This window comes from Podarcis filfolensis, assembly GCF_964270895.1.
Source record: "Podarcis filfolensis genome assembly, chromosome: 2".
Lineage (NCBI taxonomy): Eukaryota > Metazoa > Chordata > Lepidosauria > Squamata > Lacertidae > Podarcis > Podarcis filfolensis.
In genome coordinates, this window is record NC_139605.1 from 89,262,613 (window position 1) to 89,321,242 (window position 58,630).

The 58,630-nt window shown below is 42.5% G+C and overlaps 2 protein-coding genes across 20 annotated transcripts; one reads left to right on the forward strand and one right to left on the reverse strand.

Annotated features, from left to right (window-relative positions):
- Positions 1–8,614: 8,614 nt before the first annotated feature.
- On the forward strand, positions 8,615–40,923 carry EXOC7 (exocyst complex component 7). Of its 19 annotated transcripts, XM_083597863.1 has the most exons (23): positions 8,615–8,849; positions 9,895–9,960; positions 10,314–10,498; positions 11,590–11,695; positions 12,408–12,630; positions 14,068–14,208; positions 14,821–14,988; positions 16,357–16,368; positions 21,786–21,878; positions 22,576–22,644; positions 24,229–24,374; positions 24,458–24,610; positions 25,718–25,816; positions 26,337–26,399; positions 27,196–27,262; positions 29,999–30,037; positions 32,776–32,841; positions 33,678–33,795; positions 36,321–36,416; positions 37,738–37,801; positions 39,247–39,288; positions 39,411–39,544; positions 40,725–40,923. In XM_083597863.1, the coding sequence occupies exons 1-23, from the start codon at positions 8,790–8,792 to the stop codon at positions 40,825–40,827; spliced, it is 2,313 nt and encodes a 770-aa protein (XP_083453989.1). In that variant the 5' UTR covers positions 8,615–8,789; the 3' UTR covers positions 40,828–40,923. The 19 variants fall into 19 exon arrangements, with proteins under 19 accessions (XP_083453989.1, XP_083454000.1, XP_083454001.1 ...); XM_083597874.1 differs by lacking the exon at positions 16,357–16,368; XM_083597875.1 differs by lacking the exon at positions 29,999–30,037 and having other exon boundaries at positions 8,616–8,849.
- A 3,160-nt stretch (positions 40,924–44,083) lies between these two features.
- ZACN (zinc activated ion channel) lies at positions 44,084–57,863 on the reverse strand. The gene is made up of 10 exons (XM_083597939.1): positions 57,636–57,863; positions 57,060–57,119; positions 54,351–54,511; positions 53,546–53,590; positions 53,196–53,302; positions 51,907–52,076; positions 50,545–50,669; positions 49,316–49,520; positions 45,632–45,826; positions 44,084–44,759 (listed from the first exon to the last, which is right to left on the reverse strand). The coding sequence occupies exons 2-10, from the start codon at positions 57,103–57,105 to the stop codon at positions 44,563–44,565; spliced, it is 1,251 nt and encodes a 416-aa protein (XP_083454065.1). The 5' UTR covers positions 57,106–57,119; positions 57,636–57,863; the 3' UTR covers positions 44,084–44,562.
- Between the last annotated feature and the right edge of the window lie 767 nt (positions 57,864–58,630).

A 58,630-nucleotide genomic window follows, 5' to 3' on the forward strand; every position in this document is an offset into this window, starting at 1 on the left:
ATTGCTTAGAGGGAGAAAGGTAGTCATGAGAGCAAATAGGGACAGCAGCAACAAGGAGGAGAAGTGGACGTACAGTGGTAAATCAGGTTAAGTACTTAATTCGTTCCGGAGGTCCGTTCTTAACCTGAAACTGTTCTTAACCTGAAGCACCACTTTAGCTAATGGGGCCTCCTGCTGCCGCCGCGCCGCCGGAGCACAATTTCTGTTCTCATCCTGAAGCAAAGTGCTTAACCTGAAGCACTATTTCTGGGTTAGTGGAGTCTGTAACCTGAAGCATATGTAACCTGAAGCGTATGTAACCCGAGGTACCACTGTACTGGGATCAAACCGAATATGAAGCAAGCAGTTCAGACCCAAGATGCTGTGGCAACAGTTCTCTGGAATTGTGGTGAAGGAAGCCCCAGAGCTGTTATGTTTTCAACATCAGTTGATAGCTTTTCTTGCAAGTCTCCCCAGTTATCTATTTTTTCCTCCCCCCTTTTATTTTTTATTTTGACAAAGTAATAATAATAAGTAAGAATAAAAATGTGCACCCCACCACCGAGACCATTCCATTGTAACTATCCAGCCTCCCAAAATTTCAACCCCTCTTGAGTTGGTTTGACCCCTTTCCATTTTACATATTCTACAAACACCTTCCATATCTCCTCAAAATCATTTTTTCTGTGTATTCCTTGTCTTACCTTAATGGCACATGTTAATTTATCACTAATAGCTATATCCCACACCTCTTTATACCATTCTTCCATTTTATATTCTGCTTGCCCCTTCCACTTCCTAGCTATCATAATTTGTGCAGCTGTCAATAAATTTGTGAGCAAGTCCTTCATAGCCTGTGAACCTTCCACCACATTGTAAATTGATAATAATGCTACCTCTGGACTTTCGGTCAGCTTTAACTCAGTGGTTTCTGTTATCTCCATAAACACCCTTTGCCAGAAAAATTGAACATATTTACACCCCCACCACATGTGAACATAATTCCCTGTTTCCTGACATCCCCTCCAACATAACACCGAATATTCCTTGTTTATTCCCAGGGGAGCGGAAGGAAGCAGTAGTGTGTCAGCTCTTAAAGAAAACTTCACTGGATCCTTTAGATCTATCCAGTTACCTCCCAGCTTCAAATCTTCCATATCTAGGTAAGGTAATTGAGAGAGCAGTTGCTGAACAGCTTGGTAGGTTTCTGGAGGAAACATTGGCTTTAGATCCATTTCATTCCGGGTTCTGTCCTGGTTTTGGGACCAAGGCAGCTCTGGTCGCCCTAACAGATGATCTCTGTAGACAACTGGATCGAGGCGGGTTGGGACTGCTGATTCTCTTAGATTTGTCAGTAGCCTTTGACATGGTTGATTATGATCTTCTGGACCACCACCTCGCCGACGTAGGGATATAGGGCATAGCCCGAAAATGGCTGTGCTCCTTTATCTCTGGTCGGGGACAGAGGGTGGCACTAGGGAGGGAAATGTTGTCGCGCCACTCCTTGGTGTGTGGAGTGCCATAGGGCGCAATCCTCTCCCCGATGCTTTTTAACATCTTTATGTGCCCCCTTGCCCAGATTGTCCGAAGCTTTGGACTGGGTTGCCATCAATATGCTGATGACACTCAGCTCTATCTGCTGATGGATGGCCACACCAACTCGGCCCTGGACACACTGACCAGATGCTTGGAAGCTGTGGCTGGATGGTTTCGTGGGAGGCGATTGAAACTAAATCATTCAAAGACAGAGTTCCTCTGGCTGGGTCAGGATGGCATGGGGATGAGGGATCAACTCCCTTCTCTTGCGGGGGCCCAATTAGTGCCGGTGCCTTCTGTTAAGAGTTTGGGTGTAATCCTTGACGCCTCCCTTTCCATGGAGGCGCAGGTTACAGCAACAGCCAAGGCGGCACTGGCTCCCGGTGGAGTACAGGGTCGGATTTAAGGTGCTGGTTTTGACCTTTAAAGCCCTTCGCGGCTTTGGACCCTCATACGTATGGGACCGACTCTCCCGATATGCCCCATGGAGGACCTTAAGGTCCATAAATAGCAACACCCTAAAGGATGTCAGATTAGCCTCAACCAGAGCCAGGGCCTTTTCAACACTGGCTCCAGCCTGGTGGAACGCTCTGTCTCATGAGACCAGGGCTCTGCATGATCTGATTTCTTTCTGCAGGGCCTGTAAGACAGAGTTGTTCCACCTGGCATTTGGCTTGGAATCAATTTGATTCCCTCCCCCTCTTTATTTTTTCCTTTCTCCTTCTGTGTTGGAACTCCTATTTGGGGACTTCCCTGGCTTTTTTCTGGCCCATGTATAGTCTGGATAGTTAGCCTTGGTGAAGACTTGATGTTTTTATCCCCCAAAATGTTTTTGATTGAGTTCCACTGAAATGAAGTTGCATTTTAATGTTTTAATGTATTTTAATCTTGTTTTTTAAGCTGTATTTCAATTAAATTGTTTTTATATTTGGTGTTAGCCACCCTGAGTCCAGTCTTGGCTGGGGAGGGCAGGGTATAAATAAATTTTATTATTATTATTATTATTATTATCATTATTATTAGATTTAAATATATTTTATTTCTGCAGCTTTTCATTCTTGGTTCAAGACAGTTTTCTGATCTGTATTACGTTTTATATTCTGTGTCTGTACATTCCTCAGGTATACTCTGTCCGTTTGCGGAGCAGTTTATATGTACAGTGTGGAAAAAGTGAATAGAGAAATGCTCCCCCTCCCTCATAACACTAGAACTCAAGGACATCCATTGAAACGGAATGTTGGACCATTCAGAACAAAAGAAAGTACTTCTTCACAGAGCGCAACTATGGAATCTGCTCCCACAAGAGGCAGTGATGGCCACCAACTTGGATAGCTTTTAAAAAAGGATTAGAGAAATTCATGGGGGATAAGGCTATCAGGGGCTGCTAACCCTGATGGCTATATTTCACCTTCACTGTCAGAGGCAGAATGCTTCTGAATACCAGTTGCTGGAAACTATGGAAGGGGAAGAGTGCTGTTGTGCACAAGTCCTGCTTGCAGGCTTTTCTTGGTGTCAGGCAGCAAAATGTATTGGGTTGGCTCTGTATAAGGTAAAGGTAAAGGGACCCCTGACCATTAGGTCCAGTTGTGACCGACTCTGGGGTTGCAGCGCTCATCTCGCTTTACTGGCCGAGCGAGGGAGCCGGCGTACAGCTTCCGGGTCATGTGGCCAGCATGACTAAGCTGCTTCTGGCGAACCAGAGCAGCACACAGAAACACTGTTTACCTTCCCTCCGGAGTGGTACCTATTTATCTACTTGCACTTTGAGGTGCTTTCGAACTACTAGGTTGGCAGGAGCAGGGACCAAGCAACAGGAGCTCACCCCATCACGGGGATTCGAACCACCAACCTTCTGATCGCCAAGTCCTAGGCTCTGTGGTTTAACCCACAGCGCCACCGTGTTCCCTGGCTCTGTATACTATGTTGCAATAGCCCAGAACTATGAAATGTTCACAGATGGCGTTGGTGTGACATGTGAAGCATGATTCAAAAGATTATATTGTGTTAGACCGATATATGATAATTATCATAGCCACCACATTTGTGGCAGTTGTGACAGCCTGGCATATATAGATGGCAGAAAGGGGGAAATCTCAAGCCTGGATCTCCCCCTCTGAAAATCCAGGATTTTTGCCAGAGTTATTAGGAGCATAGTGGGCCCCCTTCTGCCCTAGTAGTTCAGCAACTTCTCTGTGTGGCTCGTAAGAGGCCAGCCGTGGGGCAGCTAATTTCCGCTCTTTTCTAACCCTCCTTCTCCTCCTCTTCCAGCTGTGACTTTGTTGCTGGGCTCCTGTCTGGCAAGAATTTGGCTCTTCACCTTTTATCCTCCAGAGTGTTTCTTTAAGGAGGACGAAATATGTGGTGCTTTAATCACTCCCCTCCCTCCTCTTGCTTCTCTGGAGTAACAGCCTGGTTTCTTCTCAGGAGATATAATGCTTTGGCCAGAAATGAAAAAACTCCGGCCAGTAGCACAATAGTAGCTCCTGCTTCCCTGTTCCAGTCCTGTCCTCACCCTTTCCCTAGTCAAACACTCTGATGCTTATGGTCAGATAGTAACCAGAAAGTCCCTCCCCAAGGGGCTTGAGAACAAGCAGAGAAAAGAAAAGAATGCAATGTCACAAAAGGAAATGAAGCAGGCATTCCTTGCCTCAAAATCTGTGTTCAGGTAAACCTCACCTAGTTGGACACCAGCTAGACAAAAGCACGATACCCAGGAATAAAGAGGTGTGGGTGTAAAACAGGGCCCACACCTCTTAGTTATGTATGTGGAATATACGTGGCTATTCTTATTTTGGCCAGGAAAACATCATTAGGCCATTAGGTTGGTTTGTACATAACCTAGGGTGATTTGTAGGGCTGAGGGCCCATGTTCCTTCCTCTTTCCCCTTATGAGGGTTGCCATGTCCTAGGGGCCAAACTCGTTTGCCCCCCCCATATTTTTGTGGGGCGGGGTGGGTCCCCCAATGGCAGTGGCAGCAGCAGCAGCAAGGGGAGCTGTCAGCCATTGAAGGCATGCTGGCGCTGCGTTTGGCTCTGCCCCTGACACCTCCTGACATTGTATGTGGAGCCACACATGTAAATTTTACCTTTGTGCAGTAAGCTAGTTTACACACACACACACACACACACACACACACACACAACTACCTCTTTATCCTCCATCCATGCAAGTGAAAGGCATCATCACAGATTGGGGACACATTCCAAGGGCACATACCAACCAGCCAAGCAAAAACACTCAGAGGGTGCAAAAAAGAGATGGAGAGGATTGTTACCTGAGAGAGAGTGTATGAGGTGAAGGGAATGCCATGAGTCAAATCAAGAGGACTGGGGGGTTGCATCTGGCCCCCAGGCCTGAGATTCTTCACCCCTGCTGTGCATGTTTACTCAGAAGGTAGGCCCACTGTGTGCAGTTGGGCTTACTCCCAGGTAAGTGGGCATAGAATCATAGAACTGCAGAGTTGGAAGGGACCACGAGGGCCATCTAGTTCAACCCCCTGCAATGCATGAATCTTTTTGCCCAACATAGGGTTTTAACCCACAACCCTGAGATTAAGAGTCTCATGCTCTACCAACTGAGCTATTCCACCCCTCAGCATCTTGTGTGCTGTTAAATAACAGTTAAAAACACAATGGCAAAAAGTTGGTGCCAAGTGGAGCTCTCCCATTCTCATACCTGCATTGGTGGGGGACAATGTTTGATCAGATTGCAGCCAGGGAGGGAAGGGATAACCCCCATTCCTTGTGCCCCTCCACATCTATAACAGAATAAAGAAAAACTCGATGTAGCTGTAAACTACACATTTAATGCAATGTGAACCTTGGCTCTCACCACTCCACCTCATGATAGGGCCAGTGCTATTCCAGCTGATACCTTTCCTTGCAATTGCTTTCTCACATTGTGTCCCTAAACCAGTTATAGGGAAAGCTGCCTTCTGAACAAACCCTAAAATACATGTACGGCATAAAATGGAGTCTGGGTAACTGACACCTCTAGCAAAAAGTTTTCTAGTATAAGCTGGTACACTGCTGAGTGCACAGTATATGAAACAATTGTACAGTGAATAGGATTACTGGTTTATTTCACAGAGGAATAACTTTCCGCTTGTAACATCTCCATCTGAAAGAGTCAATGAACTCCCTGCCAGGTAGTGTATTTCCCCATTCTCCAACACATTTTTGTGGTGTGTGTACTGCTGTTTGCTAAGTGGATTAGGAGTCAGGACATAGTATTTACTTTTATCTGAGTTGCATCAAAAATAGCTTGCCCCCTACCTGAAAGGAATGTCCCAATTAAATTACAAATGGCATATCCTAAGTGTAAGGACTGAAGTTTGATTGATTGGCTGAAACAAACAAAGCATTCAACCCTCACTATTCCCTTTTCAAAACTGGTACATAGGGGACACCTAGTGGAAAAGACATGTTGGTTGAGTACATTAAAAAACAAGCAAACCCCGGTTTTAGCATGTCACTAATTTCTTGTTGCATTTGTAATATCACTAAAGTGGCATCTAATTTTTGTTCCTTCTGTAAGAAGTAACCAAGGCTTACTGGTTGCAAAAAGCTATATGTTGTTACCCATTTGAATGCCTGAAGATTTGTGTCAAAACCGCCACCCCCCCTTATTCAGTGTTTAGAACCTCGATTACAAATAATGCACCCTTGTTTTTTCTCTCTAAGCATCCAAGCACCTTGGCATCTATGCCACAAGAAAACAACCACAGAAGGAGAATTGTCAAGAGGAAGCTTTTTGAAGTGTACTGATTTGAACTCCTAAAACAAGAGATAGTGTCTAGGGACTTATTCCCATCTCCATGTGCAGGGATTACAGCGTTCAGCTCTTTTTAATAATAATTGGCTTCATGTGAGTCAGCTATACCTCTGCAGCAAGTTGGGACCCAAATGGTCCTTTAACTGCCCATTTTATATCTAGAGGAGAAGAAACAGCTCACAGTGTACAACAGTAATGAATGTCCTTCTGATTTATTGTGGTGTTTTCCATCCAAGAAACGCAACACATGTAAAGGGTATGTGTTTGTAATGTGTACAATGCCCTGTGAGAATCAAACAAATGCAGCAACATCTTTTGCTTTAAAATGGTTTATTTCTATACAACTCCTTAGATTTGAGGACATTTTCACTGGTGACCCTTCTGTAAAAGGAGAAAGAAGTAGCACTGAATTTAGTGGAACTTAACTGGCTCAGGCCATCGCAAAACAGCTCTGCTCTTATGCATTTTGACTTAAAAGTAAGTCCCACTGAGATCAGAACCACGTACACCCAAATCAATGTGTGCCTAGGAGGATTCCTTTGTTAGTGCAGACTGCAGCTCTTGTGATGGTTCAAGCAATACCAAAGAAAGTGGCAGTTAGAACTGTGAGCCTGATAGATACGGTCCAGCATTTGATGGGAGGAAAACAGAAACTTTTCTTTAAGGTGAATGGTAACAAGCAAGCTGCATCTACAAGAGCTAGTAATATGCTATTTTAGGGAATTCTTGAAAATTAACATTTCTGCAAAGCCGAAGAGCTCACTTTCACATTTAGATGTTGTTTATGCAACATCTAAATTTTAAAACCTTCGTAATTTCAAAATACAGCACACGTGCTTGCAGTGCTCCGACGTCTAGTTCCCAAGTAATATTAGTATCTGTGGCTGGAACACTTTGAAGTTTGCAAAGAGCTTTGCAATTTGGGTCAGAATTATTATTATTTTTTTACATTCAACCAAAGCCATTTGAGAACTAGGCAGAATAGTTAAATCAGCTATGATCAAGTGGGCACAAGATATTGGTCATAACATTATGTTTGAGGACTGGGAACGGTTGTGGACCACCGGTATGAAATTTACGGCATGTAATGCCTTGAAAGAAAATATTATGAAAATGATTTATAGGTGGTACATGACTCCAGTCAAGCTCGCAAAAATTTACCACTTGCCTGATAATAAGTGTTGGAAATGTAAAGAGACTGAAGGTACATTCTTTCACCTTTGGTGGACATGCCCAAGGATTAAGGCTTTCTGGGAAATGATTTATAATGAAATGAAAAAGGTATTTAAATATACCTTCCTGAAGAAACCAGAGGCTTTTCTCCTGGGTATGGTCGGCCAATTGGTGCCAAAGAAGGACAGAACATTTTTTATGTATGCTACAACAGCAGCAAGAATACTCATCGCAAAGTATTGGAAGACACAAGATCTACCCACCGTGGAAGAATGGCAGATGAAAGTGATAGACTATATGGGACTGGCAGAAATGACCGGCAGAATTCGAGACCAGGGAAAAGAGACGGTGGAAGAAGATTGGAAGAAATTTAAGGACTATCTTAAGAAACATTGCAAAATTATTGAAGGCTAGAACGATGTTGATTCAGAAATTAAGGGGTTAAAAGCTGTAATGATTATGTGATTAAGAAAAGAAAGGCTAAAAATTATATAGAAATTAGGGAAAGGATTTGCTGAATTGACTTAATTAGAGAATGGAATACAGAAACGGGAGGTATGAGGAGGTCGGGAAAGTAAGTTTTATGAATATAAGGGATGGAAATTATACTTGTTTTGTATGTGTTCTGTTTGGATTGTATGTATTTTTTTTGTTTTTGTTTTTTATTGTTCTGTTTTTTCTGTTTTATATAAATTCCTAAACCTTAATAAATATATTATATATAAAAAAAGAGAACTAGGCAGAATATAGACAAATCTGTATATAAGGCAGGCATATGAGAAAAGGGTATCCAGTTACCCAGTTAAGGCTATTCTTAACCTAATGCAGTCGGCTGAATAATTAAACGAATATGACCAGGTAACTAAACCAAGCTTGCTTTTCTCTGTGGTGTGAAGCGACTTAGGTACAACTAGCTCCACCTGTTTGGACCCCAAACAGACTGCCACTGACTGCCGTCTCTGGGCGGCATTAGCTGCCTCTTTTAACATGGAGGCGGCCTGACAGGGTCCTCGGTTCTCAGCATTCCAAGCCCCCTTCCGCGCACGCGCACTACCGCACCAAGCTCTCAGAACTCATTTCATCTCTCCAAAGTTCCGCGCGTTCCCCCCCACCCTACCCGCACGCGCTCGCGGGGCGGGGCTTCGTTCTGTTCCTGTCAGGTGGCAGCCTATCGCCCGCCACGCTCAAGATGGCGGCCGTCCCATGCCGGGGGAGGGTGGGGAATGAGGCGGAAGTGAAAGCGGGTAGTGTTGACAGAGAGCTATAGCTATTGAAGCGGCCTTTGCCTGCGGAGTTGCTGAGGGGGGAGAAGCGCCTTGGTGTCAGGATGATTCCGACGGAGGAGGCGTCCGCCCGGAGGAGGGAAATAGAAGAGAAGCTGAAGCAGGTGGGCGGCACCTCACTGTGCATCCCCCCCCAGCATCGTCCTCTCAGCCTCGCCCTCGTTGGGCTGAGGCGTCGGGCCCTGCTCTGCCCCCCCTTTAAAGTCTCCCCCCTCCAGCCTTCGGTTCCCCCTGCGTGGTTCACTGCCTCCCTCAGAGACCACAGGCCCAAACCCCTGCCCTTAACCTGGGACTCAGTTCCACTGAGCTCAGGGAGGCTTCCTTCCAAGTAAATACAGGAATGGGTTGTGAGTGATTCCCTAAAACCAAGTGGGGGTAGGGAGGTGGGAGGGAAAGCCCACTACAAGGTAAGATTGCCACTTGTTTACTGTACTTCCCCTGTAAACTGCCTTTGTGACACCCTGAAATACAACTATTAAAGCCTTTCTTGGTGCTCTAAATGAAGGGAAAATCTTCCCCTGTTAATTGTTTTCTGTGCTTAGCGGCACAAATAAGCCTGGCTGTTTTGTTTCTTTGTGTCCTTTACACATTGTCCCAATAACTGGGTGGCTTCCAATAATAAAAAAAAAAGGCAAGACAGGATCGCAACACTAAGGAACTGATGCAGCAGAAAACCAGACAAAAACGAGTGCAACCGAGTTTGCAGCAGCACCAAATTATTGCAGACATTTAAAGTCCAAGAATACTACAAAGATGTAAAAATCAGAAAATGGTATTAAGGCTAAGAAGGTTGACAAGCCAGCATTTTCGTGTTGCACGAACGTGCTCCAAAATGTTTAGAGGTAGTCCCAAGATCCAGGAGTACAGCCTTCCCCAGCACCCTTGACAAGAGAGTGTTTCTCTAAAGCTCTGTGGTTCAGAGAGCGTTGTGCCAAATTGGAAATGCCTTAAAATACCATGAAAAGGTATATTGGTTAAAGCTGCTTTTTAAAATTTTGTTTAAATTCATACCCAAATCTTGAAAAATTTACATTAAAACATATAAAAGCAACACCCTGTTACCATTTTCCAAGTCTGCTAAGCATCTAGAAAAGTAGTTCAAGAGCCAGAGTAATGGGTTGTGTCTTTCCTCCTCTCTTGCAATGACAGGAAGAAGAAACATTATCTTTCATTAGAGATAGTTTAGAAAAAAGTGACCAGCTCACAAAAAACATGGTAAGTTTGCATAACATGCATTTTATTTTAAAGTGGAGCATAAATATATTATAGGGCAATCCTATGTGTGTATGTACTGGGAAGTAAGTCCTACTGAATTCAATGGATCTTATTCCCGAGTAAATGTGCCGTACATTGCAGTCCTAATACATGTTAACTGAGAAATAAGCTGCATTGAGTTAAATGGAACTTAACTCCCAAGTAAGTGTGCATAAAGATTGCAGTGTAAATCTCAGTTTATGTTGTGTTTCACTTGATGGAACTGCAAACTAAAATACAGCAATGCAGGTGGTTATTGTTGAAGGAAATGGACCCCACTGTGTACATGAAATATCTCTGGTTTTGTTTTTTAGGTTTCCATTCTCTCATCTTTTGAAAGCCGTCTGATGAAGCTGGAGAATTCAATAATCCCTGTACATAAGCAGACTGAGAATCTTCAGCGCCTGCAGGAGAACGTTGAGAAGACATTGTTCTGTTTGGATCACGTTATAAGTTATTACCATGTAGCAAAAGACACAGAGAAAATTATAAGGGAAGGGTGAGTTGAGTTTCAGGACCCTCAATATCTTTGTGAGGTCTGTTCTTTTTTTCAGTGTCAGTCTCTTCACCTGTCTTTTACCACCTTGAATAATCTAATTAATTTTAAGAATGGTGGTTGAATTACAGAAGGTAACTGGAGATAGGCATTTTAAGTTATAAGAAACATGGGATCCCCTTTTATTAGGAAAATAAACCTGACAGTGGTTATGAGCAGGCTTTCCCCAGTTGTCCCATTGGTTTTAGAATAATATCTCTGAGGAGGTACATCAGAGCACACCCCTTTCAGGTTTCAGGGGATGAAAATTCAAGGCACAACTGTTAAATATCACCTTTCTGGTCCAATATAAATTGTGATCTTTTGAAAGCACTCTGCTGTTTTTTGCATGCATTTATTATTGTAGATTTCATCACAGAACCATAGAGTTGGAAGGGACCCTAAGGGGCATCTAGCCCAAACACTTGCATTGCAGGAATCTCAGCTAAGCATCCGTGGCAGATAACCATCCAACCTCTGCTTAAAAACCTCCAGTGAGGGAGAGTCCACCACCTTCCAAGGGTGTCCGTTCCATTGTAGAGCATTAAACATCAGATGAATTGTTTTATATTATTTCGTGTTGGTTTAAAGCACATAGAGCAGAGCATAAAGAGGGCTAAAATATATAAATAAGGTCTTGTTGTTGGAGCATAGTGAAGTGACAGCCTGTTTTTTCCCCCATTGAGGACTTCAGATAAAGGCAGTTATTTACCCTTTGCCTAAAAATATCCCTACCACTTGTCTAGGCCAGTGTCTCAAAGAAAACTGTTCTACGGAAGCTGGTGACCTGGCACCTAATGACAAATCATAGGTCAAAAGGTTGTTCATTTGGGCTGTAATGTATGCCAGCTATCCTTGTAACTTACATACTTTGATTCCATCAGTGATGGCAGACTTTCCTGTTGGGAAGAAAAATTACAGGGTATTATTATTATTATTATTATTATTATTATTCTCTGGGAGAAAATGGTAAGCCAGCTTCATAGGGATTTTATGGTAAGCAGTTGCCTCTTCATGTAGCTTTGTTGTTGAACCAGATGTATTTTTAATTGCAGCCCTACAGGAAGATTGGAGGAGTATTTGGCCTGCATGGCTAAAATTCAGAAGGCTGTGGAGTATTTCCAAGACAACAATCCTGACAGCCCAGAGCTTAATAGAGTGGTATGTAAAGCAGTTGCACACAGGACTACTGACTACAGATTCATCTCTCTTCAGAGCTCTCCTTGCTTTTTCCATTTAGGCTTTGCTCCATTTGGAAGCAAATATCAACACATCATAATTTCTCTGAAGATAGTTATCCAGAATGACATATGAGCACACCTACATTTTGTTTTTGAGCTTTTCTCAGAGAAGCAGCCTCTGCAGAAGCCCCAAATTGTCTGTGTTTAAACCCTGTGTTTAAAAAAGAAACATGCACAAAAATGTTTTGATACAGGAACTTATAAAATAGAAAATGGTGCTCACTTGGTATTTCCCTTCTCCTTTACAGAGCGATTTATGCCAAATATTAAAAATGGATTTTGAGCAGATGATTTTAAAGTGGGGGGAAATACTGTATAGTACTGCTGGGAATCAGAAGTGGGGAATTCAGGCATTGTGGCCATTGTGAGAACAGGATACTGGGCTAAGATGGGCCATTGGCCACTGGCCATTGGCCTGATCCAGCAAACTTTTTTTGAAAAAGTTCTTATGCCAAATCTCTAGCTTAGGAGGTGAAAGAGCTATCTGGTAGTCCTGCAGGTGTGTCTTCTGAAAGGAAAACAGACATATTTGGGTGCAAATGCACTGTGCAGAAGCCGAACAGTGCTGTTTTACCACCTTAAAACCAATAGTTCATACAGCTAATCTTTTTCATATATGTTATTCCAACCAGAAATTGTTGTTCGAGAAGGGGAAGGAGTCTCTGGAGTCTGAATTTCGTAGCCTTATGGCACGACACTCTAAACCAGTTCCACCAATCCTTATCCTGGATCTCATCACTTTGGATGATGAAATGGAATTGCAGGAAGATGTGACATTAGAACACCTCCCTGAGAGTGTTCTGCAGGACATTGTCCGTATTTCTGGTTGGCTGGTGGAGTATGGGAGGAACCAAGGTAAGTCGTGAAGTGATTAGTTGTCTTTCTTTTTCTTTCTTTTAAGCTTCAGGCAGTCAGCTAAGACCTCCTTATTTTGCTAAGCTTTCAGTGTGGTTTAAAGTTTGGTCTTGCTGTTTTTATGCTGAATTAATTTTCTTCTCTTCTTGAGTTTATTAAATGAAATTGATCTGAATAGTTTGGACAGCCTTACTGCATTTCGTGCATTTTAAGACATCAGCAGTGGTTGAGGTTACATTCTTCTTTAATACTTGAATTAGTTGTTGTCACCTCATTTATGATACATGAACATATTCTGATATTTGTTTCCCCAACTGATCCTGTTAGCTTTGCATATTCCATGCAACTCCCAGGATTCTGTGGGGGAAACCCTGACTGTCAGAGTGGTATAAATGTTCTTCAAATGTATGGTGTGGTTTGTCTGAGCCCCAGTTCAGGCATAATGCAAAGCCCAAGGATCATGGCTCCTGCTCATGAGCGAAGTGGAAGTAAACCATGAACCTTGGCTTACCAGGACATGCAAATCAATACCACTGTGTGGCACAAATCTTCAAAGCCCTTATTTTAAAGTGACTAAATTTGCATGTATTATAAAACTTGTCAACCCAATACTTAAGATCAATTATGGCTTATGCAGCAAAGGTGCATTTTTAGAAAACCAATTTGTGTGTAGTAGGCAAAGATGTACAGCTGGACACCCCTGCCCTGGGTCTCATCTGTTGTTTTTCATCTGTAATTCTACTGTGTGCACTTGTGCACTGAGCCTGGAATAGGCTCATTGATTTTTTTTTCACTTCACTAGTCCGCAACCTTTGAAATCCCCTGGGTGTCTGTTTTTTGTCTGCCTTCTGAGCAGAGGATGGTTATTTTTGTGGTGATATTGCCAGTAGATGCAGGCTAATATGGAATAGAAAATGAAAACATATCCTCTGTCCTGCATAAAACTCCACGTGGAACATTTTGTGTGCCAGCTTTTAAAAACGATGCTAAGCATTAAAAAATGTTTTGGAGTTCATCATGTTCATCTATTCTACACAATCTTGTTGTAATCCTTATAATGACCCTGTTTGATATATTATTATTATTATTATTATTATTATTATTAACATTAACATTAATATTATTACCATCATTATATTGAGAATGAAAGAATGAGAAAGGGTAGTAGTCTATTGCCTACACAAATTCAGAAAGGTCAGTTTACTTCTAAGGTGTTCCTGCTTCTATAAAAATTAACTGTTAGCTACTATTCTGAAATTCCTACTGTGAAACTCTAATTGCCCTTTGTGATTATTACAGTAATGTATTATTATAGTACTATGTGTATAGTATGTATACTCTATTAGTTACTATAACCCTAATCTATGAAGCTCTCTTGTAGTCTGAACTAAGCCCTGTGGGCACCAGCTGTATGACATGGTTTTTCTTGTGGTGCAGGATTTAACTGGCTGTGTGAGGAGGAGCATCTGTCTGCAGGAGCCCAGAGAGGAAGCCTAAAGAGGGAGCACAGAACGGGGTCTTACACCAGCATAGCCTCTAGGGAGAGCACTGTAGGGCGAGAATTAGAACCCAACCGTAGTAAGTGTAGGAAGCTTAGATTTAGAAAGCATCTGGGAGTGATATAGAATACAAAACTACTTTCATGTGCACTTTCATGTGCTACTTTCATAACTTTTTTTACAAAGTAACTAGTAGAAGTGGTCCAAGTTTACTATAGTAGTAATATGTTGTTGTTTTTTAACATATTGGTGTTAAAATATTTCTAACAACAACTAATGCAATTTTCGAACAAGTTTGCTTTGTTTTCCTTTTTTCAGCAGGATTTTTTATTAACTTAGTATCTACTGGCTAAGCCTCACATTCATAAGAATAAACCTTAAGATGCACCAGACATGCATTTTGATGTACTGATGAGGTTTCTTTTAAAATCAAGTTTATTTCACTTAATACAAAATAAGCAAGTTTTATCTGAACACGGAATATAAAATTTATAATTCAAATTTATGGATTATACTGTTTGAAGATTGGCATTCGTTTTTCCATTAAGCAAGAAATGCTGTCAAATTTTTAACGAAATTATTCTTTGATTCCCTTCTGTCACGATAGCTTTGATAATATCAAATGTGGTTTGGAACAAAAAAACCAACTGCTGATGCACACTACTTTAAGTGCATGTATATTTCTTCCTAGACTTCATGAATGTTTACTATCAGATCCGTTCCAGCCAGTTGGATCGTTCTATCAAAGGACTGAAGGAGCATTTCCGGAAAAATAGTTCTTCCTCGGGAGTCCCATATTCCCCTGCCATTCAGAACAAGAGGAAGGACACACCAACTAAAAAGCCCATCAAAAGACCAGGTTAGTCCAAAGTGTTACATGCCAGTTCCTTGGATTTGTTCTGGAAGCTCCAGGCTTCATAGTCTTGCTTTTTAATCAGTCTGTTCATCTGATGGAGTTCTCTTTGTCTTGTGATGTTTGTTTTTCATTGGGTATTTTCATTTTGGTTGGATGCCTACATAAATTTCCAGGTTGCTGTGAAGAGCCCCTTAAATAAAAGCTGCATTGTGTTCTTTTCTTTCTTTTTTTAATGAAATGGTTATAAGGAAAGTGATTTATGGAGGACCCAGCGTTCCCTGGGCCACTTCCAAGACTTTGAGATGCCCATCATATTTCACTGGCCCCAGCAGACATGCTTGCAGATACAGCAAGCATTTTAACACACTCTATGAATCTAGACGGAAGATCTGTGAATCTAGACAGAAGATTTTTGTACTGTGTTCCTTGAACCATCAGTCTCAGCAAGAGTGCCTAGGTCTCATTGGGGGCAGATGGGCTCTGCTGTTGTCATTAGTATGAAAAAGCTAGAGTCTGTTATAATTCCTCCATTGTCACAGGCTGTGCTAGCTGAAGAAAATTGCTTTTTTGGCAAATATTCATGCACATATTGCTCAAGTGTAGATGCTAGAGTGATTTCCTTCATGGAACTCCTCACTGCCCACTGTTGGTGATGTGGAGCCTCAATAAAATTGCAAAATAAATATCCCTTTGCTGAACTTTCACCCACAGCAAGTACTGTGTGGAGCAAAGGGCTTAATTTTAAGGGTTCCTTGATTACTGCAGTTGCTGTAAGTATTTAAAAGATTCTCACACCAAGAGTTATTTTAAATCTCCTGAGTGCTGGCTCTTTGTTAAGATTTTCTTGCTATTTGACTGCTCTAGGCTGTTGGTCTTTACATCATGGGCATAGCCAAGGTGGGGTGGCAAGGGGGGCATCTGCCCGCCTAGATCAAATAAAACAATAGAAATACTTGATTAACTGAGCAGTCACGTTGGTTCTGCCCCCCCCAACAAAGTCCTGCCCCCCTAACAAAAATCCTGACTACGCCCATGCTTTACATACAAGTGTAGAGTGTAGCTGTTTTATTGATTAAAAATGATAACTATCTGAAAGAGAAAACAATGTTTAAGGAGGTAGGTATTTTATACCAGCTTCACCTTCTGTTTATCCAGATCAGTTCAAAGCATTGCGTAGTGTGTCTGGGGAAAAAGATAATAATTTTACTGGATGAAACTAAGAACTATAAATGTTCTCCCAATCTATAGAAATAATAGACAAGTAGGAGATTTGTAGAACAGTCAGAGATTGAGTTATGAGGCATTACAATAGCATGTTATAATTGTTCTATGTCTTTGTTTTTGTTTTTATAATCCTTATGTGAATGACAGTCCTCATCCCAGGTAAAGTGTGTGTTCTGTGTGTCTCTTCTGCAGCTTGACAGACCTTAACTAAACATCTATGTGCTAAGATGCCATTGCAGACCTATTACTAGTGCTAGCAAAGTCTGTGCTTGGGTTTTTTCAAGGGGATATTTGCCTATGGAGGGGCATAGTTACAATGCCCTGGAGTTCTTCCTGAAAGCTGACTGTGCTAAGAGAGAAGCTGAGGAGGTTTGGGGTCAGATTTTTAAATTAAAGCCAGGTCCACTGTCCATGTGTACATATACATTGACTAGACTATCAGACATTTTACCTCTCAGTAAGATGGAAGCAAATGATGTTTTTGTTTTTCCAACCCTGAGACTAAAACTGCTGTTTTGTCTGAGACATACCACTTTATCTGGTGTGTAAGGCAGTAGATGCAGTGAAGTCATCCTTGTCTGACTGCCTCTGATATTTCCAAACCAGTGGGTTGCTACAGTTGTGTGAAGTGTAGGGACAATTCAGTGGACCACACGAGACTAATTAACATCCTTAAATAATTTTGTCATGTGTGCTACCCATTTGCCTACAGCACCTATAATGCCAAACTGAATGAAACACGTATTTCTGACATGCTGGATGTGCTCGGTCTGCTAGCTTTCTCAGTTGGTGATTAACTAGAAATCTGGAAAATGATCAATCCCAACTAACAGTGTGTGTTTGAAACAGACCTTCAGAGAAGCAAATCTTAAAACATAATGACAGATAATTGTGCTATATAATTATTTGGCAGATACTGAATCACTCAGTCTTATTCCCAAAACTATTCAGCTTTCAAGGGCAGCTCTTCACGTGACATTCTAATGTCTCTCTCAAAATTGTCGCTCTTGGTTTCTTTTGTCGGAATGTAATCATCCCTTATTTTGTCTCTTATCTGTCTTGAATGATGGGCAAAGAAGCAACTGTTCCATTTTCTGTGCTGCTGCTTGAAAAAATCATGTTCACTCCACCACCCCCAGCCAATGTTTAGCTTCTAGTTAGTGTTCCATGGCTCTAATGGAAGGGTATCTCTGTACTACATGCCTATTTTAACCCCATACATTGAATGAGTTAAAACCTTGCCCCTCCCTCCTGAAAAAAGAGAAAAGTCTCATGGAGCAGGTATCATGAGCTGGGAGAATATGTGCTACGAAAGTGTTATATTCATGGATGTAAATGATAGAGCCCCACCAAAGTGTAACTGAACTTGAGGAGAGCTTGTCTTCTCAGTATATGGATGTCAACCCTTTTACGCTGTTGCTCCCCCCCCCATCCGCCCCAATATCTCTACATCATTCCAGAGAAAATCTTGCAGTAGTTTTTAATGCAAAGAAATTACAAGGGGGCATGCTCAGTGATTCCTTGGGACTTCTTAAATGGATCACTAATTTATCGACTTAGGAGAGATGCCATCATGATGTTTAGACACATTTTTGCTTCATAATAGGAACAAAGCTGATAGTTTGGTCCTGAGCAAAGTGGGGGGCGGCTTTCTGCTGTGGAGTGACTTTTAATAAAAGTCTTTGAAGCCATTGCACTAACAGAATTATTTATGTTGAAAATATGTCTCTTCATGGGGAAAGGACCTAAAGTTCCCTCACCACTATGCTACAAGTAACCTAGATGTCTCCAAGTCCACCCCCCACCCCCCAATACAAGAACCACTGGGTTACTGACTTCCCGAATGCTTGCAAGGAGATAATGTTTTGAGGACAGCTGTGTAAGCCTAGAAGTAACAGCCTGTTTCTCCTCTCTCGGCTTGATCACTGCCTCTACCTTGAATGTGATGCCTTCATTAGTAACCGGCATGCTGTCCCACTTGGTTCAAAAGTGCCTAATCGGGAGAAATAAACCTAGAACAAAAGCAGTTGGTTTCCAATAGAATCCATCAAGGCCTAATTAGGATGCTAAGTACTCTGTTCTCCAGTAGCACTGATTTAATACCCAGAAGCACTTGGTATGTCTGGAGGTAAATATGGCTAATTGTTCTTATGCAAATCAGAGGAAGACAGTGAGCCAAGGTCCCTTATCTGTAGAGAGTATGGAAGACTTAACTTTGTAGTTTTGCATAGGGGATAGCTCATACTGATGCTTGCTGAATACATAGTAGCTAGAGTCATATTTACATTCTCAACAAAAATAAGAGTGCTAATTTCAATTATGCACCAGCTCTTCAGAGCCTAGTGATGTTTTGCATAATCAGTGGTAAGGCTCAAAAAATGTAGCATGGGTAACCTAATTCTAGGAATTCAGGAAGCATGGGTCAATTGCACAGTTCAGAAAGCTTAAGAATGGCTTCATACATTTGCAGGGAAAAGGGCTTTTTAAAGTTCAATATTTATTAAATTTACACCCCACTTTTCCTCCCACAGGAGCCCTGGGTGGCCTGTGCCTCATTTAGCAATACTTGCTGACTGCTAGCATTGCTTTCAGACACAAGGCATGTAACAATTAGGCATGTGCACACCCGTTTATGATCTTGTACTGCTCCACTTTAATAATACAGAATTTGAGCAAAATTTAAAATTTGTTGTTCTTTGCAAGCACTTGGAAGATAACTTGATCTGGCTTTCTTAATGCAATGATTGGTCTCATGATTTATTGCAAAAGCATTATCTTAATTGGAACTGTCCCTTGTAAATGAAGTTCAGTGTTTACAGCATTGTTGCAAGTTGGCTAATATAGAGTGCCTGTGATGATTGCAAGCCATTTGTGGTTTTCTAAAATGTTTTAAAATATACTCTATAGGTTTAGTCAATAAACCTCAGCGCAGATTCTGCAGTATTAATGTTCTTGCTGTTAACCAGTTTTAAATATCTGGCAGGTGGAGAACAGCTTACTGTATCTTCTGCCCTGCTGTCGTTATCCTACCATATGATGGCATTTGATAAATAATGCAACTATAATAATATTGTCACAATGACAACTTTTGAGGAGAGATTTCTGCTGCCTTAGTTCTTTCCCTGAATACAATTCCACACATTCAAAGCTAAACTTGCCTTCTTTGACGTATACTGCATTTGTATGCCCACAAAGTTTTAGGCAAATTGTTAAGTCAAATATTCTCTTGTTTCAGAAAAGTGCATTCCATTGATACAAGGTGTGCTTAGCATAAATAGAAACATAAAGGCTCGCAGTAGTGGCAAGGGTACTTCTTTCACCATTATTTTGTTACAGCACATAAAGTGCAATTGTACCATGATATCTGCTCTAAGTGGGGTACACAGTATTTGCAGTATTTTTAATCAGCAATAGGGCATATAATATCACATCTCCATTAGATTATGGGTGCTGGGGTTGGCTTGTTTGTGTGTGCATTGTAAGCAAAAGTGAAAGGTATTCTTAGTGATATATTACATAGTTTGTCCATTTTTACCATCATTGGAAAGGTTATAAAGCACTTTATACCTTTCCAGATTTGTTTTTTCTGCGTCTGTGTCTAGAGTGTTGTTTGTCTGATGTCGAAAGCATTGCTTGCACTCTGGGTGTATATATACCAGGGAGGGCGGGGGTTATGCCTATCTGCGCTCTTGATTCTGTTGGTATGTTTTGTTGCATGTTCACTAATACATTCTCATGTAAAACTGAGGTTTGTTTGTGGACTGACATTTTAACGCTTTCTCTTGTGCTTTTTTCAGTGTTTCTTAGTTGCAGCATCCTGCTTCAGCTACAGTTTAATGCTTTCTTCGTTTTTTTTGTTTTACAAAAACGTTCAATTTTTGTGATGTATTTCATTTGCATTTATTCAGAAGTAGAGTCCTAGGGGCTGGGGAGGGGCACAGCTTGACTTTTTGTCCTTTCATTTTGCAGCTAGGCAAGGGGGCTGGAGCAGATCTGAGCTGTGCTGTTAGCTTCTGCCTTCTATTTTCTACAGCTCTCGTGGATGCTTACCCTGTTCTGTAAAGACTTAGCTTTCTCTTTACTTTACCTTTTTTGTCTGTCCATGGTGAGAATGCTCAGAATAACACACAGTCTGTAACTACTTTTGTGGCCAGCTGTTCCTGCGCACAAGGCCGTGGGTATGCCTTATGTGGCCATTGGGGGCAGGCATTCCCTGTGGAATGTGGTACCTGCTGTGAAGCCTTGGGGTGCTTGGCTGTCATTTGTGACTTACATTTGTGCTGCTTCTGCTAGACTGGTAGGGGATTGGGAAAGAATTTCCAGGATTCAGTATATGGTGGTCTCTAGCACAGAGTCATGTGCCTCTCTGTGCATCTCCCTACCAGTTATCCTCGATATTCTTCCCTCATTTCATAATAGCAGAAAAATATCCAAAATCTTCTGCTCCCACATGCAGTATTGGAAACTATGTGAATTGATTTGGTTTGACTTCAGGCATTAAGTGCAATGTGGTTGATGCAAACAAAAAACAAAACAGAAAACAAAACTAAACCGCAATATTTTTGTGTGGCATGGTCTTTCTTGTTTGTAAATGGTAGCCTTGTGGGAAAATGGCAGACCATGCTTGTGCTCACAGACCTCATGGGAGGTGCTCTAACCTGATGCAATCCAACTGATGCAAGCAGTTGCTGCTTACATTATTATTATTAAATAATATTTAATAGCAGCAGCAATCCGTTATTAGTTTTAAGATTCTTAATGTCCTGTTTCTCAAGATTCAGAGCAGCTGACAAGGTAATAAAAACAATAAAGCCATCACAAAAATTAATAAAAACAAAACAGATAGAAAGGATAAAACAATTAAAGCAAAAGAAGTCATCCAAGACTACGAATTAACAGAAACAACAGAAAATGAGGATTAACCCTCAACAGAGCAAGAATCCTCAGCTTTCCCACAAAAGCTTCCCTGAAAAGCCACATATAGATGGGATGGTGATTTAAAATTAAAGAAGGGACAAGGCTATCTTCCACAGTTTAGGCCCTGACCCTTGTATACACCTGCTTAACCTTAGCTGGTTGGGAAACTCAGGCAGGACCTCTGACTATGAGAGTGCACAGGGCTCTGCGTGGAACTCACACTGCAAAGAAATGGTCCTCCCCTTGTGGTGCTCATGCAGCATCTGTAATAAGCGAAGCCATTTAGGGCTTTATCCACTAGTACCTTGAATTGGGTCTGGTGGCACACGGTCCCATCAGGCTGCCCAACATGCCAACCTAGCAGCTGCATTCTTCACTAACTGCAGCTTCTGGACCATTTTCAAGGCAAGCGCCACTTAGAGCACACTGCAGTAGTTCTTCAGTCTCCCTAAGGGGATTGGTGGCAGTATTAAAGGGCACATAACTGGGCATTCCTGAGTCTGTGTATGTGTATATGCAGAGCATTCTCACTGTTGGCCAGCACTGCCATGCTAGGTTTGGTTGGCAAGGCACTGGTGGAGGGTTGCTTTGTGTTTTGTTTCTCTCTCATTCATTTCCAAGGTCTCTTTGTCTCTCCTCTCTTGTGGCTCTGGTGACAGGCACGATCCGTAAGGCTCAGAATCTTCTGAAACAGTATTCTCAGCAATGTCTAGATGGGAAAAAGGGGGCCTCTAACCTCATTCCTATGGAAGGTAATCGCTTCTCTCACTTTTCACTCTTGAAGGGGGGCGTCTAACTTGGGTATTGGCCTTTCTTCCGCCTTCAAGGCTTCTGTTAGTCTTTAGCCCCACTGCCCTATACAATGAGGTTGCTCAATAAATATCCTGGCTTCTTGTGTCTTTGGGACACAAAAACTGCACAAAGAGCAAAGAGACCAATACAAAAAGATAGGGCAGCAGTGCTCTAAAGGGCAGCAATGCTCTAAAGAGTTGCAGGCCACATAAATTTAGAGAGGTCCAATCTGTGATGCAGTTTGACTGGCTAACAGAAGTTCTGTTGTAGCTTGGTGTGACCTTTTCTCTCCATGATCTATCCTTGTTCACTTCATCTGGAAAGGTAGCAGCCCTTTCAACCTTGATCAAATTGGAATCGTTAATTCAAAGTACAATGCCTTGCTGTCTCTAAATGAATTTTAGGGACTACATTTAGAAACAAAGGCAGAATAACGGTGGCGCTTGCTTTTAACTATGAACCATGCATTATGCCATATTCTTGATCATGTTTGAAACTGCTACTACTGCTATGGTATTGGAAAAGGGGGTCGTAGACCGGGTTGCCAGGAAAACACTTGTAAATGTCTGAGACAAGCAAATAAAACCTGAAGAGACAAGCACTGTGATGGCCTGGATAAACCACTCCTTCTGTTAATGCCCGCTGACATCTCGCTAGGTCATGAGCATGATTTACGAGTTAAACACCTTTCCGACACCCTGAGTGACAAGCATGGGCCAGCTGCTGGTAAGTACCATATTAAAACTTAAGCTGGCTAATTTAATACTTTTATTTTTAGTGTTTCTTGAGGTATTCTCTTAGGACAGTTCCAGGTGAATTTCCTCTCCCACCCCAAATCGGAGTATCTGACTTTTTCAAGCCGCACCGGATTGTGCTGATCTCTGCTAGTCTGAAAGACAACATGGACACAAGAAGGGTTGACATGGATGGATCCGTCCAAAAGAGTGGTCGCAGCACAAAGCTCCTATACTTGCTGGGACCTCTTTCCTTTAGCACTCTTCTCCACAACCCCCGAATACAGTTTAATCTTATAGTGCTAAGCCACTCATATGAGAGATGACTGTCTAGGCTGTTCTTTCCCATTTATTCAAGATTTCAGTTCAGTAGAACTTGTCCCTGGTATTTTTACGCATAATTATCTCTGCTGTGCAAGTTCTCCAAACATCCATCTTCAACTGAATGGTGGGTGGGTGGGTGTATCTCCTCAGTGGACATAAAACTGAGCAGATTATATGATGTCACAGGGACAGTAGCAAGATATAAGAAGAAATGGAACAAAATAACATCGTATTGGCTAATGTCTTCAAAACCCCTATTTTAATAGTATTTGCGAGCATTTCTTTTTAAACCTGAGTTGCAACTTTCCTCAGAATTGTAGAATACCTTCACATGCTCTGGTGATAGGTGTGTATAATGGCAAAATAGATGTGTCAGCTTCTCCCCACATCATAGCAGACATCATGGCACAAGGGTTTTGTAATATATTGGATACCTATTCCATTATTCAAGACAGAAGAATTGGCTTCTGGGGGTAGATCTTGTAGAAATAATGGGGGAAAGAAGCCAATAGGAAATCCAGTAGCATCATGGGGAGAGGCACTGTTCCAAGAAGAGAGACGTGGAATATGTTCCTGGCCCACTGAGGGCCTTATTCTGCTAATTTTGGCATCAAGAACTTATTGACATTATTTATTCATTTAAAAGCATTTTTGTCTCACTCTCAGCTGAAAGATAGCATGTTGGAGGTATACTGATGTCTTGTGGCATTAGGGTTTTTTAAAGGCATTACCCTAGTTTTATCAGCTAAAGTATTTTTTTTATGTTCCTGTACTTTGTTGGGCATAAATGTTTTAGGAATGGAATGTGCTACTAAATTAAGGCAAGGCAAGCCCTTCCTTTTGTATCAATGATGCTGTTGCAAATAGGATAGATCCTTTCTAGGATGGAATTCTTTAGGAGAAATTCTGTTTCACAAAGGCACATGTCAATCAACACTAGAGACTGTTGTACAAATTTAAGATGCTTTTAAAGTGTGAGTGAATGTGTTGAATCATTCACATTTGGGCTCCCCTTAAATGCTTGCGCTTAGCTGCTTAAAACATTGTATCCTGTCAAGAAGAACATGAAATATTCACCTCCGACCCCTAGATGCACCCTGTGGGCTGGCATGTAACAAAATTTGGGTTATTTGTATAGTTTGAAGTCAGTGGTGCTAGACACAAACTGCTCCACTACAAATGAAAATATATGCTAATATTATCAGGTTGCCACAGGAAACTGACATCTTCTACGCTTGTGCAATCCCTACAGGGAGAGATGACATGTTGGACATGGAGATTGATGCTTACATCCACTGCGTTAGCGCCTTCATCCAACTGGCCCAAAGCGAGTATCAGCTACTGACAGAAATCATCCCCGAACACCACCAGAAGAAGACATTTGACTCCCTCATCCAGGTCTCCTTGAAACTTAACATGGTTCCTTCCTTTTGTGGAAAAAGCCCATTTCTCTAATTCACCCAGGATTTGTTTTGCTGTAGGAGTCTTTAGACAACCTGATGATAGAGGGGGACAACATTGTCTCTGCAGCCCGAAAGGCCATCATACGTCATGATTACTCAGCTGTGCTGACTATCTTCCCCATCCTAAGGCACTTGAAGCAGACGAAGCCAGAATTTGATCAGGTTTTGCAGGTAACTGCCTATCAGTAAAACTCACTGCAGTATTGCAAAGCAAGGTCATGTACAATCGGGATGCAGGATCCAGTTATTCGTAGCAGGATCAGGACTCCAGACAGGATTTTGTAACAGTTGAGAACTGGTAGGGTGAAGGCCAATTCACAACACAGATGTCTCTTCTCCTTTGGGAATTGCACTAGCTGCCTGTATGCAGCCCAGGACCCAAATATTTAAAGGAACACATCTCCCAATTTATGGTAGCCCGTGCTGTGTGATCAGAGGGAAGAGGCCCTGCTTGTGGTTCCACCTGTGAATGAGGTACATTCAGTAATGGCACAAAACAGGGCCCTATCTGCTGTAGCTCCTCCTGACTGTGAAACTCAACTGTCCCCCTCATTGGTGACGTTCTGATGCCAGCTTAAGGAGTTTTATTCATTCATGCATTTGAGAGATAGTCAGAAGTGTGGGCCACATAGACAGACTTTTGTGGAGTTAATTAGGTTTTCTGCTGCATGTATTGCTTTTAACAATGCTTTTAGAAATTTCATTGTATTTTACATGTTTTATGGGAATGTGTGTTGTAAACCCTTCTGGGGTCTGGCTAGATGAAGAATGGTTATAAATAAAAATAATAAGATTTCTAGAAACCAAGTGAAAGAGAAGTAGCTGGGACTGAAGCACAAATGTCCATTTAAGACTAGCAGGCTTGTTCCCTCTTTCAAGAGCCAGAAGAGCCATAACTCTGCAGTAGAGCATCTCCTTTGCAGGTTCAATCCCTAGCCTCTACAGGTATGGTAGGGAAAGACTCCTGCCTGAAACCCTGGAGGGCGGATGCCAATCAGTGCAGACTATCCTGAACTAGATTGGCCAACAGTCTGACTTGGTAGAAGGCAGATTCCTATGTTCCGATGAACGCACACCAGGCCTGGCAGTGTGTTCCGCAGGGAAACTTGAGTTTTACCTGCTGCTAACAAAGCTTGTGATCGTTTTCTTAGCACCAGCAAAATTGTGAGTGATACACTCTGTGTTCAGTAGATGATAGTAGCTGACACACACACACACACACACACACACACACACTTAAAATTGGAGTTGTCTCATGTCCTGTGCTGGATATTTCAGGGCACTGCAGCCAGCACTAAGAACAAACTGCCCAGCCTCATAACCTCAATGGAAACCACAGGAGCCAAGGCTCTGGAAGATTTCGCAGACAACATCAAGGTAATGGCTGCCTTTCTGCTGTTTATCTATTTAGTAATCCACAGTAGTGCAGGAAATCCATGCAAATGTTCCATTAATTATGTTTAGGTGTACTGTAAAATCTTGGAAGTTATAATGGGAGGAGAGGGGGGAAAGCAACTTCCCTTCCTGGAATTTAAAATGTGCATTTATAACTAACTTGATTTTGATGTAGTTTCTTTAACAGGCAGCATTGACAATCAAATGAGGGGAGTCCACATAAAGTTTTGTAAATGTTCGCAGATCTTTTAGCAGAGAGAGGGAGAGAGAAGTGGTTATGGAGGGATCAAATAGAATGACAGTGGCATCTGCTTAAAATCTATTTTTGTCCACGCATCTTTTTTACAGTGACCAGTAGATGGTGCCCTTGACCCGTAGGGCTGTAGAAGTAGTTAGGTGGTTCAGGAAATATAACTGCATAATAACAAGAATGGGGTAGTTCTATGGAGTGCACATTTTTATCCATCTTATCAAATATTCTTTGGGGTTTTTTCCTCCCTAGAACAATCCAGACAAGGAGTACAACATGCCAAAAGATGGGACAGTTCATGAACTCACCAGCAATGTATGTGAAGCAATTCAGAATGTCCCTTGGTAAAACCAGCTCCATGACTTCATCCTTGTTTTCTGTTTTTCTTTGTTGCATAAGGGTAATATTCTTGTTGAACCAGGAGAAATGGCATGTTTTAAACTTGGGCTTCCATAACTGACAGTGTCTGGGGTTAAAGGAAATTGATTGATATTAGGCCGAGCTCATCCGTGTGATGCCCATAGCTGCAGTGGCATCCTTCAGACCTTCCCCTGACATCTACAAAAGCTCGGAGCCTCTGCCCACTGACTTCTTTGTCATGATCTTCCTGAGATAATGTGTGCTCAAACCTTGGAGCACTTTTCAGGCACAGAAAGGGTGTGCATTACAGTCTGGCAGGCAATTTGGAGCCTCGCAATTGGGTGACCTGGTATAAAATAGTAGATGCCTTACACTCTGCCCTTGCCAGCTCATCAGAGGAGTGCCTTCTGCTTGCTGTGCTTCAGACTCCAGATTCCAGCTTCAAAAATAAAATGTCCTTGAGATCTCTGGGCTGGCTGATGCATCCTATGAGTGGCCAGTGTCAGCCACAACTCTCACCTATTGCCACCAGGTCTCATCTTCAAGCAATGACCTCCCCCTCCCTTCGCTTGCAACCTCCATGATCTTTGAAATTAATTACCATAGATTATGCATTCTTCCAGGATAATTATAGGTATAATTATAGATAATTATAGTTTTCATAAGAATGTCTTTCTGTTTCTTTTTCTTCACAAAGTGGAGAATAACAAATTGATTATTAAAAAAACACATGTATTCCTTCTTTTTACAGGCCATTCTCTTCCTGCAGCAGTTGCTGGATTTTCAGGAAACTGCAGGTGCCATGCTAGCATCCCAAGGTACTCACACACAGCTCCCTGGATACAAGAAACAACTTCCTTGCACTAATAAAGTCATTTCCTTTGCTTGCCTTGCAGTAAAACCTCCTTAACAAGGGTACAGTTTACGCCTCACCTCATCGCCTGTCTAGCTTTATCTGGCACAGCAAAAAAACAAAAACAACCCGCAGCCATCTAAGTAGTTATAAGAGATTCTAAGAGAGATGCCTCTGGTTTTTCACATTAGTTTGTTAGTCTGCTGCTAGTTCTATAATCCTTGAAGAGTGAATTTTGAGATAGCCTTTCATCTCCTAAGATAGGTAGCTTTCAGTGAGAATCATGTTGGAATATTGTTATCGCCACATGAACAAGTTGTTAACTGGTTTTGTGGCTAAGTCGTAATAATAGGGAATAGTCATATGTTTCTGGGTCAGTTTCTGTTGGTGGAAGACAATGTAAACTTTTGAAATTCGGAGAGTTGTTGATTTTGGCAGAATTAGAAGCTAAGACCCTGGTTTTTAATATGTGTACTTAAGATGTCACATCTGAAACCCAGGGTATATAAAACTGTAGTTGACAATAATTTAGCAATATATGTTTTTGCCTCAGCATTATGAAATGTTTATGTTCCTAGGCATATATAGGTTAGGCAGTGGTGTATCACTATAAGCCAATTAAATCTCCTCTATGGTTGTTTTTGTTTGAAAAAGAGGTGAGGCCATTTTAAGGATTATAACGTTTAAAGGGGACACCAGTTTGTCCAGTGAGGTCCATGCTAAGGAGGTTTAACTAAGCAAACTGCACCTTGCATGTGCTGTCCATCATCTGTCCTTTAACAGGTGCCTGTATAATACTCAAAACAGGATCCATTTCTGTGGCTGACTCACCAAAATCCCTTCCGCGTGCTCCTTTGCCCGCTTAAATTGGTAATGGGCAAAGACAGTTGTGGAGCCAACTCTTTCATGGGCCAAAGGAGTGGCAGTTTATTACCAGTAGAGATAGCTGCAATTCCTTTTTGTGTCTTTTGATCAGGAAAACATAACAGTGACTGAGATTATAGCAGCTGCCCAAGCAGTAAACAGCTTTGGACATATAAAGAAGTTTTTTAAAAGTCCTAATGGTTAGCAGAATGTGTCTCTGCTAACCTGGCCAATTATTAGGTTTGGGGCTTAATTGCAAGATTTCTTTTGCAGGGTCTGATTGCTTATATTGTCATTGATGTAAAGCAAAATGTAGTAGATAAAGAGCTGGGGATTTTGTTGCTAATTTGAGACCCAGTCAAAGGCTAACCTTGACTGCACAAATGTAAAAGAGTCACAGTGACCTTCATTTTTCAAGGAAGTTTAAAAGTTTCATGAGTGGGTGCCTGTGATCTCAAGTAGTTGCTTCTTTGGGCCACCTCTTCAGGATTCAGAATGCATATTTATCTTGTGTTTTGAGTCCTGTCAGGTAAGGGAAAGGGGCAGATAAATGATTTGCAGGGAAACCATTATGCACACACCCCCGGCAAAAAAAAACACCCTTATGGATCTAATTACAGTTATTCAGCTTCTCTCATCAAAGAAAAGGAGTTAGGGGACAAGAGCTGTACTATAATGGCAGGTTCAGGCATAGTTATAAACAGTGGCTTATTATTACTTGCATGAGCCTTTGGTTCATGCACTTATGGCTTTCCTCCTCTGGCACAATCACAACTAGAAGACTGGGAGCTTTCTGTGCCAATTTCAATTAATCACAGTCTAGTATTGTATTCAAACCCTAAGCTGTAGATTATCTTAACAATGGTTAGTTAAAACAAACCAGCTTCATAAATTATGATCTGAAGTTGGCTTGTTTCAGCTAATCAAAGTTAAAGCTAATCACTGTTTGTCTGCAATTAGTTTGAAATGGAAGTAAACTTCTAAACTCTTCTTCCTAGCTATGCCAGGCATGAGGAGGAGCACACAACCCAGAGGCTTGCTGCAGCTCATTCCTGCAACAATAAGATATGCTTTTTTATTGCACCCAAATAAGATGATAGATAACAACCCCTTCCGCAAATGATTAGCATTTTTCCCACAGACTTGAGTGCGATTTTCAATTAACCTTTTATTAGTATGCAAGTTGTGACATTCTTCACCTGTAAAGACATGTAGTGAATCTAGGTTGCAAGCCTATGCGTGCTTGTTTCAGAAGCAAGCCCTTCTGAAACAGTGAGACTGAAATGAGACCAGGGAGATGTAGGTTCAAATCCCCACTGAGCCATGAAGCACACTAGATAACCTTGGAATTGTGTAGGGAAAGGAAGCAGAAGCCACTATCTGTGCCCACTAAAACCCAACAGAGGCCTTCCTTCCTTCCTTTTTGAGTCTACAGCTGCTGTTGTCACATTATTGTGATTGCAGTTTTTGAAAAATCTATGCCCATCAAGGCTGGAAACCCCTGTTTTCAATGGAAGCTGAGATTTTTTGGGAAGTCAGAAGCCCTTCTGCATGGTGCACTGAATATAAGCAGCCTTGGCTATAAGTGGTCTCCTTAGAAGGAATGGCATATAAGCCGCCTACTAGAAACAGAGGTTTCCTCGGTTCCTGACACATCCATGCTCTAAAAAGGAGTGGCTCCTGCCTGCTGAACCCATGTAATGCTCTGTGTTGGTATCTTCTGCTTGGTTCTTGAAAGTATGGTTGTCTCTAACGTGTCTTTTTGCACTTTGCATTTCTTCCTTTCTCTTTTTTTCTTCCTATCCTTTTTATCTCTACTCTGCCTTAAATTTTATAGTTCTTGGGGACACATACAATATTCCTTTAGATCCCAGAGGTAAGCAGCAGGTGGTACTTGTACTACCCACATGCATACATAATACTACCTCTTTTTTTTGCACCTGGTTACATATTTCTGCTTGTCTTTAATTGCACCCGTTAAAAAAACATGTCTTGTTTCATTTATCAGAAAATGTCAGAATGCAGAGGTGGTTCTCCACCCCACCCCCAAAAAGCTTATAACTTGTATGTGGATGCAGCAGCTCATTTTCAAGGAGGTTCAATGTCTGTAAAGCGGTAAATAGCTATCTGTGGTTCTTGATGGTGGCAACAGACCACTCACTTTTGATCTAAGGAGTGTGTCTATAACTCTAATAGGCAAGCTATGAAAACACACATACACACTGATGCCCCAACAGCTAGTAGGGATGCGGGTGGTGCTGTGGTCTAAACCACTGAGCCTCTTGGGCTTGCCGATCGGGAGGTCAGCGGTTCGAATTCCTGCGACGGAGTGACCTGCTGTTGCTCTGTCCCAGCTCCTGTCAACCAAGCAGTTCGAAAGCATGCCAGTGCAAGCAGATAAATAGGTACCACTGTGGCAGGAAGGTAAAAAACATTTGTGTGCGCTCTGGTTTATGTCATGGTGTTCTGTTGTGCCAGAAGTGGTTTAGTCATGCTGGCCACATGACCTGAAAAGCTGTCTGTGGACAAACGCTGGCTCCCTCAGCCTGAAAGCGAGATGAGCGCTGCAACCCCATAGTTGCCTTTGACTGGACTTAACCATCCAGGGGTCCTTTACCTTTACCTTTTTCCTGCCCCAACAGCTGTTTTTTCTTAAGACAATCAACTCCAGGAGACTGGGATTTGAAGCTGGAAAGCCCATTTTACTCCAAACTGAATGACACCCCCCCCCATTGTTTCGCTTCTCATTATGCACCTTCCTTTGCAAACACACAGCTGGGACAACATGAGATGGGAAAAAGGAGCAGCTAGGCAGGGGAAAGTAGCAATGGGAGAATGGTGACCGGGGAAAGGGTTAATTACCCTTCCTGTATTTCTCTCTTCAATAACCTCCTTCAAGCTATTTTTGAACTGGCAATTAAGACTTTGTTACAGTGGTACCTCGAGTTAAGTACTTAATTCGTTCCGGAGTCTGTTCTTAACCTGAAACTGTTCTTAACCTGAAGCACCACTTTAGCTAATGGGGACTCTTGCTGCCACCGGAGCACGATTTCTGTTCTCATCCTGAAGCAAAGTTCTTAACCCGAGGTACTATTTCTGGGTTAGCGGAGTCTGTAACCTGAAGCGTATGTAACCTGAGGTACCACTGTATATATATTTGCATACAACACACAGGCTCAGTTTCCACATAGCAGTAACCCAAATCATGGCTTAGTGTGAACATGTAGCTTCCCAGAGAGGAGAGGAGGTTGTAGCCACTACATTCCTCTCCTGGTCCTGCTGCTGCCATGCTCTCTGGGGGAATCAACATGAAGTGAAGGTAAAATCCAGGCATGCTCAAGGTAAGCCTCTTGGAGGAAAGGTGCCTGTATCCCTCCCCCAGGAGCAGGTAACACACAGTGTACCTGTCCTCGTGCAACAGTAAGCAAACAGGGCCTGTGAAGGGGCACTTCACCTGTTGCCAACTTCTCCCTTGAGAAATAGCAGCATAAGATGTTAGGCAATATCAGGTGAGCCACTTCAGCTGGAAGAACATGTTCTACATAGAATGAGCCCTTGTAGGCCACATCACTAGCATCTGCCTATAAGCCAGCTAATAAGTACAAAGCCTGGGAGTTGCTTGCAGGCCAAAGACTTGGACGAGTGCAGTGAAACAGGCTCAGCCCTAGACCCACCATTGGCAAAACTCTTGTCCCCTTCTTCTGCTGGCCTTGGAACATCACCAAGAAGTCATATGTGGTTTCGGTATCGGTTGGCTCTGCCAGTATGAAAAGTTCACATACACTTCAAATAAAGTTGAGCCAGCTGACGGCTTCTCATCAAATTTAACACAGTTTCAGAAACAAGTACAGCACTGCTTAAAAGTAAGTTGGTCATATTCACAACAATCCCACAGAATATACACTGCTAAGGTTCCAATGAAAATCATGTTTGCGTTCATACAAGCAAAACCTTTTGATAACCTGCCTTGTTTATATAACAGAAAGCTTGGCTGTTTCCTTCTAACCTATAAAGTGTCACCCGAATCTTGCTGAAGTCAAACAATTGCTTGCATTAATATGAAATGTTAGCACAGTTTTTTGTGGTTTACCAAAACAATGTTTTGTTTTTATCCTAAAGAGAATATCTGAGACAAACATATTTTTGGGGTGGGGGGGTGGGGGGGAATGTTTATAACCAGTATCTTTTCTCTGTAACGGCCTTCACTATATCTGAACTTAATAAGATTATGCTAAAGTAATTCATAAGGTTGTATAAGCCTAAGGTGACAAAGGTTCGGGCTGAATGTAGCTCTATTCTCCATTGCATAAAATGAGCAAGGGTAAATTTAGACCAGCCTTCCCAGCCTTGTGCCCTCCAGATGTTTTGGACTAGCATCCCCAGTCAGCATGGCTAGGGGTTTTGGGATTTGTAGTCCAAAACCATCTGGAGGGTACTAGGTTAGAGTGAAACTGATCTAGTCTAGAGTTGAAGCAAAGCTGCTGTTTCCATCTCATAGTACACCCAAGATTAAAGTTTTGTCTGAATTTATAGAAGTAGAATGCTGCTTGAGTAGGAGACAAAGTAGCCATATAAAGAAATATAATAATTGATTTAATGTTTGCTGCCTTTCAGAGACCAGCTCTTCAGCCAGTAGCTACAGTTCTGAATTCAGTAGACGGCTGCTCAGCACCTACATCTGTAAGTAACTCTTCACCACTTTGCTACCTTCTTCCTTCTCACAGCCTCCAAACTATGGCTATGATTGGCCCATTTGAATTTAAAACATGTTGCTGAGTCCCAGCAGTCCCTACATTCAGCTGAGGCTGAGACTGATGCCAACCAGTTGTACAGAAAGGATTTCCCACCCCACCCCCACCCCCATCCCCGTTTACCTGCAGCCATGCTGGGCTGCAATTGCTGCTCCTGCCAAAACAGTAAGCAATATATGAAATGTAGATTAGTTCCCTGTTTCAAGGAAAATAAAATATAAAAGATGGCATTTTAAAAATGTGTGGTGTTTTTTTGTTAATTAAGGCTGCATTCAAACTGTTGCACCTTTCTGTAGATATCTTATGGGTTTATGTAGTTTCCAGTATATGTCGTTGGTGTATTAAGAGTGCACCTTTATAACACATTGCAAAGGGCACATAGCAAGGGCACTGCTGCAATCTTGCACAACAAATATGATTTAAAAACAAACAAATCTTGGACTTTTTTTCCATAAGAAAAATGATGAGAATGATGGCAGTGGATAGTTCAGAATAATAAACATCCTATAAACTGTGTGCAAATTTTGTATATATATATTTTAAAAAGGATTAGGATGACTGCTAAATATATACTTCATCTGCAAGTGGCCCCAGTGTTGGTTATCTCACACTAGATGCTAGGATCTTCAAAGAAGCATCTTCACTGAGACTTTGTGTTATATAGATTGGTTAGAATTTAGCCAGCCAGCTAAGTGGCATAGGTAATCTACTTAAGAACTTTACAGTGGTCTTCTTGTCTCCTACTCATGCTTCCTTTCTGTTAAGGCAAAGTGCTGGGCAACTTGCAACTAAACCTTCTCAGTAAATCCAAGGTTTATGAGGAATCTTTAAGTGCCATCTTCCTGCTTAACAACTACAATTACATCCTGAAGTCCCTTGAAAAGTAAGTACTTGGCTATTGTTTATGTACGTGCTGGAAGACTGGAATTTCTGCCACTATAATTGAATTTGTGCTTATGAGGTTCTTTCGTTAACTCTCTGGCAGAGCACATTTTGTACTCCAGTTTTTCTGCTTTACTCATGCTTTGCTCCCCTTCAGAAAGAGCCCTTTGATGTCTGTCATTCCTACTGTAAGCAATGTCTTACACAAAGGAATGGAAAATAAAAGCAGCCAAAAGGGCTGTGATTGCATCAGACTTTTTTATCTTGTCAGCCGAAAGGCTCTTGTTCTGGAGAGCACTTCCCAATAAATCCAAGAAATAATTTACTGCTGGTTGCTTTGCATGACTCAAGAGCAGCTACTCGGACAAATAACAATTAATGTAAGCCCTTTGCAGTTTTACATTCCTGCAGATGATCTTGTCCACTACTCAGTACTCAAGCATTTATATATCTAAACATTTCTACCTGACTATGCATACAATAATACAATTAAGTTGGTAGTTATCCAGATTATGGTGTACCAACAGGTGGCACAAAGCACACTGCCATCAGGGAGGACCATAGTATGTTTGGTCAGACAAAGTGAGGAATTCTAGTCATTATAGAGGGAAAGAGAAAATTCCAGCTAGTCTGCCTTGTAATTATGGTGGTGAAATCTTCATAACCACTAGCCTAGCAATCAGCTTAGTCAGAGTATGACAGCGGATGGCACTGTGATCTAAATCACTGAGCCTCTTGGGCTTGCCAATCGGGAGATTGACAGTTCGAATCCGTGCGATGGGGTTAGCTCCCATTGTTCCGTCCCAGCTCCTACCAACCTAGCAGTTCGAAAGCATACCAGTGCAAGTAGATAAATAGGTACCACTGCAGCGGGAAGGTAAACCGCATCTCCATGCTCTCTGGCTTCCATCATGGTGCTCTGTTGCACCAGAAGTGATTTAGTCATACTGGCTGCATGACCTGGAAAGCTTTCTGCAGACAAACACCATCTCACTCGGCCTGAAAAGTGAGATGAGCACCATACCCCATAGTCACCTTTGGCTGGACTTAACCATCCAGGGGTCCTTTACCTTTTTACCTTTGTCAGAGTGCCTAATGTTCCTAAGCTTCAGAGCCTTATATTTCATTTTTTAAATGTGAAAACAACATCTATTAGTTCTACATCCCCAACAGCTGCTCTTCATCCCTAGTGCCTCTCTTACCATGCGCTCCAATAGCGCTTGTTGCTATTGCTTCACTTTCACCTTAAAATTGCAACTGATGGAGGCTACTCCCACCACTCAGACAAGTGCTCCTTTTCCATCTCCCAGCACCACCACCTCTTAGATTGCTTTGATCCCCAGGGTTTGGAGGACGAAGGGTTAAGGTATGTCTGTTGAGAGTCTAGTGCACAAGCATGCGTATTCTGGGTTGTTAATTTCTGGTTCTGCTCATTTCCCCAAGACCTGACTAAAAGCTGTAACTTCACAGGCCTGGCCTCCTGTGAAAGGAAGGGCAGTATAGAGATGCAATATATAAATAAGTAACATTTCACATGCACCCAGAGCTTGCAGGCAAACCTATCCATAAAACACAGCGCAGAGAAAGGACCTTAGCAATTTAACATCAGTCTATGGCTATGCTATCCCATCCTGTATCCCATCTTTGCTGCTAGTGCTCTGCAGAAGAATGGGGAGAGGGACGTGTTTTGGGGTTTGATCCTGAGCAACAGCTGCCTATTATTGAAATGCTGGGTGGAAATGAATGATACAATGCTGGGTTTAATTGGTTTTCAAGATAAGACTTCTTTAATGTGCTTGCCATTGGTGGCTATATTTTTTATTCTGCTCAGAGCCTTTGCTTTTCTCCCTAACCTGGAGGAGGAGGATAATTATAATTATAATAGTATTATTTGTACTCTGCCTATCTGTCTGGGTTGCCCCAGCCACTCTGGGTGGCTTCCAACATATATGAAAACATAATAAAACATCACACATTAAAAAGTTTCCCTATATAAGGAATTCCTTAGACCTTGTACTGTCTTCAGAAAAGCTCAGGAAGCAGTGCATTATCTTGGTGCTTTCCAAGCCTTCCCAAAGTCAGGGCATGATCTGAGAGACTCCATGCCCAGATCTAGGCTTGGAAGAAGGAGGGGAGTCTTTCTGTCCTTGTGCTGAGGCTTGAAATACAGTGAGACGGATTGTTGCTTCCCAGTCATTTATTAGTCACAGAATGTCAGCTATAAGCTCAATGCTTGCGCAGTACTTACCCCCATAGTTGCGCTGAGCCTCTGGTGTGTTTGGAGCATCTCCTGAAGCTCAATGTGATGCCACAGTCAAAACTCCTTCCCCCATGGGGCAGTGATGAACCCACATTTTGGCTAGCTATCAAGGCTAGCCAACATATGTGGAGCCCTGTTTCAACTTAAAACTACAGGTGGACTAAGCAGCTGTTTTGAAAAACTTGAAACTCTATCCTCAGAAAAGTAGTGATGCCTTGTGACCTCATTGTTCATGTAGCACTGCTTGTCCTTGTTCTTCCTCCTAGGTCTGAGCTAATCCAGTTGGTGGCTGTGACGCAGAAGAATGCGGAAAAATCTTATAGAGAACACATTGAGCAACAAATCACCGCATACCAGCGCAGGTCAGAAGAATGTGGCTGCTCCTTTCCCATTCGAGTCAGGAGGACCTCAATACTATAAATAGCCTAGAATCATTGTCTATGTGAAGAGGCCTTTCAGTAGAACATTATGAAGTTGGAGAAGGCAATTTGTCCTTCTTGGAAATGTTATTCAAGTAAAAATAATTGGCATAGATCACAGTTCTGACTCAGCGACAAATTTCATTCCCACAGCTTGCATGCAGTAGGGTACATTGCTCTTTCCAGTATTTGCCAAAGGTTAGTTTTGCTGATGAGATAGGAAACCAACATGTGAATGGATGGCACTTAGATATGCTTAATTGAAAAGGTGCTGGGTATCTATACATATGCAGACTGATAAGCAGCTCAGAGGCTGCCTTTCCATATAAAATAGGTATTCAGGAGGTGAGGAGTTGAGCTGAACTGAAAGCTTCATTTTTATAAGGAACAACTTAGGTGTGTTGACATGCTAGTCCTGAGGTCCAGACATCAGCTAGTACCACAAGCCTTCCTGTCCCAAGTTGTAGTAGACTTCAAGGAACTGATTTGGCAAAAGCCAGCCTTGATCCTAATACCCCGTCTCTGGCCTTTTAAAATTTATTTTTATATACAGCTTCACACTTCAGCAGAATGTTCCCAAGCTGTGCCTACCTACTCTGTATCTGATATCATATATGATGTGTGGGGCACATAAAGACATGAATCCCTGTTGCAAGAGGGTTTTCCAGGTGCTGCTGATCATTGGTGCCTGCCAACGTCCTGTACCTTTACTTAAAGGGTTTGATTTCCCTGGAGGTTTTTAAGCAGAAGTTGGATGGCCATCTGTCATGGATGCTTTAGCTGAGATTCCTGCATGGCAGGGGGTTGAACTAAATGACCCTTGGGTCCCTCCCAACTCTTAAGATTCTATGATTTCAGACTGCAAAGCAAAGCAAAATGCTCCATCTGATGTCATGGTGATGCTCACTTGTCAGAATGGCCTACAGGTGCTGGAGGATGTCGGGATGCAGCCCACTGGTCAGATCCATTTTCGTACCCCTGGAGCACCCTAACAAATATTATTATTCTTACTTAATTTCTGTATCACTTAATGCCCAAATAACACAAGCTGCTTAAAAGCACGTGTTCTTCTGAGCCATGGATGTACAGACAGATCCATGTTTGAAGCCAAACATGCTGTGATAAAGGTCTAGACCCCCTATTTGGATCCCTTATATATTGGAGCATATATAGCACATGCATTTGTAATTTGTAACTTATTTTATTCATTTATTTGTGTGGTCATCACACCCACGTTGCTTACTCTTCTTTATGTCTATTTCAGCTGGTTGAAAGTAACTGACTCTTTCTTGGACAGAAACTTGCCTGTCGTCCAACCTGGAATCAAGGTGAGAACACTTCAGAAGTAGCTTTCTGTGTTGGAAAGTTAGGATGTATATTACACACACACACACACACACACACACACACACACACACCTATATAAGAGTTTGTTGTGGAAATCACATTAGAACCAAACTGATCATGGTATTGAATGTGTTTAGTATTCCCTCCCAAGACTCTTATCAGCTTTGTGAGGAAGGCCAATTTTGGCAGGACTGTGTCATCCAGGAAAACAAGCCACCCCTCCAAATTTGTGATGATCCAGATCTTGTCCCATCACCAAAGATTTTTTAAAAATTAATGGCACATGAAATGCTTATATGCAGTTTGCATTAAAAGCCAGCTGGAATAAGGAAGTCCTTGCTAACTGCCTACAGATCTCTCATGAGAGGATATTTCACAGGCACCGCCACAGATAACACCCTGTCTCTCATACATTGTTTCCTGATCTTACCAGTAGCCAGGCCAGCAAGATCAATCCTAAAGGCCAGACAGGTTCATATGGGTGCAAGTGATTTCTCAAGTAATCTGGTCCTAAACTGCCTAAGGCTTTCAAGGTCAAATTCAGCACTGTAAATCAATCCCAGAAAAAATAAATGGGCAAAAGTACAGGTTGATATAAGATCAGAGTTACCCTCTCCAGATAATCGGGCACTAGCGTTTTGCATTAATGAAGTTACTATTTTCCAAGGCAGCACCACATAGAGAGCATTGCAGTGAAAGTAACCTGGGCATGGATAACTGACCCTAGTTCTTTGAGTGTGGTGGTTGCCAGAGGGATATATTGCCTGCTTTGTGCTGGGAAAACCTTTAGATCCCTGTCTATAGTGCTCAAACAGAAGTGTGGGGAGCAGCTTTATTCACATGCCATTAAAAAAGGTAAAGGTACCCCTGCCCGTACGGGCCAGTCTTGACAGACTCTAGGGTTGTGCGCTCATCTCACTCTAGAGGCCGGGAGCCAGCGCTGTCCGCAGACACTTCCGGGTCACGTGGCTAGCGTGACAAGCTGCATCTGGCGAGCCAGCGCAGCACACGGAACGCCGTTTACCTTCCCGCTAGTAAGCAGTCCCTATTTATCTACTTGCACCCGGGGGTGCTTTCGAACTGCTAGGTTGGCAGGCGCTGGGACCGAGCGACGGGAGCGCACCCCACCGCGGGGATTCGAACCGCCGACCTTTCGATCGGCAAGTCCTAGGCACTGAGGCTTTTATCCATAGCGCCACCCGCGTCCCTCACATGCCATTACGCTATAGCAAAAGCAGAAATACTCATTGAATATTAACTGAGTGCATGTCTGTAAGGCCTGTATAAGACTCCTATGAATGTATAGGGCCTGGCATCAAGCTAAGTGCTCCCAATTAATCAAGAAGCATTGGAATATCAGTCCTGGAACAAATTAGTCTGAGAAGAAGAAATAACCAGAAGAGCTCTTTTTCTCAATCTCCCACAGCTCAAAGACAAAGAGAGACAAGCCATCAAGGATCGCTTTAAGGTAATTGGCTATCGGAGCCTAGACAGATGTTCTTGTTCTTGGTTTTGCACCCATTGTGTTAACTTTTCCAACTGCTCTACAGAACCAAATGCATGCTTAACATTATCTTCTCTCTGGGAAAGGGTTTTAATGATTGTCTGGAGGAGCTGTGTAAAATCCAGAAGGCTTGGGCCATCCCTGACACTGAACAGAGGGACAAAATCCGGAAAACCCAGAAAAATATTGTGCTAGAGACCTATTCTGCCTTACTAAGCAGGTAATTATTTGACCCACAAAGATGTCTTTGTTCAGAGAGTTTTGACAGGCTTTGAAAGTTGTGTTCCTGTGTTCCTGTTTTGAAAGCTATCATTGTCTGTGATGGGTTTATAGATATGTGCAGAATTAGCCCCTCCCCCGGTGTCTGAGGGCCCCCAAGTTATTAGTATGCATTGAGAGGATACCTTTGAAACGTGACTATGAATTGCCATTGTTGAATTTAGTATTTTAGTTTGTTGCCTTTTTTTTTCACTCTTCACTTCTCCTACACCCCCAATTGAAATAAATGGATTCTGACCATAAGGGTGGAGGTTGCCAACCTGCCACCTGTGAAGGCCCACATTGGCACACCTGAACAGGAACAATTGACTCTGAGCTTTCTTTTCTTTTTTTGGGGGGGGGAAGGTCTCTAGCTCTTCTAGAAAGAAATTTATGAAGCATAATGTACAAGCAACTTTCTAAGCTGGGGATCTAAGCAGAAGGACAGGTATAATACGTCTTCTGCCCAGAGCACTTGTTGGAGCTGCAAAGGCTCACCTACTTCCAACACCAATGGGCTGCGAGGTTAACTCCTTTCCTCATTTTTGGAAGAAAGGATTTGCCGAGGCAGTTGTTACGGGAGAAAGATGGTGAGGAGAGTTAGGATAGTTGCCACCCCTTTGTGGGTTTTTGTCTGTACCAGTAGCTGGCTACATTTGATTGTAGGTGGATCAAGAAGGCAGGATTTTGTGCACCAAATGTATGTAGTTGTAGTTGTAGCTCAGCCTGCATCACGTTAAACTCCCAGCACTCGGAATAAACACAGCAATTCTTTTTCTCTTCAGCCTTGCTGTATAACAGATCTTCGACCGCTTGTAGCAGTTCTCTAACTTCACTGAAAATGGATAGATTGGGGGAATTCAACATAATGCAGTATTGATTGTTCTGTCAGTACAAGTGGAGGTTTTGCCACCTTTGCTCCCTGAACCACTTTCAGAGGGCACATGGGAGAGGAAGATGGAAAGCCCCATTGCACCAGCAAATATTCTTGCACAGGCTTTCGTTAGTGGGACTAGTTAGTTGAATCCTGCCCACTGCATGTTGTTCTGGCATCTGGTGAAGAAGGGGAGGGGAATTGAGGAGTGAGAAATCCTGTCCATGCTTGTCACACCTTTTTCTCCCCCTTGCTTTTCCCTCGGCAGGTATGGCAATGTACCCTTTACCAAGAACCCTGAGAAATACATTAAATACAGGGTGGAGCAGGTGGGAGAGATGATTGAGAAACTGTTCGACACATCAGCATGACCTCCCTGCCTGTATGTCTCAGTACTTTCTCAGTCCAGTATGATGGCCATGAGTTATGCTTGTATTTATCAAATTTATAAATTCCTAAGAACATGATTTATGGGTTGTCTCTTACTTCTTACAAGATCATTGGTTGAAATCTTGCTTGGTGGGTAGGTGTTCCTAAGAAACTAGTAATATGTATAGAATTCTCTTTTCTGCACAGGGCTAAATCCTTCGGTATAGTGTGCACACAAGTGCAACCTATAGCTTAAGGATGAGCTAGTTTCTCCTTCAGAGGCACTGCCCTGGCCATTACTATGTAAGCTTAAAACCCAACTCTCCCTAGTTTTCCTTTTTTATTTTATTTTTTTTTAGTTTCAACAGGACTACAAGGAACATACAAACACCAACAAACAGTTATCCACAAACAAAAAATCTACTTGTAGATGGCACTTGGGACAGCTGCATGGTGTTAAAAGTGGAAAGATGCTGCCACTCACAAAATACAGCAAAGCCTCAAATTATTAAAAATGTCTACAGAGATGGTCAGACTGAAATGGGAGCTAATTGTCTGGAGGTCACCTAGTACAGCCAGCCCAATAAACAAAAATCAAGAAAGGCCATCAAGTACCTGCAGGCTTACCCAGCTTAATCAAGCCCTTGCAGAGTCCGCTCTGCTGAGTTATTTTGGCTCAGTTTATTTCTTTCTTTCTTTTTTAATCTAGAGGTTCTTGCCCTCTTTCCTTGTATGCCCTGTTGAAATGTGTGAGAAGTTATTCCCGAAAAGAAAGGGGGAAATCACTTCTTGATTACTACCAGTGGATATGTAAATGGTAGATAAGTATCCTGAAAGGCCAATAATTGGCAAGAAAATAGGGTAATGGATGCAATTGTAAAATAATCTCTTCCATGCCTGGTTCAGCATTTTATAAGTGAGCCAGAAAGTTCAGTGGAGATTTTCCTGACATGAGGTCTTGTGCTGACAGTGTATCTTGGTCTCTTTTTTTCATTCCCTTCTCCTCTAGGGACAAGTAAGACTTGGATGTATTTATTTAAGAATTTTCTAAGCTGCTCTTCCTCTAATGGATTCCAGGACAGTGTACAAAGAGATATTAGCATAAAAGCAACACTTGTAACATCTTTCATAATAACTTAGCAATGGGGAGGCAATCAGAGACTAAAGAAACGAAAAGCAGATTGAGGCATCTTAATGCTTTCAAATGCCAACACCACATTTTATCCTGAACCTGGGAACATTATACTCTGGGCATTGTACTACTTTGGGGAGGGCATTCCAGAGTTGGAAAGCAGAAAGGCATTTTGTGCTGGCTTGGCACAGAACATTTGTAGCCATATGCAGACATGCGTTAAGATGTATCTGATAGTATATTTACTTGTACTGCTCGAAAGGTATTGAATTGCACTGTTAGCCATTTGGGGAGCTCTACATCATAGAATTGTAGAGTTGGAAGGGACCCAAAAACTATCTCTATGGATTTCCACTTCAATTAGAGCTCTTAGCTTCAAGGTGTAATTTTTCAATGGTAGATTCAAGAGCATCACCCCTTTCAAAAACCTTCCTTGCAGTGCAGTCACTCCAGAGTGCCTGAAGATTTGAAATAATGTTACATGTTGGTTATCTTAATGGCACTCAGTAAAGAGCTGGAAAGGTCTCATAGCTATTCCCTGCAGTTTTTGAGTGTTTTTCAGTCGTGATGGTAATGCATCTTCCAAAGATAACCTGCAGATATATTGGATTGTTACTTTTCAACTACTGGATCACAATGTTCTGCTTCTAAAAGAATTGCAGTCCAGGCAATTGATTTCTCTAAATTGCAGTAAGAGCACAGATTTCATCAAAACTTGAGGCATTTTTAATAGGGGTCTGATTTTCCTACTTAAAGTTGAAACAGCCCTAAAACTTTAAGTAGGAAAATCAGACCCCTGTTAAAAATGCCTCAAGTGTTGATGCAATTGGTGCTCTTACTGCAATTTAGAGAAATCAATTGCCTGGATTACAATTCTAGCATTATCTGAGAATAACTATTATCTAGTCCTATTGACCTAGAAACAAACTTGTGGGAAAGAATGAGGAAGAGTGCCATATTCTCAAAGCGTTGCTAGGAAGTATGGATGACCTGCTTGTACTCATTGTAGACTTCCACAATTCCCATGACACAACCAACTTTTCTCACCTAACCAAGATACAGAAAAGTTAGGACAAGAAATAGAAAGCTGCTTGAGCTATTTAACACTTAATTTGACAGCTCCTGTGTGATCCCATTGCTGCCTCTGTCTTCAGTATTATTAAAAACTCAACATTTGTTTCTTAATGGTAGGTTACCCCCCCTCCACTATTTGGTTTTCTTACTAGCGACCCCTACCTTTTATTCACATTTGCATGTCTGCTTCTTGCAAGACTCTGATTTGACTTGGTTAGGCCCGTTCATATGGCACATGCTCACTGCTTGAGTCATGCGTTGTTGAATACTCCACTGAAATGCACTGTGCCTGAGGTGGTAAGCAGGTTCTGTTTGCAGTACTTGATCTCTGGTCCCATTCACACATGCAATTTGTAGCAAGGGCAGCACACGCAGCAAGTGGTGAATGGGTATTTGTGAGCCAGATAACTTGGATTTGGTACAGTTCTGGCTTTCCACCTGCATGTGCCTTGCACCTTTACTCTTCTCTCAGTATTTGTTCTAGCTAGTTCCTGAGTCATGTCTCTTCTGTTGTCTTTTTGGGCAGGTGAACTAAGACTGAATATTATTCCCTTAATCCATCTGGTTGTTTTATCATAGCAGCAATGAAAGGCATCATCTGTACTCCTTTTCTTTTTGTGCATTAGTAATTCTACACTGTCCTTTTATTGGAAAATGCAGATCCGAGGGAAAGAGGAATAGTACACACAAAGGTTAATCTAGGTGTAATTGGAGAGCCACGTTTCAGTAACTGTACGATGCTGGTAGCAGCAATACATTACCAGATAGGTGAGTGAAAACTACCTGGGCTTTCTAGGAGCGGGGTAGCCCTGGCTACTGCTCTGTTTTTGTTTATGTGCAATATTTATCGATTGCAGGTGAATGAATTTCCCCTTCCTATATTTCCCTCCTGCAGACCTGCACACACCCCTAAACCTGCTCCAAAGAGTGCCACCACAACTCTCCAAAGCATATTTGGTGGGCAGGCAAGGGGTTGCAGGAGAGAAGTGAAGAAAAGGAAGCCCTGTTGTGTGAGCGGAAGTGTGTTGCAAAAGTGGGCAGACACAACTGGGTATCACTCATTGTTTCTATTGATAAAATGATTGACAATAATTCAAAAATGCAAATAAACCTAACCTATACACAATAGAAAAATAGTACCACAAAACAAAAATACATAATATCTCCAGTAATCCCCAGATTTCCAACAAAATGAAAAGGTTTTCACCTGCCCACAAAATAATATCAGGGTAAAGCATCTACTGTACTGGAGAACATTTGCTCTGCAACATACACAAACTGGGAAAACTCCACATGTTTTAGGGAGAAGCTGTTCATTTGTGTCACATCTAAAATACCATTTTCAATGTATTCTTCCTTTTAAAAATTTAATCAGTTCAGAGAAATGCATCTCCTGGAAGACTGCTGAATGCACTCCATTTTCCATAAATCTTTAGATCAAAGCAAATTATGCAGATAGAGGATCGGCAAATATTCATAACTTCAACTCAGTACAAAGCAAGGCTTTAATGCGGCTTTAAGGGTGGCACCATTATTTTTGTTCCCATTTGATTCCATCTAAGTAGTCTTCTCCTGGAGGCTTCCCTGATTCGCATTTCCAAAAGAGCCAGAGTGCGGAAAACAGGAGATGAAACACAACAACAAGTCCAAAGTAGATGAAGAAGAAGAGCCTGTCCACATGGGCAGAAGCTTGTTTGAGATGCGATGACTCTTCAGTTGTCCCACAGTCTGAAAGGTAAAGGAGAAAGATGAGCTGAATGAATGCTCAGTTTGCAAGCTTCATATGACCAAAGCACTTGAGGGGGAATTCAAGTGATCTCTTATTCAAACCCTTTCGGGTGATTGCCGCAGAAAACAAAATAAGCAGAACCCGAAATGCTTTTGAAAGGTACATTTGAAGTATTACCGATGGACTTTGAGAAAATAAACAGCTGGTAATTGATGAATTTGAATTCAAACCCCTTTGATATATTTAATACATTCATAGTTCTAGTGTATATCCAAACCCCTTTCCTAAGCATTGGTGTTTGTTTGGGCCCAGATTCTGCAACAAATGAATTTTGCCTCTGATCAGAATTCAGAAAATGATTGGGCTTGTTAAATTCTGAATAAAGGAGGTCTTGTACTTTAAGTAGGTTCTTTTCTTTGCAGGATAGATACTTGCTTGGAGGGAGGACAAAACTGGGACAGAGTTCCCCTGCCTTAAGGCTTCAAGGGTGTGTTGTTGAGGCTCTCATGTTGCTGCAGCTGTCCATCTATTGATATTCAGAACCACCTTTCTGTTGCAACACCATAGCAGAGTTTGGGAGAGAGTGGGGTGGCCCTGCTAGCAATTAATTACACTTCTGATTCTTTTCAATCATTCTTTGGCACTACACCATCTTCCTGCCACAAAGCCTTCAGTGGATCCAGAGGCTTGCCTGCATCAGGATGTTATATTGTTAAGACCAGCTTTCCCCAGCCTGGTGCAATACTGGCTGGAGCTGATTGTAGTTGAGTTCCCCATGTTTGGGAAAGGCTATTGCACACTGAAATGTGGCTTGCTACTAGTCACCTTGCTTGAGGAATGTCATTCTGTTTTATTTCCCATTAGCACCTACCGCTTTTCCCAGGATCTTTTGTATGTTCTGGATTATTGCTTTGGTCTTTAGGTAGCATAGTGGTAGCCTTTCCCTTTCCCCACTGACATCCACAATTCAGCCAGAGATTACTGTTGTCAGTAACCAACTTTGTCACCAAAACAGTCTCAATTGTGCTAAGGAATAGTAACACCAGGAGACTGATGTAGTAATAACCTGGAGTTTAGAAAAAAGAGGAAATTAATTGCACAGCTGTTGAGCAAATCATTGGATAATTGTTCTAAGCAATTGACTTCAAAAAATTGTTTAGCATAGCTGTAGAATGCCAGAGGGAAACTAGCAGACATGAACTGAAAAACTCAAAATAAGCGTGCACATAATTTCCAGTGAAACCATCATTTTTACAAAACATTATTTTTACGTCGATTGCCAGAAAGGAGGGCTGGAGCTGCCTGCTTGGCCTTGATGTTTAGTCTTCGTGACCACTCTTTTGACAGCATTACATTCCTTGGTGAAAATGTGCTGCAAAGTAAGGAATTTTTATAGTAGTGTGAGCTGAGGCTTAACCAAGAGGTTTCAACCAGGATGAAGAAAACAAGACAGAGCTAAAAGATTGAGCAGAGGAAAAGCATGAAGTGATTTCAAAAGATGAGGGAAAGGTTTTTGTACTGTATTGCAAAGGGCAAGAGAACCAGGCACAGGGAACAAAAAAGTGACAGGTTTGAAGAGGAACACAATGACGGCAATCCTTATAGTGTTATTCATTGCAGGAACAGGAGCAGTAAAGAATAGCATTTCGAAGGGAATGAGCAAGTGTTTTGGCAGTATCAAAAAATGATGAAGTTGAGCAATAAGTGGAATCGAGTTCCATCTGTACTGGCAATTGCTTACTTGCAGTTGTCATTCCTACCATCTATCAGCCTAAACCAGAGAGGGGAAACCTGTGCTCCCCCAGCTGTTGCTTTACAACTCCCATCTCCCTGACCATTGGCCATTCAAAGAGGAGGCTGCTGGGAGTTGGAGCCTAACAACATCTGGAGGGCCAGAAGTTCCCCATCCCTGACCCATGTGTATGCCAGGCGTGTTGTTAAACACATCATTCTCATGTCGCCACCCCACCCCATTGTAGGAATAGCTAAGGCCTGAATCTCACTCACACAGGCCCACTTAAAAAAAAAATTTTTGTAAAAGAGGACACTGATGATGTGTTTAGCATCAGGGGCACGCAGACTTTTAGTTTTGCACATTGTATTCTATTAGAATGTCAGGATCTACGAACCAGTGCCTGTTGCAAAATGGTGTGTGCTTAGAATTAAATAATTCTGAGCCCAGGAATTTGCTTCTAAGTTCCAGAACTGAACAGAGCTCCTGGTTCTTCAGTACAAAAATCCATACCTAGTTACCTTAAACTTTCTTCATTTCAGCAATATCATTTAGGATGGGTAGTGGGGGAGTCATAGAACAGAATAATATAATTATAGTGTTGGAAGGGACCCCATGGGTCATCAAGTCTGAATCTCAGCTTAAGTATTGGTGACATTTTGTTGCTATTATTCTTAAACAATAGTGAGTCAGACTCCTGGTCAATACACCACAAATCACCCAAAGATGCATCAGCAGAACAGATCAACCTTCTGCCTATCTCTGTTAATATGATATTTAGTTTGGCCATGTGCATGCATGTGGAAAAGAAAGAAACCTTCACTTTGCAGTCTTGTAACAGCCATTAAAACTGGTCTGGGAAGGAGCATATGAGTCATGGCTCATGACTCATCCTAACAAATGTCTCTTATTCATCAACAAAGTCAACCATGTTTGAAAAGCAAGGTGTGTGTGTGTGTGTGTGTGTGTGTGTGTGTGTGTGTGTCCCTGCCCATGTAAGCAGCCTTCTCTTTTGCTCCTCTCCTGCCCTGACTCCATGCAAATCCAGAGTTGTGATGAGGCACTACAAATCCTTCCACAAGGGCTGCACAATGACAGCCTTACAATTTTATGCATCTAGGAAGACACGCCCACACCCACCCACCCACCTGCCTCCTTTTCTGTAAGCAGCTATGCAGTGTATAAAATGGTGAATAGAATGATATTGCCGTTTGATGTAAGAACCATTTGATTAAGCTTAATTAAGAGAATTTAGGCTCTTGTTCCACAGCACTCTAGCTCATTCCTGTGCGCCTCAGTGCACAACAAAGAATATTCTGAGTTAGGGTGAAGAACTGTGTGCTGGGAGAGGGGCTCTTAACTAAATCAGCGCATTGTTTTTCTTATTCACAAGAAGTGCTTGGGAAAGCACTGCACAGTGGGAAGAACACTTAGCCACTGACCAAAATGACATTCCTCTGACAAGTTCTTCTTCCCAACTCTGTGACCTATAGTTCACTAGACTCTGTCTTGATGCTGTCTTCCTTTAAAAAATAAAAATAAATAAAAGTCTTCCTATTTCTCTAAAGAAACCCAGGGCTCATCCACACTTACCTTTTGCCCTGCACTTTCTAGGCACAATTCCAAACTTTAAAGCACCATGCCTGAGCATTATTTCTTTATTTTGCCCCAGCACTTTCCCTGTGAAAACCTGCTCTTTAACGCTGAATCAGAACAAACGGGTTTCTTATGGATTGCCATTTGCTGGGATTCAGCTTTTAAGAATGGGTTTTTGTGCTCAGACACGGTGCTTTAAAAGCACGGGCCTGTGCCTAGAAATGCAGCCTGACAGGAAGTATGGATGAGCTCTCGAGGCGACTTACAAAAGCAAAACAACCCCTGACACACTAAAATTTAACAATATCCAGTCCCTTTAACAAATTCCAGCAGCTAAAACACAGAACATATCCAGCAAATATTAACCAAAGGCACTTTGACAGGAAATACTATTGTAAGTACAGTGGTACCTCGGGTTAAGAACTTAATTCGTTCTGGAGGTCTGTTCTTAACCTGAAACTGTTCTCAACCTGAGGTACCACTTTAGCTAATGGGGCTTCCCACTGCCACTGCACCACTGCTGTGCGATTTCTGTTCTCATCCTGAAGCAAAGTTCTTAACCCAAGGTACTATTTCTGGGTTAGCGGAGTCTGTAACCTGAAGCGTATGTAACCCGAGGTACCACTGTAAAGAAATAAAGAGTAGTACTATTTCAGTGTGATAGGGAAGGTTACCGTGAAGTCCGGCACCTCAAGACTGATCATGACTGGCTTCTCTAAGAGAAGCCTGAGAAGTCTTCAGCTCGCCAGTGCTTTTCCCCTGTCCCTGGCAATCTCCCTGAAGCCATGCCCCCTCCTCAGGTGACCAGGAGGGCTCAATCCTCATGCTCATTGCCATGTGCTGGGCAGGGGAGTGCACCCTCTCCTCCCCACATGCCACAGAGGGGATGGAAATCAAGTTCTCCTGGCTTTTCACCTAAGGAGAGGGAAAGGCCTAATCCTGCTACTCAGCCTGCTGAAGAAGAGACAGCGTTTGTCCATTGCATCTCTGCTGATCTCCAATAAGCTGCTGGGGGCAGCTTTTATGTCCATTGTGATACATCAGCTGGGGGGGAGTTAACCCCCCACTCACTGCACTCCATAATGTGTGTTTCTCCCTCTAATTGGTTACCAACTTTACAGGGAATTGCGCCACAGGCTACCATTTTGGGCTACGGCCCCATGTGGCTTGTAATACAATTCCGCCTGCAGTTTTGCTACTTAATTTTTCCTGGCCTGTTCAACTTACTGAGCAATGGGTTGCAGGAAGAAGAACCGGGCAAGGAGCCAATGAGTGAGGAGTGGAACACCAGGTAAGCCAACAGCAAGGTGATCATGTATGCCAGCCTGTCTTTGAGTGGGATAAGGAAGCCACAGAGATCAGCTACCACGAGTGCCAGGCTTGGCACAATTACAGAGAGGACGATTCGCATTCCTGTGTTTTCTAACTTCACCTAGAAAAGAGGTTGGGGTTTGTGGGTGAAAGGAATGAGCATTTGAGCCTTTCAGCATTTCGCAAAACATCGGCATTGGTTGGCAAAGTGGCTGGATAAGTTGTATTTATTTATTTAATCAACCTCCCTCTAATAAGTAAATACCAAAGAAGAACACAAGCTTTGGCACTTTCCACTATAGTCAAGTACGACGACATCTAATGTGGAATCGGCGAAGTCAAGCAACGTTTTAAAAGCAGCTTGCCTAAGTTGGTCAATCATGCCCTTCTGGCCATTAATGTAGAAAGAAGCAAAGTCAACTAAAAGCAGACGTTCGCCCAAAGGTGCACTGAATCTTCTTAAGTGAACATTTTGGTCATTAAAAGCGGACTTTGAACCTCCTCCCTGTGAACTTTTTCTAGACCAGGGGTGGGGAACCTGTAACTCACCAGACGCTGCTCAAATACAAATCGCATCATCCCTGACCATTGACCAAGGTGGCTTGGGCTGATGGGAGTTTAAGTCCAACAACACCTGGAGGGTTTCATGCTCTCCATCCCTGATCTAGTCCTACCTTACAAGGTTGTTGTCAGGATTACAAAAAAAAGTACGTGGAGTGCTCTCAATCCTCTGAAATGCTACAATAAAAACCATGTTGCAGCAGCAAACTAAAGATGCTCCTTAAATCTGGGGTGTGGAACCTGTGTCTCTCCAGGTGTCAGTGGACTAAAAACCCCATCATCTCTGACCGCTGATTGGCCTTGCTGTCTGAGGCTGATGGGAGTTGGAGTCCAATAGCATAGGTTCCCTGCTGCAAGCACAGTTCACATTTCCAAGAAGAGCATTCCCTGCAGCTCCTCTCCCAAGTAGTTTGCTCTGTCTCACTTGCCTTCTTTGCTTTCACCAGCAGGGCTGAAGGCACATAGTGCAGGGAGGTCCTGCATTGTGACATTCCCACGCGCCCCAATCAGATGAGAGGGCAGGACCCAGCAGAGAAGCCCCTTGCATGCCTTCTCCGAGTTATAGTCCAATTTCATCTCCTTACCATAACTACAAAGCAAGGCTGTGGCAAATTCTTCAGGCTGCTGACTTTCACATCCGTGACAAGGTATTCACGCTTTAAATTCAGAATCTGGTTTTGAATGGAGACGTCGAATTCCAGCTCATTAACTTGAAAGAGTTAAACACACACACACACACAAGTTCTTTGGATATTCAATGGAAGTATAAGAGAGATTTTAGGAGTCCAATCGATCATCTATGCTCCCTTCAATGGAAGGAGTTGCATCTAAGTTGGAAAGAGCCCCAAGGACCATAAAGTCAGGCTACCCCAAGACATGTTCCCCTTAAGGCAAACCTCACGTGGGCATACCCTCCAACATTTCTCTGATGAAAATAGGGATGTCCCATTCCATAATGATAATTTTACTATTTATACCCTACACATTGCATGTGTATTATTGGGTTGCCCCAGCACTCTGGGCAGCTTCCAACAGGCATAAAAACGTAATAAAACATTAAACATTTTATTTTAAAAACTACACTATGCAGGATTCCCTTCAGACAGCTCGAGGGTCAGATAACTCCATACCCTCCAACATTTCTCCAATGAAAATAGGGACATCCTCAGGAAAAGTGGAATATTCCGGGATCAAATCAGAAACCAGGGCGGCTTCTCTAAATCAGGGAGCTCCCTGGAAAATAGGGACACTTGGAGGGTCGGCATACGGAACTCTTATTTGACGTGGTAATTGCCGGTACAGGTGCATAATGGCTGTGGCAGGTGAAGGGAAGGCCACAAGAATGACACAAGAGACTGGTATTGGGTTGAATTAGGCCACAGCTTTATTGATTCCAGGAAAGAGTAGGTTTGACTAAGGCATTGGGTATGTATCCTGCATCAGGCAGCCTGCCTGCTACCTGATAGGAACCTGGTGGGGTCAAACTTGTGCTAGGGAGTCGCCCCCCAACATGGATTGGATGCCACGACTCCACACAGGCAGCCATTGAGAGAGGTGTAGTGACCCTTTGGTCCCTCAGTGGACTCCCGGACACAGTCACCCCACCTGAACTGAGCGGAGGGGTGGGGCGGGGGACAGACAGGCAACTTGTCCTTTCTCCTCACTGATTTCTTCACTTTTAGCAACTACTTCCTAAAGTAGATCACTTCCTTTCAGGCTTCCTTCCTGCTACTTCTCCTAGCTCAGTCAGAATGAGCATGGGCTTCTGTTGACTTCTTGGTTCCATCTTGTAACAATTATACCTAGAACAGGTTTGTTTGCCATGAGTAATCAACCTTTTTTATTTACCCTTTCAACCAGCAGTCTTGCCAGACTATTTCCTTCTGCACTACATTTACCAGATTCTGACATTTGCATTGCCCAGCATAAGCAGGCATCTCACTTACCCGTGTTGGCTAGAGAGGAGAAGCTCAGAGTGCAGCGAGTGCTGTCTTGTGGGTAGTATAAGAGATCAAAGTTGCAGTTGCTGTCGATGCGCAGAGAGAGCGCAAACTCCACTTTCCCATCACTGTGAAGCACTACGGGAGGAGACTCTGTTTTCCATGTCACTTCAAACCTTTGGTAAACAAAAGGAGCTGTAAGACAAGGGGACAGCAGAGGGGGACCTTCCTTGCTCGCTGCAGCATGCATCTGATGCTGTTTTGACATGTAGAATGGCATCTACTAGGAACTGGCCCGCAAGGTGAGTGTTTGGGTCACCTGGGCAGGTGGATAAGAAAAGTGAGCAGGAGTGGTGGTACAGGAAGAGCTGACTCAAGGTTTAATAAAGAGACCCTGTCCTGTCTTCACACATCACAATATGAAGATACACAATGCTGTATGAAAATGGGGAGGAATGAAATCCAGAAAAGGAATTTAGGCTTAGCTAAAGTTTCCCATCCGCCGGTATGTTACACTCTTCTGTGTTTGTGGAGAATTACAGTGGTACCTCGGGTTAAGAACTTAATTCGTTCCGACGGTCCATTCTTAACCTGAAACTGTTCTTAACCTGAAGCACCACTTAACTAATGGGGCCTCCCGCTGCCGCTGCGCCGCTGCTGCGCGATTTCTGTTCTCATCCTTAACCCGAGGTACTATTTCTGGGTTAGCGGAGTCTGTAACCTGAAGCGTCTGTAACCTGAGGTACCACTGTACTCCTATCAGTTGATGCATTGGCCAAGAGAGAGACGGTATGGCGCCTTGTCAGATTATTCTGTGTGCAAGGCTGTATAGATTTCTGCCTTCAAGGAGATGGGTGCTTTACAAAAGGAGTGGACCAATTCATGGCAGGTGGGTACATTTCAAAGGAGCATACCTCTGGGGACCTGATGCCACAGGTTGCAGGTGGGAAGCAATGGGATGGTTGTCATCATCTGGCCCTATATGCAACATCCCAGGGACTTTAGGTCTGGTACAGTGTCGGATGCTGTTCTCACATTTTCCTATTCCTTTCCACATTCCCTCTTTCAGTGATGAGGACTCTGGGCCCCTTTAGATGTTGCTGGACTCCAGTTCCCAGCATTCCAGAATAGTAGTCATGCTGGCTGGGGTTGATGGGAGCTGCAGTCCAACCATACCTGGAGGAGGGCTTCAGGGTCCCTACCCCTGTCCTGTACCCTTTTCAGGGTCAGAGACTGGAGAAACCCTTGGGACATATGTGGAATGGTACATGTGTACATTTTTCAAAGCTACTTACGATTCTTGAACTGTGAGGGAAGGAGTCCACACCGAACCCCAGGGCACAGTGATGGTGGTGAAAGGGAACTCTGTCTCATTCCAGGCCAGCTGTTCAGCATACCATGACTGAGGATTTCAGTGAAAGGAAACGTTAATCTTGACTGTATCCTCCTCCCCACTCACCCACCCTTTCAAATCTAAGATCTGCTTCACTCACCAACTGTATCACTTCAGCATCCCATGGACATGACCAAGCTAATTATTTGATCAGAAAGTGTGAGCAGACAATGTGGAGAGTGGAGCCTGCCTTCAGGACCGCTCTATCTCCTATTACTTCCCAGTTCTTTGATAAGAAAGACTAAGCATTACCTGATAAAGCACGAGGACAGATGAGATGGTGTATTGCATGATGTCCTAGTGGATAAAGAATTCAAGGTCAAACGCACACAAATACATGCACACACAAAAATACGTTCATACAAGAATTTTCAATAAAACATGGCTCCAAAAGATCTGCCCTTTTATGTTGGCCAAAAAACTGTTGTCACTTCCATATAACAGCTCCAGCTTGGGATTCATCTATACTCGGTTGCATCATCATCATCATCATCATCATCATCATCATCATCATCATCATTATACTGCCCTATAGGTAAGGTAAAGATAAAGGACCCCTGGACGGTTAAGTCCAGTCATAGGTGACTATGGGGTTGTGGTGCTCATCTCACTTTCAGGCTGAGGGAGCCGGTGTTGGTCCACAGACAGCTTTCTGGGTAATGCGGCCAGCATGACTAAACCACTTCTGGCGCAACAGAACACTGTGACGAAACCAGAGTGCATGGAAACGCCGTTTACCTTCCCACCACAGCAGTACCTATTTATCTGCTTGAACTACAAGGTTGGCAAGAGCTGGGACAGAGCAACGGGAGCTCACCCCATTGTGGGGATTCGAACTGCCAACCTTCTGATCGGCAAGACCAAGAGGCTCGGTGGTTTAGACCACAGAGCCACCTGTGTCCCCTTACCCATATACCCTATACCCCTTACCCTATATCCATGGGACTCAGGGTGGTTTGAACATACATTATTTTGAACATAAACATATATATTAGTATAATCCTTGTTTGCAGACAGAATGTCAATTTGTAAGCGTGGTATAAGTTGTTATATCTACCACATGAAGCACGTTAGACATCTCTATCTTGACATCCACCACAAGGGGGTCGGTTCCATTTCTGGGCATCAGGGATGGGGAATATGTATTCAGCAGTGACTCTAATAACTTCACTTCCAAGGAGTTGATAGATTCTTGCCAAGTCATCTGAGGCAAGGCTGCTAAAAGCAAAATACACAAGTACTCCGTTTCAGAGCCGTTCATATAATACACTCCATCTCAAATCAAACATTGATTCTTTTATGTTGGAAATACGGAGGATATTTGCAGCAAATTATTCCACTCACAACTATTAGGCAACAGAACTATTTTGCTCTGCGAGGGGTATTCATATATGTATTTGTAGGATTTCTTTCTTTCTTTCTTTCTTTCTTTCTTTCTTTCTTTCTATCATTTTAATTTTTACAATTAAAACAATTTACAATAATCCAAATACAAAATACAATGTAGGATTTCTTATTCACGTTTTACCATAATGTCCCAGGGCTGTTTATAACAATGTAGTTATACTATTATAAAAACAAGTTAAATGTGTGTTGTTGTTTTTAATATGCATTGTAGGAGAGGAATGGCTCGCCAGATATTGGACTCTGGCTTCCTGAGTCCATGACCACTGACCATGCTGGCTGGGGCTGATGGAAACTGGAGTCCAACAAACCCTGAAGCAAGGTTGCCATATTTCAAAAAGTGAAAATCCGGACAGAAGTTGTTCAGCTATTTTTGAGGGAAATTGGCAAAAATTACACTGCCGACATTTAAGCCTATTTCCTCCTGGACACTGCTTTCAACTGTAGTATTCCGGGTATGTCCAGGAAATTCTGGACATATGGCAACCGTACAGTGATACCTCAGGTTACATACGCTTAAGGTTACATACGTTTCAGATTACAGACTCTGCTAACCCAGAAATAATGCTTCAGGTTAAGAACTTTGCTTCAGGATAAGAACAGAAATCGTGCTCCAGTGGTGCGGTGGCAGCAGGAGGCCCCATTAGCTAAAGTGGTGCTTCAGGTTAAGAACAGTTTCAGGTTAAGAACGGACCTGAATGAATTAAGTAACCCGAGGTACTACTGTATCTGAAGGGCCATAGGCTCCTCGCCCCTCAGAGACTCAGCAGCATATTAGATGAAAAGCTGCAATTGTATGGACATGCAATGGCATGGTCAGGGCTAGCACCAGTCAGCTGCATCATGCTGGGAAAAAACTATGGGGTTAATACTTTCAAAAAAGAGGAAGATGAGAAATGTTGAGGAAGACCTCCCCTGCCCTCTAATCCTTCTTTTCCATCTGACGCCTTGTGTTTAGATGTATTGTGTGCTACACAGAGATGGGTAAGCCTCCATTTCTCTCCATTTTTTGCAATCATAATTTCAGTTTTCCCCATTTCCCTATCAGCTTGCTTTTTTTTTAAGTCCTCATGAAAATTATCCTAATATACACATTTTTGCAAGCAGTTTTCCCTAATATACATTTTTTGTATGTTATTTTCACTAATAAATGCATTTTCATTTAGACTGTACCCAAATACCTTCATTTTTGTACACATTACCGTATTTTTCGCTCTATAAGACGCACCAGACCACAAGACGCACCTAGTTTTTGGAGGAGGAAAACAAGAAAAAAAATATTCTGAATCCCAGAAGCCAGAACAGCAAGAGGGATCGCTGCGTAGCGAAAGCAGCAATCCCTCTTGCTGTTCTGGCTTCTGGGATAGCTGCGCAGCCTGCATTCGCTCCATAAGATGCACACACATTTCCCCTTACTTTTTAGGAGGGAAAAAGTGCGTCTTATAGAGCGAAAAATATGGTACTTGCCCAGAGAACTGAACTGCAAAATTCGGAGGAGTACACATTTTGACAAACATTTGAGTTTTGCATTGTGTATTGTTTCGGAAAGCTCAAACGCAAACTGAATCAAATTTCTCCCTCATCCTTAGTGTTACACGAGGAATATGTGCTTTTAAAAATTCATTTGAACAGTTCCCTCCCTCCCTCTTCTACCCATTGAAAGGGTAAATGATGATTCCCTATATATGTATGAGTTTAGGTGCATATTTGCCATTTCCTCACATTTTATTTTGCTTGCATATAGGAAAAGCTGTTTCCTAGAACATTGCTTTTGCCCTTCTCTGTGGTTTTTTTAAAATAAAGCTTTACCCTCTAACAATCCAAAACTGCTTCTGTGTTACATTAGTGGAACCAAGAGCAAGCACCTATCGGTTAGACTATATGGGTTGCATCCAACGTTGTAATAAGTGAATGTTCCATCCATCAGAGTAAGGATTTCTGCTTCTCCTCCTCTCCTTCCCCCATCTGCCCCCTAAATCTGTTCTGGGGCTTTCCTCCAATCATCTGAAGCCAATTTGGGGAGGGTGGGCTGTGGAGAGGGGAGAAAGTCCTGTTGTGCTGGTGGGACACAGTAACTGAATACAGTGGTACCTCAGGTTACATACGCTTCAGGTTACATACACTTCAGGTTACAGTCTCCGCTAACCCAGAAATAATACCTCAGGTTAAGAACTTTGCTTCAGGATGAGAACAGAAATTGTGCTCCGGCGGCAGGAGGCCCCATTAGCTAAAGTGGTGCTTCAGGTTAAGAACAGTTTCAGGTAAAGAACGGACCTCCAGAACGAATTAAGTACTTAACCCGAGGTACCACTGTACTGCCCCAAGTGTATACAGCGTTAACAAAAAAGGAAGTTCCTCTTACCTAGCACCAAGAGGAAGAGATTCAGGCAGATCCTTGTCACCATCATCTTTTTTTAAGGTCCTGCAATATGAAAGCATGGCAGCAGGCTCTAACGCAAGGTAAATTCGACACCAATTCATAGCACAGAGAGCCAAAACGACCATTTGTCACACACGGTTGGTGGCACAGCTAGAGCATGAAGCTGCCAGTGAAAAGGAGATGGAAATTTCAATTCTGCTAGTTTTGAACTCTGAAGTGGCTTCCAGGTGTGTAGGACTGCCTAACGATACTTTCATGGGTATTCTCACATTACAAAGCACGTAATCTTACAAAAATATGTATCTCTCTCTGTTCTCCACTGAGTGAGGGCTACTTGAGCTTCTCCACTCACGGCTTTCTGGAAGTTATCATCTCTAGGTATTGGCTTCTGCCTTATCTTCTCAGGCTATGGGGCAGTCAAACAATACTTATTATTCTGTAACCACATGAACACAGGACAAGAGATTCAACAAAAGCTGCCTTTTGCAAAATCTACATGCCTCTGGAACCCCCCCCCCACAGGATAATTTGCAATCAACACGCACTTATTCATCATACCTGCAGAAGATGCCACACTGTTCACATCAGACATGAGGTAAGGGCTGACCTGAGCATCACAGAACCAGTTTTTATATAGGCCATTTACTACGATATCTCTTTTGGGGGATGGATTGTAATGTCAGCCTGCCATGCTTCAATTCATGAACAACAAAGCTCTGCAACCCTCTGGTTTTCTTTCTACCAACAGCTGCCCTTTGGGAGATAATTTCCTGGGCTTTCATTGCATTCCCAGCAACAACAACAGTCCATTGTGAAACAACACAATGGAAATGTGTGTGTGTGTAGAAGGGTGTAAATTGCCATAAAGAGAAGTATGAATTAGTTCTCTGCATCACTAACCAAACAAAACCAACACCTTGTTTATTATGTGCTTAGATGCTGGTGTGTGTTCTCTTTCATTTCTTTCTGTCTATTGGGGAAATGAAATATAGGGTTTATCTCAGTATTTATTTCCAGACAATGAAGATTTAAACATGGACTCACTTCTTTGCAAATACCTGCTATTAGAATACATTTTTAAATATTTCACAGAAAGAGGGACAACTCGAGTCTGAAGCGACTACGCAATCAAAATAAGTGGTGCATTATTTTTAAAATTTGTAACCGCTTTTCAAAAGTTCAAAGCTGTGAAATAAATCATACAAGGATAAAAACCACTCTAAAACAAAACAATTACAAGTAAAATAAAATAAAATGGCACAACGTAAAATCTAGCCACCGATTTGGTTGCTCAAAGCACAGTGTGTTTTGCTAGCCTATTCTACCCCTTACAACAACCTTCTAAGGTAGGCCATTATTACTATCTCCTTATTGCAGATGCGGGACTGAGGCTGAGAGCTAGCAATCTACTTGAGGGCCCCTACTGAGTTCGTGGCAGAAGTAAGATGCGAAGCAAGGACTTTCCTGATTGCTGAGCCTCTAAAGCATGAATCCCATGCACACACTTCCCTGGGGGTAAGGTCACCGTAGAACAATTCTGCACCAAACTTGCA

Coding starts and splice junctions, on each gene's coding strand:
- EXOC7 (XM_083597863.1), top strand. CDS start 8,790: ATGATTCCGACGGAGGAGGCGTCCGCCCGGAGGAGGGAAATAGAAGAG. Junction 8,850..9,894: donor TAGAAGAGAAGCTGAAGCAG/GTGGGCGGCACC, acceptor TTGCAATGACAG/GAAGAAGAAACATTATCTTT. Junction 26,400..27,195: donor TTCATGAACTCACCAGCAAT/GTATGTGAAGCA, acceptor TTCTTTTTACAG/GCCATTCTCTTCCTGCAGCA.
- ZACN (XM_083597939.1), bottom strand. CDS start 57,105: ATGATGGTGACAAGGATCTGCCTGAATCTCTTCCTCTTGGTGCTAG. Junction 54,512..57,059: donor TCTCTTCCTCTTGGTGCTAG/GTAAGAGGAACT, acceptor TTTTGCTTTTAG/CAGCCTTGCCTCAGATGACT. Junction 50,670..51,906: donor CTCCTCTCTAGCCAACACGG/GTAAGTGAGATG, acceptor AACTCTTTCAAG/TTAATGAGCTGGAATTCGAC.